The sequence below is a fragment of the Nanorana parkeri genome, unplaced genomic scaffold (genome assembly GCF_000935625.1).
Source record: "Nanorana parkeri isolate BGI_ZX_2015 unplaced genomic scaffold, ASM93562v1 scaffold69, whole genome shotgun sequence".
Classification (NCBI taxonomy): Eukaryota; Metazoa; Chordata; class Amphibia; order Anura; family Dicroglossidae; genus Nanorana; species Nanorana parkeri.
Genome location: NW_017306337.1, coordinates 2,501,172 through 2,572,143, shown reverse-complemented (window position 1 = coordinate 2,572,143; position 70,972 = coordinate 2,501,172). Strand labels below are relative to the sequence as shown.

At 42.7% G+C, this 70,972-nt stretch overlaps 3 protein-coding genes across 3 annotated transcripts in view; 1 reads left to right on the top strand and 2 right to left on the bottom strand.

The window, feature by feature from the left end:
• Positions 1-6,415, bottom strand: part of CUNH2orf72 (chromosome unknown C2orf72 homolog) — a 7,864-nt gene extending 1,449 nt beyond the window's left edge. Inside the window, exon 1 of the mRNA XM_018576502.1 lies at positions 5,615-6,415. Coding sequence (XP_018432004.1) covers positions 5,615-6,365 — 751 coding nt within the window. The 5' untranslated portion in view covers positions 6,366-6,415. The remainder of the gene's footprint in view (positions 1-5,614) is intronic.
• Positions 6,416-28,519: 22,104 nt separating this feature from the next.
• RPL35A (ribosomal protein L35a) lies at positions 28,520-35,022 on the bottom strand. Its single transcript, XM_018576521.1, has 4 exons — positions 34,968-35,022; positions 34,776-34,928; positions 29,778-29,922; positions 28,520-28,581 (listed from the first exon to the last, which is right to left on the bottom strand). The coding sequence occupies exons 1-4, from the start codon at positions 34,976-34,978 to the stop codon at positions 28,558-28,560; spliced, it is 333 nt and encodes a 110-aa protein (XP_018432023.1). The 5' UTR covers positions 34,979-35,022; the 3' UTR covers positions 28,520-28,557.
• Positions 35,023-37,378: 2,356 nt separating this feature from the next.
• Positions 37,379-60,284, top strand: IQCG (IQ motif containing G). Its single transcript, XM_018576527.1, has 10 exons — positions 37,379-37,412; positions 41,674-41,821; positions 44,057-44,304; positions 47,121-47,249; positions 48,263-48,344; positions 51,994-52,155; positions 52,586-52,660; positions 55,187-55,318; positions 59,827-59,928; positions 60,159-60,284. Exons 2-10 carry the CDS (start codon positions 41,705-41,707, stop codon positions 60,282-60,284), a joined length of 1,173 nt encoding a protein of 390 aa, XP_018432029.1. The 5' UTR covers positions 37,379-37,412; positions 41,674-41,704.
• Positions 60,285-70,972: the final 10,688 nt, after the last annotated feature.

The following is a 70,972-nucleotide window of genomic DNA, read 5'->3' as shown; positions in this document are numbered from 1 at the left end:
GTTTGAATCTATCCTCAATCTGGGGAAAAAAAATAAATAGAGAAGACTCCGCTCAGTTCCTGTCTAAGAGACCAGCTGTCATCAGGACAGGAAGGGAGAGAAAACCTCCCCAAAGAGGGCACAGACAGCACTAAAAATGTAACAGCACAGCAAAGGATTCCTGCTCCCCCCAGTCAGCACTCGCCTCTCTCCCCTCTGGCTTGTGGTCTGTCCCTCGGCATCCTCATGTATAATGCTCTGTATTAGATGTGATGATGTCAGCAGACCTCTGACTTATGGAGCAGAGGGAAGAGGAGGCTGCAGGTGCCAGTCTTGGAGCCTACGGGAGCAGGGATCAGGTGAGAAAAAAAGAAAAAACAGTTAACACTTGTAGTGCAGGGTCAGTCCCATTGCAAGGGGAGTTTTTTGGTCTTAGAAATAGGCTTTAATGTTGGGTCACTGCACAACATTTCACCAAGAGGTGCAGCAAATATTGCAGCATGCGTGACCAATGCCAAGATCACCACACACACTACAATCTGCAGTATAGGTATATATAAGTATAGGTTCAGTGGTACAACCAAAATGTAAGACAATTGTTTGGCGATTAAAAAAAAGGGGGGGGCGGGGTCTGGAGGACTAGAACGCTGGCAACACACAATTTCTGAAAAGATTTTTCTCCCCAACCGATCAAAAAATTTTAAATCGAGCGGTTTCTGCAAACGAGAAAAAAAAGCTGAAAAATGCCAAAACACAAGCTTCCATTTTCCCAAGATACAATTGAAATACTAAAGCGTCTGATTGGGTGGCCCTAAAGCTGGTAACATACTACAATCCGATTGTATACACTGAGTGGCCAGATTATTATGACCACCTGACGTTTGTAGGCAAATTAGCTATAAATTTTGCACTGAAGTTGCTAGAGGGCCAGACCATTATAAATAGGGAAACAGGTTGTTTACCACGACAGAAGTGATTTTTTTCTGAAGATATGCGTAAACAACGCGATTTAACAGCCTTTGAACGTGGGATGATCGTTGGTGCAAAACAGCAGAATTCGTTAAATGTTCAAGAGCAGCTGTTGTTAAAGTGTTTAAAGACTGGACTGTCAGCCGAAAATCTGGGTCTGAACGTGCAAATTGTGGCCGTCAGCGACTAGTCAATGTTAGGGCAGAATGGAGAGTGGCAAGACTGGTACAAGACAACAGAAGGGCAACAGTGCAGTGTCAAATTCCTCGCATCACCTTTCAACATCTCGTGGAGTCACAAGGCGGCCCAACGAAGTACTGATGGGGTGGTCATAATAATCTGGCCACTCAGTGTATTCATCTTTACCAAAGAAGTGTGATGTAGTGTGGATTACCTGACTGAAGGGATGCACCGATGCCGGTTTTTCAGTATCGAGTACTGATATTTTTTTCCGGTACTCACCGATACCGAAAGTCCCATTATGACTCGCCACCCAGCTTCCCGATTAGCAGGGAAGCCGTCTCCACGCTTCTCGTCACTAGATGACGAGAAAGCATGGAGCCGGCTTGCTGGGCAATCAGGAAGCCGGGCGCCGTATCATTACACGGCGCCCGGCTTCCTGATTGGCCAGCTTCCCGACCAACCAGGAAGCCGAGCAGCTAGTCATTACACGCTGCCCAGATCCCTTATTGGCCATGCATGGAGCCAACTTCACGGCCAATCAGGAAGCCGGGCAACGAGTAATGACTCGCTGCCCGGCTTCCTGATATCGGAAGCTCAAGTATCGGGCTAGGTATAAGAGCATTTGGGAGAGTACAAGTACTCGCTCAAATACTCGGCATCGGCACAGATACTAGTATCGGTGCATCCCTACCTGACTGGATATTAAAGCAGAACAATACTCACCTCTCTAGCATCCTCTGGGTTCAGGATCCTTGGTCATCTTGACTAGCTGCACAATGACAACTCCTGGGCATAGGAGTTCATTCATCCTGACGTGCCACGATTGTACACGGAGCTGCACAGTCTCAAGAAGATTGTGAACAGGAAGGCAAGCATCTTTAATACATGCTTAAATGGTAGGATGCACCAAATTTTCATCCGCTGAAACATTTTGGTCAAAAATTGTACTATGGTTCAAAATGTTGATAGCATTGAGGAAAAAAAAAAAAAAAAAGACAAAAAGTGCTGTGCATTCCCAGCTTCTCTCCTCAATGGGCACCGGCACCAAGCTTCGGTTTGTGTCCCCGCTAATACCCACTGCTCTCCCTCGTCTGTGTAGGCAAAGGCAGCAGGGATCGGAAGGGACACAGAGCCGATACACCTGCGGGCTCCCAGCGAGGAGAGGAGCTGCGGGGGGTAAGAGCTGTCAGGAGGCCGAGCAGGCAATGTGGGGAGGAGAGCCAAGCTCTTGAAGGCTCCTGTGACAGGGGGTAGGGGGCAGGCCAGTCAGGATGGAGAGCAGAGCACAAACACTGAGCGATCAGTACTGATCACTTCCAGGGTTAGTCACAAAAGGGTGAGGAGTTTGGAGAAGGCAGGAGAAGTGAACAATCTAGGACAACATAGCTGATTTAAGAAAAGTCTCCAATTCAGCTCACTTTCCAGTGAGTTATGTTGTCCTAGATTGTTTACTTCTCCGGCCTTCTCCAAACTCTTCACTCTTTTGTGAATAGCGATATCTATGTCCCCAGTTATAAATGAACAGGAAATGCTCTATATCAAATATTTATTACCTGCTCACTTTATAGAACAGGAAGCAGTTTAAACCTGAGGCTTCCTATCCTATTCATGACTGGGTTGATCGTATATTTACTATCTTCAGATTGTGAATGAACAGGAAGCCTCTGTACTGAGAGCTTCCTGTTCAGTGAGTGCTGGGGCCACAGAAAAACAAGAGATTGAGGACCGTGTCCTCAATCTCTTTTTCTATACAGTATTAAAAAAGGGAAATATCAGGAGTCTGTTTAGACCCCTAATATTTCCCCAAAGTCCTCCAACATTAAAAAAATATATATAAAAAACAAACAATGTAAAACATTTTAAAAGCAACTTTTTTTTTCAGCCTGACAAAATTCTAAAATTTGGGATTTGATCTAAAAAAAAAAAGTCCGTTTTGTGCATCCCTATGAAATGGTATGTCTCTTCTGCACTAAAAAGCCTTGCTGTTTTCATTTTCTGTGTAAAGTCAGCTTTTAATTAGATGGATCTACTGACTGCAATACTTGGCGAGTGCCCGACCACCCACCCACACGGCAAAGTGAGATCTCCTGATCTAAATACTTAATGCCCATCTCCAGGTAAATGATAAATTTAAAAAAAACAACAACCCTTCCCCTTGTGGTGGGGCTACCCCCGCACTGCAAGGGTTAACTTTATTTATATTTAGGGGGATTGTGCAAAGGACTTTTACTTGCCAGATCCATTTTCCCTCAGCATGCTCCAAGATTGGTGCCCGCAGCCTACTCCCCGTGTGCTTTGGTGCTCAGAGTCCCATTGACATCATCACAACTAATACAGGGCCAATAGCTTTGCATTATACATGAGGACACGAAGGGACAGTCCACAAGCTGGAGAGAAAAGGTGAGCTCCACTAAGGGAGAGGGGATCAGGCAAGTAAAAGTCCTTTACACATGCCCCATAGACATATGAGGTGAGAGAATTACACTCATCCCTAGTTAGAGCACAACATGCGACAGTGAAGCTGTCACAGGTTGGCTCTATTGTTCAGGAAGTGAGCGAACACATACCGTTGCTTGTCCACTTCCCAAATCATCTCCCTACAGAGAGCAATGACCGTCAGTCACCGCTACCCGCAGGGATCAGGGATCCCCCCCCTCCCCAGCTCTGACTAGAGGGACGACCGGGGAGGGGGCGGGCACAGCTGGCTCAGCCTCTAGATAGGTAGAGCCTGCTGTCAATCCGCCAGCCGGGTGGATCGACAGTATTGTCAGGATCTGTCCCGGCTGCGGCGCTCTCAGTATATAGCGGGCAATAGCCCGCTATATACTGAGGTTTGGGTCACGGGAGGAGGTTAGTATATGTCCTTCCGTGACCCAGAAGAGAACTATGGGGGAAAAAAAAAAAAAAAAAGGTTACCCCATAGTTCTCTTAACAAGCAGTTGACCCTTGCTGTACAGCACTGCACTGCACGGGGAGTTTTTATTTTTGAAGATGGGCCATACACATCAAATAATCTGTAGTTTCCTACTCAATAGTCCAAAATTTGTTGAGCCAGCATCATCCGGCTAACAAAAGCTGAATTTTCACACAAATTTTGCTGAAGGAGTTGGGTAGAAAATTCGTAGCTGAACAGTGCTCATCAGATGCAGTCACTGTTCAGGTATTCACAAAATTAGGCAGGAGGGATTCATCCCATCCAAGGGCATCACATGATTTTTCTCATTCGGCCCATGGGGGGAGGGGAGGTGAACAAAATCTTAAGGCCTGTGTCCAGCTTTTATTTGCAACAAGTGGAGCAGTAGGGTATCCAGGGAAGCAGCAGTTCTAGAAGGAGCTCCGCAACTTCCGCTTACATACTTTGCCAAGCAAAAGCTCCATTGTGAGTAATAGATTGGAAGAGCTGGGATGCGTGGAAACTGTATGGATTGTTTAGGTATAATTACTGTACATGGTCTATAAAAAGGAAGAGCAGATTGAAATACATATGGTCACATATTAAAGAGGAATTAAAATTAAACTCACCATTGCAGTAGGGCTTTCCCAGTACTGCAAGGGTTAAGTGCTCATTTGTCAAGAGGACTTAAATATAGATTTACTTACCTGATCCTTGGTCTCGCTTGTGCCCTCCAGGCTGCCAGACCAGTCCCTGCAGCCTTTTCTCTGCTGGGCTCCGGCAGTCTAAGGACTGCTGATATCACGTCTTATGCAGGTCCATTGACTTACATCACCTGTGATATTCTATAGCCGGAGCAGAGGGGGGAAGAGAGGCAAGTGCAGAGGATCGAGTGAGTAAATCTGCTTCATTTCACCCCTCTATACAAAACAAGCACTTTAGAGAATTTGGGGAGAGTGAAATAGACTCATCCCCCATAATTAGAGCAGACGTGTAACAATGCAGCTGTCACAAGTCGGCTCTATTGATTGAGAGCCGAGTGATCACAAACCACTGATCACTCAGTTCCCAGTCTTTTCCCTGCATAGGGGTCAGTCACCACCCTACGCAGGGATTTCCCCCTCCCCTCTCCGTTCCTCTAGTGCTCATTGGAGGAGCGGACAGGGGAAGGGACAGGCACAGCTGTCAAGAGACAGTAGAGCTGGCTGTCAATCAGGCAGCAGGGTGGATCCTGACAATATTGTCGGGATCTTTCCCAGGCACAGCACAGGTAGGTAGGTACTCTCTGTATATAGTGGGCAATAGCCTGCCATATGCCGAGTTTTGGGTCACAGGATGACATTATTATATGTCTTCCGATGACCCTAAAGAGTACTATAGCCAAAAAAGGTTACCCATTAGTTCTCTTTTAACCCTCGCAGTGTGGGGTAATGTAGCTTTGTGATATTTCCAGAGTTCTTTAAGTACAACTTTTCACTTTCTGCAGGTCTCATGCAACCTCATCAGGACACACACGTTCAAATCAGCAGTTGATACAATGGTAGTATATGTGGCCAGTGACAGGTTGTTCTTGCTGGGGGGTTAGGTCACCTGCTGCTGTGAGCGCCTCGCAGGCCAGTCTCTGGATGTCCCTCCTGGTCTCCTCCTGTCCGGGGATCAGGGCAGAGGCTCGGACCTCTGAACACAGTCTGCCCCGACTCTTCACCGGGAACACCGACTGCAGCATGGTCAGGAGAGCAGAGACAGCAGCCTCAGAGCCGCCACCACCATCGTCCTCACACATCACCTCCATCTCCTGCCCGCTGTCACCGCTCTTCTCAGTGCTGACCGGCTTCATTATCACCCCGATCACAGCGCCCCCTCCCGGCATCCGTTCCCGAACATCCCGCAGGATCTCCCGCAGCTGACGACTCGTCCCTCGAACCTGTAAAGATTTAGGGCGGCACAAGAAGAACACCAGTCCAAAGTTTAAAGTCCGATCCGGTTTAGACTGGGGGGATGGAGTACGCTGGTCCGAGCTCCCCTTACCCCGGGGAACATTGTCGACACCACCGTGCCCGGAGCTCTCCTTTCCCTGGGGTGCATTCCTATCAGCGGTGTGCCCCGGGCTCCCTCTACACCGGGAAACATTGTCATCACGGCCGCCCTGCTGAGCCGCTTCACTCTTCAGTATGTCCGCTCCCAGGGGAAGCTCAGCCGGGAAAAGCTCCCACAGAAATCCCTCCAGCAAAGCCCGGCTCTCCGCCCGGTCCCACAGTTCTCCCACTAGCTGGACATGTTGCGGTCCCCCGAACCGGTCCAGCACCTCCAGGAAGCGAGTCTCCGTGCTGTCCCGAGCCATTCCTGGTGCGGATCAATCAAGGCACATTCTAGCAGTATCCGGTCATACCTGCCCCTACTCTACAATGCTGTCTACTCCTTCCCCGACCGACTGACCATTCATCCGGACATCGTGTCCAATAAGACAGCGCCTGGGAGGACAAATCCTGCAATCACATCTCCGGATCCGCCGGCTCTTCGTTTTCTATTGGATATGAATTGACACACCCACACAACGCCACGCCCACTGGGCAGTAGGGTCGGTTAGTGTGTAACCTTGACGCTGGGATTCCGAGCGTGACTTGTCTGGCGCAGGCGTTCCCCACCTCTCTATGGTGCGCCTTCCTTCTACGTGTCCCCATATACAAATAGAGGGACCTAGTCACCTCTAGAACGAGGAGATCTGACTCCTCGTTCTAGGTGTCCCCATGTACAAATAGAGGGACCTGCACCTGACTCTTCCTTCTATGTGTCCCCGTGTACAAATAGAGGGACCTGCAGCTGACTCTTCCTTCTACTTGTCCCCATGTACAAATAGAAGATCCTACACCTTATTCTTCCTTCTATGTGTCCCCATGTACAAATAGAGGGACCTACATCTGACTCCTCGTTCTAGGTGTCCCCATGTACAAATAGAGGGACCTGCACCTGACTCTTCCTTCTACCTGTCCCCATGTACAAATAGAAGATCCTACACCTGACTCTTCCTTCTATGTGTCCCCATGAACAAATAGAAGATCCTACACCTAACTCTTCCTTCTATGTGTCCCCATGTACAAATACCGTGTTTCCCCGAAAATAAGACACTGTCTTATATTTTTTTTTGACCCCAAAAAGCACTCTAGGTCTTATTTTCAGGGTATGTCTTATTTTTTTTTTATTGTGCAACATAATGTACAACAATTCAAAAGTTATGTGGTATCACTCCGCCTGTCACAGTAACTGGCGCTATAGAGGAAGTTTCTGCTAATGCGGCTCTGCTCGCTCCGCCTCCGCAGCCTTGCTTTCTACAGCGCTGGCATGCTTTGCCATCAGGGACAGTGGTACCAGCGGTGCAGCAGTGGGGACATCAGACAGTGGACAGCGCAGTAAAGTATGGTACCATTTACCGGTACACAATACAGTACAGTACTATTACATTAAGCAGTGCCTTCAGGGGGACAGTAGTTGGTGAAGTATGGTACTGGAGTGCTCCCTGTCACTGGGCTGGCCGGAGGAACTCCCCTGTCACCCCCTTGATACAGTATGTCCCTGCAGGCTGATACCATCTCTCCTGCAAGTTCCCCCTCACATGCTACCACCAAACTAGGTCTTATTTTCGGGGAAACAGGATAGAGGGACCTGCACCTGACTCTTCCTTCTAATTTACAAATAGAGGATCCTACACCTAACTCTTCCTTCTATGTGTCCCCATGTACAAATAGAAGATCCTACACCTGATTCTTCCTTCTATGTGTCCACATGTACAAGGAGAGGGACCTGCACCTGACTTTTCCTTCTATGTGTCCCCATGTACAAATAGAGGTACCTACACCTGACTCCTCCTTCTATGTGTCCCCATGTACAAATAGAGGATCCTACACCTGACTCTTCCTTCTATGTGTCCCCATGTACAAAAAGAGTGACCTGCATCTGACTCCTCCTTCTAGGTGTACCCATGTACAAATAGAGGGACCTACACCTGACTCTTCCTTCTATGTGTCCCCACGTACAAAAAGAGAGACCTACACCTGAATTTTCCTTCAATGTGTCCCCATGTACAAATAGAGGGACCTGCACCTGACTCCTCCTTCTAGGTGTCCCCATGTACAAAAAGAGTGACCTGCACCTGACTCCTCCTTCTAGGTGTCCCCATGTACAAAAAGAGTGACCTGCACCTGACTCCTCCTTCTAGGTGTCACCATGTACAAATAGAGAGACCTACACCTGAATTTTCCTTCAATGTGTCCCCATGTACAAATAGAGGGACCTGCACCTGACTCCTCCTTCTAGGTGTCCCCATGTACAAAAAGAGTGACCTACACCTGACTCTTCCTTCTATGTGTCCCCATGTACAAAAAGAGTGACCTGCACAGCGTTCACTATCTCTATATACAATGCAGCTGACTTATCCGTCTATGAGTCCCCATGTACAAATTGCTGCATGGTGACGTGGCAATCTTCACTGTCATCTATTCATCCAGTTCTGTGCTTACCCTGGAACTGCGATCGGAAGCCTTCGGATATCACTGCCAAGTTTATAGACAAACCAAAGTCAAATAAAGAAAACATAAGCAAAGAAAGAACAATTTTAGGAACTAAACTAGAGTATAAGAGCAGTGCTTGTATGGAAAGTCATGAACCAGCTTCATACAGGATGTGTACAACGTGAACAATGTTCAATGTTCAGTGATGAAAGTAAATACTTGGCTTCTGTAAGAAAGCAGTCAAATGTTTTCATTTCTATTGAACATTTAGCTGTGTCAGTGTGCAAAGAAAGGAGCACATGGGTCAGACCATAGTGGGTATATGGAGATCTTAGGCTGGGTTCACACCTGGGCGTTTTTCAGCGCTGATTGAAGCGCTGAAAAACGCTCAGCACGTGAAATCCCATAAATTCCTATAGGCATGGTTCCCACCTGGGCGTATTTCAGCCCGTGGAAACAAGCTGAAAAACACCCTACGCCCAAACAAGTACAGGAGCTTCTTTGGGGCGTATTTCAGCGTGTATCCATTGTTATTCCCGAGTGTGGCTCGGGGTTAACAAGGCGGTAACCCCAAGCCACACTCGGGAATACAGAGTAGGTGTTACCTTGTCCGCGATCCCCGCTGTGTCCTCCGGCCACTGCCGTCTTCCGTCCCTTGCGGGCGTCCGCGTCGCAGGGGGCGGAACCGGCGGGAAGTTTTGAAAGTTTAAAAAAAAACATACCCCGAAAAAAAGATAGAAAATAAGGGGGGAAAAAAATCATACCGCCAGGGAGGTATAAAAACGAGCATCGACGCGCGTTTCACTGAACAAAAAACGTGCTAAAAAACGCGTGAAAAACGAGCAGAAAAAACGCGCCTATAGTACGCCCAGGTGTGAACCCAGCCTTAGTGGTTCGGGAAACAAATGGGGAAATACAAATAAAACAATCATGGATAAAACTGTTGGAAAATGAAATTACATGGCTGCAAAATGCCCATATACTGGCAGCACAATACATAGTGTTATTTTAAAGGAAACCTTTACTAACCTTTCCTGAAGATATTTGTATACTGTATATAAAATATAACAAACCTGTAAACATGGATGTCGCCAATAGTTTAGCTTTCTCTCTGTTAACCATTTCTGGACTCCATGATTTAGAATAAGAACGCTACGTCAAACAATGCATAACAAGTACTATGATCAATGAGAAACACACCGCCATTCTTAATTATACATACCCCAAATTTCTAAAAGTGTGGTCTTCCTGGATTGAGTATCTATGGGCTGAATCACACCACATGCCTTGGGGCTGCACTGTCTGTGACAATGTGCCTTGTCACGGATGGGCTCAGTTCACAGCACTGTGTTGCAGAACATGGTGGTGTGTGCTGAAAAAAAGTACAGCATGCTGTATTTTTTGTCAGTGCAGCGGCATGCGATGAGGAACATCCACCTTGTATGGTGCTGTGCTCGTAGAACTAAATGAAATGTCACTTGTGACATTTCAATAAAGTTCTACCAAAAAAATGTACACAGTGTGATTTGCTGGGATCCTTCCTTCCTTCCTCCCTTTCCCAGATGTAATATGGGATTTAACTCAGGTTAAGCATATGGTGTATGGAATTTGCTGCGCGGCAGACTCATTAACTCTGTATTTGATACTGTTACTCTTGATTGGTGCTTACATGTGGATAGGTACAGGAGTTATTATTGTGCCTCATCCCATTTGTTGAAGTGTACTGTACCATCTTTCCTTTGACGTTTCTTCTGTCTATGCCAAACTTCAATCAAATCTTTATAAACGAATAAGCAGGCTGATCAGGGAACCTAGAACAACTAATTTGCATTCTTGTTCCAGGTCAGAAAACATCCAAGCCTTTGGATCATGACACAGTAAATAGGAAACCATTATGTACAGGTATTGAAGAGTCATATATCACCTGGTAACCCCAACTCCTAAATCACTGCCAAGATTTCCTAAGGATATTTACTTGAACGTGAACTTTGATACTAGCTAATGACAAGTGGTTTAAGAGGATTAAAACATAAAATAGGAAGGAACTTGGGATATCAGATAAGGGAAAAGTGTGCAAGATAAAAAACAAGGAAGAGTTTAAAATAAACCTAATCATAATCTAAACGGAATGCCAGACTGAATTTATAAAGCTGAACAGTATGGAAAAAAAGAGCAAACAAAGTAGATCCATTGTAATTAACCTTGTAGTCATGCAGGGTTTTAATTCCCTGCATCCATCAGTTATGCAGGGGGTTAAATATGTCAAGTGGCTGATGCCCCACTTTGGTCCTCTATTGCTCTGGTTGGTGCACTGCTCCAGACCAAAAATAGGGTTTCGTAAGAAAAGTGCTCTTTATGGGCACTTTATTACTTTTAATCCTTTAATCTCCTTTGTATGGTAATATAATATATGGATTAGTGGGATCAAGATTACTCTAGATAAGATATCAACTACTGCTGTCAAATGACGCCACATAAAAGGTATCTTTGTACCAATGTCAACATCATTTAGGTGTAATAAATATGATAAAGGTAGCCTTATTTTTTTCTCCATTTTGTTTTTTGCTTGTTGTGTGTTTTGTGGTTTCAGCTGCTATGAATCAAACAGTAGCAGCAGTCACTCCTGGTGCAAGGATATGTGAAAGTAAGAGAAGACGGAAAGAAAAGGAACAGGATGTTATTTGAATAAATACACATAAACGAATTCACTGGTGAAGTTGAAAGGTAACCCGGAACTCACAGACTTAGTGATCATTGCAAATACAGGCACTTTTCACATCTTATATTATTACTGACACCATATCTGCCTGTGTATGACAAACTTCCAGATCGTGATCGGACAGTTAAATCTCTCAGTCACTTTTAAACTTTTAAAAAAGTACTACCTCAGAGCAGATATTATACAGCACATGCATAACTACTTTCACTTTGTTACTGGGGCCCAACTTTCCTGATATGTCCCTGAACTATGAAAGTTCCTAGTGGCCTGTAAAGATATTCTTATTAGACAGGGATATGGCAGTTAATGGGGTTTGGTGCTGCAGTCTGCAGGGGTGGTGAACATATGGTGTACCGTGCTATGTAAAGTCTGCCTATAGACATAGCATGGTGCTAGACATGCTCTGGCTGTGCTTTTTCCAGAAAGCAATCCTCTAGTCAGGGCTGGATTTCCCACAAGGCCAACCAAGGCCTGGCCTCGGGGCAGCAGGGGTGTGGAATTCCTATCTCCCGATGCCCGGGCAGGTAGTTGTTTTCTACATTTAGCCCTGCTTTGGGCAAGCAGAGCTATATGTACAGTGGGGAAGCCGACGCTTCTTTTGTACAAGTGATCTCAGCGACATTGTATGCAGGTCTGCCATTCTCCATGGGGGGAGGGTCTGGCAGGTAGGGGGGCGCATTGAAGAACCTGGCCTTGGGGCAGCAGAGAGAGTAAATCCGGCCCTGCCTCTAGTGCTCATGTGAAATGGTGATTTAGATTCCCTAGTGTAGAGGGTTATGTGAAATATGTGCATTCATATGTATGTATATATTACACCAGAAAACTTTCAACCTAAGGGAACCCATACACTGTGCGAATTTCGGACAGTTTTTGAGGAACTGGCCAAAATTCGCACAGTGGGTGTAGTGGGATTCTGTAGTGTTGACTTCTATTATAATGTATTGCTGGGAATTGTAGTCCTGCATAGCTGGTGGTATTCTAAATTGCTGTATTATGATTATACAGCAATGCAGAATAGCTCCAACTATGTAGGTCTACAAGTCCCAGCATTGCATTATATTTTTAAGTAGGGATACACCACTGCCAATACTGGGAATTTTCACAAGTACTCACACTCGTGAAAATGCCCCGATACTAAACGCAGATACCGGTGTTCTGTCGAGAATGCCGACGTAGACTAATTCGCCGACCTCAGCATCAGCATATACCATCCATCATCTACTGCCATGCATGGTATATTATTAACGGTCACAATTAACAATTACAAACGAATACTTTGTAAATAAATGCCAGTTTCCTCGGTAATCCCGTCCGTATGCAAGCGCAGATACTGGGTCAGCGTTCTTGATAGAACACCGCGCTTGCTAGGGACCTCGGCAGCCTTGCTGTTAACATGCGGTGCCATGGTGGTTGGGGGGGTGCCTTCATGGTTTCTTGCACCGGGGCCCTGAAGGTTCTAGTTATGCCACTGCTGTATAGGCTGTTGTAAATCTGCAGGAATCCAGTATAGGCTGTTGTAAACCTGTGCAGGAATATTGTATAGCATACTGTAAACCTCTGCAGCAAAACAGTGTAGAATGCTGTAAACCTGTGTAGGAATCATATACAGAATGCTGTAAACCTGTGCAGGAATCCTGTCTAGTCCTCTGCACACCAGTGTGGAAAAAACATAGATTACTGTTAGGGTTGCCACCTTTTCTTCCAGGGAAACCCAAACACTCTAGCGACGCACGGAAATTTTTTGGGCGTATGAGTTGCGGCTTATTCATATGTAAATAGTGCCACCCATTAATATGTAAATAGTCGAGACTATTTTCAGTGGGGGGGCCAGTAGCACCCATACTAAATTTTGGTTGCTCCTGTCTCCCTGACTTCTTTTGTCCAGCTTTCAATTGCCATGAAACCCGGACACAGCATTCAAAACCCAAACTGTCCAGGTGAATCCTGGACAGGTGGCAACCCTAATTACTGTAAATCTCTGCAGGATTCCTGCCTAGTGTTCTGTACACCTGTATAGTAATTCTATATAGGCTGCAGGAAATTTGTGTAGGAATCCTGTCTAGTCTGCTGTAAACATATGCAAGAAACCATCCTATTTTGCGGTACACCTGTGCAGGAATCCAGTATAGACTGCTGTACACGTGTGCAGGAATTCATTATAGACTGCTGTAAACATGTGCAGGAATCCTGTCTAGTGTTCTGTAAACCCGTGCAGGAGTCCTGTATTATTACACTAGTTATAAACTGTTGACCTTTGAACCCCCATGCATTTTTTTTAAAGTAGAAACACTGTGCTCTCTATCACTGTGACACTAATAACCAGATAAAGTGGTCACAGGCAACTTGACCATCCCCCCAGTCAGATAAGTTTTATGTGTATACAAAGGATGTTTGGTAAACTGTAGTTACCATGAAACAAACATAAGGAATACTATTTATTATAGGTAAGAATAACAAAGTATACTTTTCATATTGTGTGCCCATGCATTTTTAATAGAACTTAAAGCATCACCTGGGTTATGTTCCTGAATCATGGACAATATGTCATATGCAGTTCCTGTACGCTAGCATAGAGAATTTACCTCAGGTCATAGGTAAGCACATCCTTTTATCTGTCATGTGTACACAATAAAATCTAATCTCTCATTGCTGTTTACCATGTTTGTTTACACTTGGTTATAGATTAACAGAAGTCAGTCTAAAAGCAAATCATATCTAGTGAAGTAGAGCTATGCCCTTATCAGAAAAAGTATTAACATGAAGATGCCACACAACAGCTAGGCGTGTAGGGTAGGTCTACACATAAGTGGCTAATCATGCGTTACTCATAAAGGTGCCTACACAGATTAGAGAATGATTTCCACATCCAGCTATATAAAGTCAGATCAGAGAACGTCATCTGTAGATACCTGCACAACCCAAGCCCCGGGGGAAAGTTGACAGGCTGAAATAATTTTCCATGGATGGTTTCTGCATCTCTTTCCATTCCCTTTACCATAGACACATACAAGTCCACCTTGTTCAAACTTTCATGTTTGTACAAAGATCTTTTGTTAAAAAGTTTTTTTGGGGGCATGCAAGGCCGGGTGCCATCTAATGCTTGTAGTAGGCTTGAGGATGGCTATACATGGGCATAGTCAGCCAAAGATCCAACCAATCTTCACTCATTCTGCTGTATTCATCAGTGCTATAAACTCAAACCCTGACCTTAAAGTGACATTAAACCCTCAGATTTTTTAACATAAACCAATACTGTAATGTGTGCCTCACTGTAATCCATTGTAGTTTCCCTTCTCTTTGCTGCTCTTCCTTTTAAATCCTCATGTCTTCTCATGCTTGGGGAGAACTTCCCTTTGCAGCTGAGTGCCTCTTCCTGTAGTGCTGGCTCAGATTGCAAACCTACACACAGACACCATATATCCATTCCAGAGACAAGGCAGTCTGCTGCAAAACAGAAGTTCTGCCCAGCATGAGAACAGATACAGATTTAAAAGAAAGAGCAGCAAAGAGAAGGGAAACTACCATGGATTACAGTAAGGCGCACATTACAGTATTGGTTTATGTTAAAAAATCTGAGGGTTTAATGTCACTTTAAATCTAAAATGTATAGATTGTACAGATGAAAATCCCTACAATTAAATGCAGACTTTTCTACATATGGCTACTAGCCATCATATGTTGGTTAACCCATACACTACCTGTTTATTACTAGTTATGATCAGATTAGCAATAATTCAATCAGGGACTACAGGCAGGAATGCATACACATTTCATTTTAAGCAGCTTAAAGTACATATTCTAATTCTTTATATTTTATTTCCTCTGTTTCTATACCATCCACATATTATGGAGCTGTTCCTGTTCCATAGGAAGCTTACAATGTGATGCCCCCACTATATTCATAGTAGGACACTAACACACTCTATGAGGGCACTACATCACTTAAAGGAAACCCACACAAACTCAGGAAGTCAAAGAATTTAGCTATTTTTGTATATGAGTAGGCCAACCCACTTAAATCAATGCACTCCTTGTGTGGCTGATACCTCATCTTAACAGTGAGGTTGAGTAAAGATGGCCATACACTGTTATATTTTTTTGATTCAACCTGCGGGCTTAACGGAAAAAAAATAAAATAAATAACACATTCCTCGATCCAGGCTAAGCAGCGTGGATGGACGAACCTCCCACTGGTCTATTCTATTCTGACAGCAGAGTGCCAAAAGGCTGCCGTCACTGATCGCCCGAACGTTTTCCATCCGGCTCCTGCGATTTTCTGCTTGAAGGATGCCAGACAGAAGGGTGCCCACAGGGCCTTCCACTGAATTAATTTCGTCCAGCTGAAATTTGTACAGTGTATGGCCAGCTGAGTACCCTTGTTAATTTGCTAACTTCTCTATTTAAAAAGTAAGAATAATATTGAAGAAGTATTAAAAAATGTGAAAACATCACATCAAAAATCACTTTTTAGAGAAAACAGTTATAGTAAGTCAGATCCAGTATAGAGTATGTCCAGTAAAACTGCACTATACTTTCCCTTTCAGAGGTTCCATGATCTTATGGTTAGCAATGCTTTTAATATACGAGTACAGACAGTTAATAGGATATTTGTTTTGTTTTGTCTCAGTGACGCGCCATAGAGAATTCATCAGGATATGCATGCTTCCTTGGGGAGAGGCCTCGTTAGAATAATAAATGATCTTGTTGGTTTATTAACCATTTCATAATTACATTTAAATTATATTCTCAAAGGAATAATTCAATAGCCTTCTCAGAGCAGTCATACCTTGCATAACCAGGGTTTCCAAATAAAGAATGATATGAAGAATATATGTACTATTAAACTGCCCATCATGCACTGCATGTCCTTCACCTAATGTGGGCAGGAAGTACAATATTTAAAGTTCACGTGGAGGAAGTGAAGGCAGTGAAATCAGTGACTACAATGTAGAGGTCGGGACAGTCAGACCTTTCCCAGTTATTCAAAAAAAGAAATACTTTCACAAACATCGTCACAGTTTGGAGGAGTAGTTCAGATTTTTGGACATCCAAAAGGGGATTGGACCTTCAAAATGGTTGTGGTTGTTGAGGAGAGGTGTAAAGTTGTCCTAAAATTCTGGAGGGCATGGAAAAACTAACCCTACCATCTTTATGTCATGAAAAGTTTCAGCGATCTTACCTCATTCAGGGCTTGTTTCCACCAGCCCATGCGCCTACCGCAATGTCCTGTGCCTCCGGAACGTGTGGTGCGATCACAAAAAATCGTTCTGCTAGGCCCTGATCAGGTTTAATGTGGCAGTAAGGGTTTAAAAAAATAAAACCCTGCCGATTGGTAGCTTTTCCATGGCAGAAGAGACTTACACAGTCTCTTCTGCCATCTAAATCCTAAAAGTCAGCAGTTTTTTTTCTGTACACTCAGCTAACATACCCGGCATGCCGAGGTGAAGTAACTCCTGTGTGCATGCTAGGGTTGCCACCTGTACAGGATTCACCCGGACAGCCCGGGTTTTGCTTCTTGTGTACGGGTTTCAGGCCACCTACAACCCGGACAGATAGCAAAAGGAAGGAGCAGAGCGGAAGAAGAGTTCATATTCTGTGTGGCGAGCTGAGGAGGAGAAGTAAAGAAGAGGCTGGAAACCGAAGGTGCAGTGTGGCTGTGGACTGGAGCTAAAGCTGGGACTCAGAGGGAAATAGGCTGTCTAAGTGGCTCTGAAGGGTGAGTGTGCCGGGACTTACGAGGCAGTTTACAAGGGAGTTGAGTTCTGAATGAGCAGAGGGAGCAGAACGGGGGAGAGAGAGGGAGGGGTGTGTCATTACAGAACAGAGCTAGAGTAGTGTGAAGAGGGGGCTGCTGAGCAGATTAATTCTCAGGAGCAGTAATTAAGGGGCACAAATGTGTGTGTGTGTGTGTGTTCACACCACTTCCAGTGTGTTTCAGCATGATTGGATCGCATCCTGGCCAGCTTTCTGGGGCACCGGCCCTGCCTATACTATTATATACTTATTCTAGTCCTTGAATGAAATGATGCAATATGCCTACCACAAACAATTTACAACTGACTGTAAAAGCATCAAAATAGTTTAAGACAAAAATGTCAATATAAAGTTTTATCTACAGAATTGGCTGTCTATGGCCTGAACGAAGACAAAGGTGACTACCTATGCATATGTCCATTTCTCATCCTGTAAAAGCGTCACCTAACAGCAGATACAGTCTCCTTCCTCATTCCTTTCTGTGAATTGTCTACTTGTTGCCACTTTCCTTGGCTGCTTCACACCACATTTGCTCTGTATTATGAGACTGTACAACTTCTCCCTTGAGGTTTATACATTTAGTTTCTCTATTCAACTTCAACTTTTACAACATCCATTTGTCACAAACGTTCGCTGTTCACTTCTCATTCTCTTCCCACACCTCTGCCTTGACTTTTCTTTGTGCTACACACTGCACCATACACTGTGCCCTTTGTTCTGGACACCCAGGAGTTCTGTAGAAGACTAAAACAGAGCCCAGGTTACTGACATTGAAGTGGTGTGGCAAGAGGAATGTTTTATCCATCTCTTGACATTATTGATAAAGTTATATGCAGGTACAATAACTCACAGAGGTGTCACAGGTAGACAGTTAAAGTGGAAGTAAGGATAACATTTACAGGTAGTTTTTTTATGATGGAAGGGGCTCTATATGTCTCTTATGTCATAATTGCTTCTACCTGCCTGTCAGTGTTTGTGTGCACTGAGCTTGGCAAGGTCCTGTGTGATTATGAAGCAACTCCCATGCGCATGTGTGGGAGTTACATCATCCTGGCCTGGCCAATTAAGAGGATGACGATGCTGATCCTGGAAGAAGATAAAAAGCTGGCGGCGAGGCAGAGATGACATTGCAAGACTGGAAGGGATCACCTGCACGATAAGTCGGCCATAATGTGCTAATATGCTGTACATACTAGTGCATTATGGCAAACAACTTCTGGGGGCCCATTATTCTAGTGTTCATGGTGGCAGTTTACTATCGATCTAAGTCCTGGCAGGGATGATAGAAGCAATAGTTCCACATATCCTGCACAATTTCGAGCAGAGCGTATGTAGATGGCTAGAGACCACCTGGAGCATATCTGAGGACCACAGTTTGAGAACCACTGACCTTCAGCATGATGAATTAACTTTTCCTGGCTCACCTCATGTCGGCACACCAATGGGTTAACTCCGCCCCCGGATCCCAATAGGACCACCCCTAACTAGAGTATAAATCCCCCCCTTCCCACCTCACACGTGTTCTTTTTTTGTCCTCGCTCAGGACACCTTACTAACTTTTTTGTTTTTATTTTTGTTCTTGGTTTTTTTCCTGGCCTTTTATATTCTAAAATTCAAAAATGGCTTGGCCAGCTGATTTGAAAAATGTTCCGGAGGGCTTGCCAGCGAAAGGGTTAAACCTTTCCTCTGTTGGTACAATGGCAATGACTCCTTGGTTCATAAGGTCTGCAAGAACAGAATGGAGGTTTGCTAACCTGTGCAGGCATACAGGTAGGCTGGACAACATGAAGGGGGGGAGGGGGGGCAGAGGAAAAGTGTGGAACTATAACTTGTAACCCCTGGACACCAGGTCACTTATCCAAGCATCCAAAATGTTTTCTGAATAGGTGGCTGCAAAGGGCAATAGATGTCCCTCCATGTTGGAAATTAGGGGCACCCCTTCATTATGAAGAGGTCTTATCTGCAGGTTTGGAGGATTTTAAGGCCCAAAGTATATGGTTGAATTGGGCCCTCCCTTAGGCTGGGCTTTGGATTGAGAAGCCTGGTAGAAACAAAAAGGAACTCTTTCTGGTTTCATAGACAGAAGGTTTTCCAGGTTGAGGTCTAGGCTTCTTTTGCTCGGATAAATTAGTGCTTTTACCACCAGTAATGCCCTTTATAAAACTGTCCAGTGAAGCACCAAAAGACATACACCATCAAAAGGTATGCACAGCAAGCATTTCTTATATTGCTGTTCTGCAGACCAACATTTTAGACACATACTGTAGATCTCCTTATGTTTGCAGACAGAAGACTAATTCTGGAGATAAAATGGATATCAACTATATTGTCTACATTAATGTAGGGTTAAAGGCAAAGGCTCCAAATGCTTAACAACTAAAAAGTCAATAAAGACTGTAGCTGGATACTATGATAACAGATGGCAGGTTGTATAGGAGAGCATGCTAGGAAAAATAAGGATTTGGAAAGAGCTTCCTCATCAAATGGATATTGATTGGAAAAGTGCTTGAACAAAGTAAATAATTAGTCAGGAGTATTTCAGCCTCCATACCACACAAGTTTAAGTAAGGCATGTGCTGGAAATTTATTCATAGTCTTGGGGTCTTTCAGGGATTCCAGACTGGCAACAGCACTGATAGAAGCTACAGTCTTTTCCATTGTAACCACTTGCCATCGACCAATTGTAATGAAACAGACGGCCACGCACTTCCCGGGGCGCGATGAAGTGATACTGTGATCACACTAGCCATTGGACAGTTCTGATCACAAGAAGGATGTGCAGAGCCAATGGAATTAGCTTTGTACCACATGATCCCTGTGACCAATCACAGTGTCACAAAATGTAAACAGTGGCTGTGGTTTGCCACTTAGCTCTACCTTTTTTCTCAGGGCCTATTCACACCATGTGCTGACCAGATCCAGACCAGAAAGTTTTTTTGTCTGATACAAAAATGCATTCCCATTTATTCCTATAGTAAAAAGTGATGCTAGTTTACAGAAGGTTTTAAAAAAAATACTGCATGCACTATTTTCTCTGGTTTGGAATGTACCAAAACACATGTAAACGCTTGCAAACGCACCAGAACTCACTAGAAATTGAAATTGCAACCCTGTGCGATAGTAATAAAGTTAAGGGAAAAAAAGTGATAAGTAAAAAATGAAATAAAAATGGAAATGAAATAAAAATTTGAATCAACTCCACCGCCCCCGGCAACTCTGCATGCAAATAAACGTGGATAGGGGGTGCACGTGTATGTAAACAATGATTGCACCACACATGGTAGGTGTCACTGCAAACTTCAAAGTATTACAAAGGAGGTTGAATTTTTTTCTTTGTAATAAAAATTAGCTCTCTCTTTCAGTTAAATAGCTACTGAATTACTGATATTAAACCTCATCTGCCATGTATTTTATCCAGATCTTCCTGTAATATTTCTATGTCTTCTGTTGAGTTTACTACAAATGTTGTTGTCGTCAGCAATATTGCTATTAATACTAATATCATTGATAAATAGGTTGAATAGCAATGGCCCCAAGACAGGACCCTGGGCTGTCACTGCCAACTGAGGACCACTTGGAAAATGAGCCAATTATTGATACTCTCTGGACACGTTCACTTAGCCAGTTCTCTATCCAATTACACACCATTTCATCTATGCCTAAACATTGAAGCTTATACATTAAACGTTTATGAGGCAGTGTATCAAAATCAAAATTAAGGTATGCAGTGTAATTTTCCTCCGTCTAGGTTGCCACTCACCTCTTCCTAGAACGCTAGTAGGTTGGTTTGACACCAACGGTCTTTCCTGAAGCCATGTTGGTTGTCACTTATGATATCATGTCCATCAGCATATTCATGAATATGGTCCTTTATCATACCCTCAAATAACTTGCATACTATGGATGTTAAGCTGGCTGGTCTATAATTCCCAGGTACACTTCTATAACCGTTTTTAAGAATTGGTACAACAGTTGCTTTGCGCCAATCAGCTGGTACCTCCCAAGTCAGTATAGAATCCTTAAAAATTGGGAACAATGGCAACACTATTATCGTACTTAGCTCTTTAAGTAGCCATGGGTGCAAGTTATCTGGTCCTGGGGATTTATTCACATTAAGTATTTCTAGTCCATGGCGAACCCTACCTTCTGTCAGCCACAGTGGTAATTACCTCCCAGTACTACATAGATTCGATCCTCCATAGGAGGATTTTTTCAGTGTACTCTGCTCTACCGGTGACTCATGATTTTTTGATTTAGTAACTGCTCTAAAGAAAAAACATGATTCTTTAATTCACTAATTGTTCTACTGGTGTTATGATTCATTGATTCAATAACTGTTCTACTAATAACTCATGATTCTTTAATTCAGTAATTGTTCTACTAGTGTCATGATTAATTGACTCAGTGTACTGGTGTAATATTGACTCAGAACTGTTGTAAGTTTGTAACCAGTTGTTGGTTCTCAGTGTACTGTTAGCTGGTTAATTGGTTGCAGGGAGGGTCTGGCAGAAGCCAATCTCTCCCACTCTAGGATCATATTATCAATGCTGCTGTTCAATTGATTCAACACTGAATCTTTTCAAATGAATCAGTTCAGTCTGATGAATGGATTCATCCAGTTCACTGAAAATAAGTGATTCAAAAGAACGATTCATTCATGCACTGGGCATCACTACTGGTCAGGAAGTTCAGGGAAGCTGAGAGACTTGGAACCAGCTGTTCAGAAACATGACTGTAAGTGCTTGGTCAAAAATATAAAGAAATACTTTGCTGGGCAATGTACATTTGCTTGATCTGGATTCATTATTGATAAAAGTTTCAAGATTTTTTAAATAGTGTCCAGCAACGAAATATAGCAAGTGAAATCTCCACTGTAAAGCGGACATTTACACTCAAAAATCAAATACTACCAATGCATCCCTCAATGTATGATAATTAATAATAACATAGACATGTCAGGTGTAAAATGCTGTGATTATGAAATACTTACACTTGCAGAGCATTTACTTCCTGCTTTGAAAGGGCAAAATGACTTCAGTTTGCCAACACACAATGCACACTGGGATTGCCTTGTCATCAGCAGAGAATTGCTGGGAAATCTCATGAGATCTCAGGGAAAGGCATTTTCCTCCCCTGAGATGATGTGCATGGTCACATGTCCTAGTCACATGTCTAGTCACATGTGCCAGCACCCCAGGAAGTAATAGGAGAGCTAGTAATCTGCACTTAGTAAACAAGGCCACTGTCAGAAGACTGGGAAAGAAAAGAGAAATAAGGAATGCAAAGAATACAAAGCCGGCAATTATCTAGAAGTATGTGTTTGTAGATTGTCATTACTAAACATTTCTAAAGGTGTGTTTGTTGTTATTTTAAAGATCTGGGTAAAGGTCCACTTTAACAATTCTGGGTGCTACTGCTATCCAAACTCCTATACAATCCCCTTGCTTCTAATATATTTCTGTTTACTTATTGATGTGTCTTTGGGAAATTTGATAAGAAACATACAGCAAAATAAATAAATAAAAAGACTAGAGCAGGGGTAGTGAATTAAAATATAAGGAGGTCTGGTAAGTAAAATTTTTATTGGGCCAAGGCAAAAATCAGACAAAAACAGTAATTCAGTCCGTGTGCGTCCCACTGTCCGCCATTTAGGCTGCATTCACACTAGCAGCTGCACTACAACACACAGCTGCTGGTGTGTGTCCCGAGGCACAGTGCTGATACACCAATCCCAGCACATCACACTGTTTTTTTGTTGTTGTTAGGAACCCCTCCCCCCTCTCCGTTTACGTGCATGTGTTCATTTGAATCACATAGCAGCGGTGGCAGGGTTGGTTTTAATTTTTTTCTTATCACCTTTTTAATTATATTATTTTTTACCTTTTAATTTTATTCTCTTTTATCACCTTTTTATTTTGTTAATTATATTTCACTTTATTAACAATCTTTTTATTTATTTTATTATTTTTAACTTTTTTACTTATCAACTTTTTTCCTCCTATTTTGTCATTGGTGCCGATGTGCACCATGACAGCGGGGTCGTGCCCAACCCCATCTAGTAATCTGTCAATTCGTTCCGCAATGTGTCGAACACATTGCTTGTTTTTTTTTTTCACTTTTGCTATTATAAAGGCGATGGCAAGCCCCTATGTGACAGCATTTGGAGGTGACAGGTTCTCCTTTATGGAGACATCAGGAGTCTAATAGACTCCCGATGTCTGCCCTGTACCTGCAACACAGACGATGAGGCAAAGGAATGTGCTTCACCTTCTGTTTACCAGGCACTTCAGCTGGCTTCTCGCAGCTGAAGCATGAAGCGCTAAGGGCAGTGCTTCAAGCCTCAGTGATCACTGAGCAGATCAGGGAATGGACGTTCCCCGGTCTGCTCCCACTCTTCATCCTGACACGGTGTGCCGTGGTCCCAGTCCCCCCAGAACAATAAGAATAGTTTTGGCTTTACATCCAGTGGGTTGTACATCACATTCTTTAGCAGGCACCAAATGAAAACATATCTTTTGTGTGATTTAAAGGGAACATTAAAGACTTATGTACTCACAGTATCAGCTTATTATAAAGATGAATATGTGCTTAATTCAAATATAATATTGATAAATATCAATAACCTAATATACGCTAACACACACCATACTACTGTTTGTAAAGTAATTCCTTTCATTTTATGTAACTACTACCATCTAATGGTTATATTGCAGTATTGCAACACCATTGTAGTTTTTACACCCTACTTGAAGTAAAAATGGTTTGGGCAGGCAAACGTTCACATGCCTATAAATTTGTATCTGTGTCTCCACAGATTACGAGTAGCGAGTGCAAAAGTATGAATCAAGCAAATTGCTGTGTACTACTAAGCAACCAGAATACTTCTGTCAGTTACTAAAACTGTGATTTTCATCTACTGCCTAATCCCTGCAAGCCTTCAAGCCTCAGAGGGACTTAGGGCTGACCCTGTTAATTTTTTAGGTTTGTAATTCTTATTTATATCATTGCTTCACTACTACAAGTTATGGATCTGGGTCAAGTCAGGTATCTTCACAATTCTCTGGCTGCATCGTTGTCTGGGTCAGTGACTTTCTAAAAGGAGTGAAGCAAGTCCGGGATACTTTCTAAAAGGAGGGAAGCAAGTCCGGGATCTTAATATAATCATAAAACAGTCGACAATGGCAGTTTCCCTATCTCTATAAATCCCAATAAAAAAGTACACTTGAATTTAAACATGGGCATATTCTATTTACACTGGCTCAGGGGATACAATTTCACTGTAGAATTATTCTTCTGCATCTGGCTTCACAACCAGCTAAATTCCTGCATCAACTGTTACTGATCACTTCATGTAATTCTAGTCCAAATAGAGAATTCATACCACACCCATTAAGAGATTCCTTTGGTTCATATTGAGTTTTTGAAGTTCCCACATGGGAACTTCATCCTATTGAAAGCCCTGATGAAGGGTGAGTGTTGTTGCCCCCATATAAGTTTACACTCTAAACGTCTCCCAGGTACCCTACTAAGGGAGACCCGTTGTGATGTCGGAGTTGCCTTACCAGTGCCAGTGCACTTAATTGGAAAACCATGGTACATTTGGACTTTCAAATAACTATTTCGATCCCAGCACCTCTTGGAAATATTTGGATCTAAAATTTCTACACCAGGCAACATTCTCATCTTTGCCCTGCTCCTGAGTCAGCCAGGCCAATATGTTCCATGGACTTGGCACCATTTTATTTCTGCAGGCTCACTAATACAGTAAAGCATGAGAGGTTACATAGCCCAAAATCAAGTGTCCGTACAGAGAAGGAAGGTAAGTACTACAAACTTTATTTTAAGTTTAGCAGAATGTATTTAGGTACTCTTATTTGGGGGGGAGGAGGGAGAATTGAGAAACTCCATGCTACGAATTTCTGAATGGGGCAAATCCTCTCCTTCCTTCCAGGACCAGCATTCAGCACTTGTTTCAGACACAGATGGCCTCTCAACCCTTGATGAAAACCTTTGCACAGGAAAGCTCCCATGTAGCTTCCTGTTTGCAACGCTGTGGGATATCCCTCTGCTTTAGAAACCGTTTGAACCCATTAGGCATTCATCTGTCTACGTTCACCCACATGGTGGTATTCCTTGTAGATATTGCCTCTGAAGTGAGTGGCTGAACTGTTGGTCTTGACGTGCAAGGAACCCTTTGTGGTTCTGCATAGGGGCAAGGTGGTGTTGAGGACCAGGACTTCCTTCGTGGCTAAGGTAGTTGCTATCTTTCACCTCAACCCGGACAGTGGTGGCTCACACAGTGAAAGTCTCTCGGCCAATTTGTTTTTTTTTAAAGGCAAAATTCCTTTTTGTTTGGAAGTTCAGCGAAAACTTGAGACGGTACGAGTCAGAACATCTGTGAAGTTTCTATTGTGAATTTAGGAACACTAAATTTCAGGACTCTGCAATTCCTTGTCGAGTGTCCTTGTAAGGAATAAGAATTCCCCACTAATGTCTCATCTGTGGCTTGTAATGGAATTCTGCCTCAGGAATGTCTGAGGAAAGTACTCTACATATCAGCTGGGTAAGTACAACCTACTGAAATGTTGGTATTTAAAAAGGAGACCCCACTGAGTTTTTTTTTATCCTCGGTCAGGAAATCATGCACACGATAAAATGAGGATCAGATAAACACTTGTTGAGCCTGCTATTAAAGCAGAGTGGGGCTTCTTAACATTTGAGACTAATAAAGCATATGGCAAGGAACCAACAAAAATCAATCATTCTGTACATCTATAATATATGCATGTATCCCCATGTTTCAGTCCTTTAAACAAAGTACAGAAAAATGACTGTTAAGGTGCCCATACTCCTTACAATTATCTGGAGATTTTTGTCTGCTATTACATTTTCATCTGAAAATCTGCCAGTTGACAGGGAGTGTACAACTGGCAATTTTTGTCTTTCAAGCAGGCTAGAACATTTTCATCTAGTTGGACGAACATCGACAGGTTAGTGGCGTTGTTGTACAACAATAATCTCAAGATGAAAACGGCACATGCTCAAAAGAAAATCTTTCAAATCAACAAAAATTGGCCAGTTAGTGATACTGATGAACGTTCATTGCAAACTACATCGGTCTGTGCATGATGGGCTAGCCAAACTCCAGCTGTGGTGGAACTACAAATCCCATGGAGGCATTGCAAGATTCTCACAGCCACGACTCCCAGAGTGAGATGCATCATGGGATTTCTAGTTTCACCACAGCTGTAGGGCCTGAGTTTGGCTAGCCCTGGGCTAGTTGAATGAAAATTGAACGAGGGCGAGATGTCTGGACAAAAAAAAAGTTGTACAATGGTTGCAAGGTGTATGGCCACTTTTAGACTCCATTTACAAAGGTGTTTTGTCATTCAAGGCAAGGAACCCCATTCACTAGTCTTGAGTGAAACAAAACACTCAAAACAAGGAATTCCATTCATTTCTATTCACACCTAAGCGTTAGTTTCCTATTGAAGTCTATGGTACCAAAAAGCGCTGTAAACTGCCAAAACGTGGCTTGCGTACTTTGCCAGCGACATGCGTTTTTCTGATGCGACAAAACACTCAGGTGTGAACAGGGGCTCATAGAAATGAATGGGATTTGTCGTCTTGAGTGTTTTGTTACACTAACCTGTCGGAAGTAATTAATTGCTAACAGGAAGAAAGTGTAAGGCCTAAATTTATGATCTATACATAATGTAACATGGGCATACTGGAAGCCATTTTGCTTTTCTTTATTCTGTAGGACAGAGGTGAATTTAAGTTCACGATTTAAAAGACATAAAGCATCAGTGATTCTCAGATTCTAAGACCCTTAAACATCAATTCCCAGGTTATAAATTTGGGGAATATGCAGTCTAAAAAGGTGCCCATAAACCTTACGACCATCGCAAGACTTTTGTCTTGCGATGGTCGTAAGCTTATTAAAAGCTTGTACGATCGGCCCATCTTGGACAAGGAGATCGTACTTGCGATCATCGCAAGCCCGCCCCCGAGGGGCAGGCTTCCGATGACCGCAATGCAGAACGGGCAGTGTGCGCGGTTGTGTACACGGGCAGTGTATGATTCTCGGCGGGTTTTCGAGCATGCTGGTTTGACAAAAGGCGTGCGACCATACAGTAGAAACGGTCGCACGTCTTCGCTCACTGCTCGATTCTCGTACGATCGCGGGATTTACCGCGATTCTCGTATGAGAATCGAGCAGTGTATAGGCACCTTTAGGCTTAACAAAGAACTATTCACCATTATTTTTTCTCTCCTTTTCAAGATATGAATAGGAGTTCACATTGAAGGTTATCAAGCAATATTCAATATGTGTATACTATATCAATTATTTGGTTTTACTAATTGACATAATACATTACAAATGTTTATAGTCATGACTATTGTATTATAAAGTAAGTAAGAAGGATGAAGGAGTTAAAGTAAATCACTTCATTCTCTCCTCAAATGTCCTATACGCCATTGTTTTTAAAAGTGGGTTTTTAAAGTCATATTATATAAGTAGCTAGTTATCTCTGAAATGTATGTTTTTACACTAATCTCAGGTTAAGGTCATCTCATGACATGCTCCAGAAGTTCTAAATAAAAATCCAAAATGATTCCTACACCAATTCAGCCTCTTTTTAGGTATGGGCGGGTATAATTTGGAGTAAAGTGAGATGAGCAGCGATGTCATAGTTGAAATAAGAGTATTTTCTCCTCCCACACATACCGTCGCTCGCTTACTTCTCGATCATCTATCTGCAAAAAGCTGTGACCGTCAGTCACGGCTCCCAGCAAGGTTTCCCCCCCTCCCCTGTCCGATCCTCCAGCACCGACTGGCAGAACGGACGGGGGAGTGTACAGCTGGCTCTGCCTCTATATAGGCAGAGCCAGCTGTCACTCATGCAGCTGGGTGGATCTCGACAGTAATGTAGTGATCCATCCCGGCTGCGGCGGTCTCAGTATACCGCGAGCTGTAGCTCTGTCAGCACCTTTACGGCTAGCATCCCTCAATCAGCTGATGGAAGGAGCGGGTTGGAAAATACTCGGCCAAAGCGAGCTGGCAGCCAATCAGCTGCAGGCTCTGGGCAGGTAGTCTGGCAGTGGCCAGCAGCTGCTGTCAAAATACACTATAAATAGCAGGGGATTCCTTGATCATTCATGGAGGAATCTGTTAAATTTTCTTCATTCAGCCTGCAGATTATGCGTGGCTTTCGGGGCAAGTGTGCAGATAAAGGACAAACTGAGGGACAGTTTATCTTGTGTGGGAGGAGTGCCTTGAAATGTTTAACTCTGTGTTATGACATGCAGTACTGCTCATTTAGTTTACAAATGACAATGAAATCTGCCAGCACAGTAGGGTATTGGTATGCTAGGTGAATGGGAACATGGCAGAAACCAAGTAGGTGTCATCACTCCCATTCCTAAATGAAAAACACAGGAGGCACAATACACAGTCACACAGCACTTCTAGTAGGTACTATAAACATACAAAATGACAGATTCCACAAAACATAAGAGATCCAGAATGTTTTTTTATTTTTACACATCATTTAGATCCTTGAAGGGTATAGCATCTGTAAAAGTAGAAGAAAAAAAAAAAAAGGGTCAGAAGTTTAAATCTGCCAAATGGGTATATGGTCACATAAATCAGAAATGGTGAAAACCCGTCAGTTACTTATGGATTGCTACCACTTGATCAAAACTAATAGCCCTAATTATATCCATAATGACTAAAAACAAAATCACATGACTACATGTCACATTGTTCTGTAACTGTCATAATCTGGCCATATACATCAATATTGTAGGTTTTTATTTTTCAATTACATACACAGGCATTTGCTTATTTTTGCAATTTAAACCAAAATTATGAGGGAAATTATAACTGAAATTCCAATCAGGGAGATATATGTTGCATACATTAGGTATTCGTTCAGTAAAATGGTAATTGGTAGTAGAACCTTTACGGCAGGTTCTTACCATTCCGGAAAATGGTGTGACCCTACCCTCAGTTCCAGTGCATTCCAGATCAGACAAAATTGAGACGTGCAGTATTTTTTCTGGTCTGGACTGCGCTTGTGTGAACATAGGCCAGAAAAGGCATAGGGATACATTAGGATGCATTTTGGGTCTGGAGATAATCTGGATGTGGTGTGAATGGGCCCCCAAAGTCTGTATTATCTTGAGAATTTTGCCAACAAGATAGTGCCATTAACTTCCTGTTGTGTAATTGAAGGCATATATAGCTGGAGGCGTGATTGCACATAACACAAATATAGGTGCCATGCATTGCCAGAAAAGTTGTATATAATTATGTCAAAGTTCATTCCAGCACTTTGTTCTTTTCAGAAGTGGAGGGGCTCCATGGATTGGTAATGTTATATTCATCTAGTTTATCATCTGTAATATTTCTATACTGCACCCAAGCCAAGTACATTTCTTCATTATACTACTTGTGAGTTGTTGGAATCATTCCACTACACCCACAAATCTGAAAGATGAAATACACGAACTTATTAAATAAGTGTAACAGAGTTTAAAAACCCTTTGTTCTGCAAACGAAGGATGGTAAACTACATTATGCAATCACCTCTACTTGACAGCTATATTCTCACTTTTGTTTTCACCCAGTACATATTCAGAGCAAAACACCATTTACACTCAATATGATTTGCCCTCTTATAACAGCTTCTATCTTAACAGTTTTCAGGGAGCTGTAAGCAGGTATTATAGGAGCACACGCTAAGCCATGAACAGTCCAAAAACTCACCACACGTATTCTTTGTCCAATTGCTTTGGCAGGCAGGTTGGAACGGAACTTAGCACGGACCATGCCACTGTTGCCATGAGCTCTTATCACCTTCCCCCAGATCACACGAGTTTTATTAGGCTTACCGCCTGGGGTCACCGTGTTACTAAAAAAGAAGAACAAGTGGTAATCAGCTTATGTAGCAATAATAAAAAGAAACCTACATTTGAATCATTTAGAAAGCAAACTGGCTTTATTACTTGCATAGCTTTATCATTCACCTCTATAGTCATACTAAGGGGCGATGCACACCTAGGCGATTTGTCACATGATATCGCGTAAAACAGATTCACATTGAAGTCTATGGAGGCTACTCACACCTTTGCGGTTTGTGGCGCAAAAAGGTGGTCGCTATTTTCGAGCGGTTGTCACGCGGTTTGGGTCCCATAGACGTCTATGCATTGAAAATCGCGCGGTTTACAATGAACAGTAAATGTTCATTGTACAGTCCGTCTGAGACCGTACAATGAACAGTCACGTGATCGAAAACGCGCGAAAACTGCTCGTCATTTGCATCGCCTAGTTGTGAACCTAACCTGAAGCAAAGGTGTGCAGCTATTTCATGTCTACAAGAATCCCATTGAACCTTATGAGGGAAATGCTAGTTGTCTAGCTTCAATACTATGAATCAAAACAATTACGCAGATCAGAAAGCTGGAGAAAAGTCAGAAGTCCTATTCTGTGTACATGACTCACAGCTAGGAAACTTGTATGTTCAGATGTCCGCAATGGCAGCCACCAAGTATCTTTGATTTCTCAGGTTTGATCAGTGCAATTACATAGTAACTAAGCTGATGGATTGCAGACAAAATTGTCTGTTTTGTGAAACATCCTACCAGTATGAACTGTACATCATCTTTCCCTGGCACTGCATTAGGCTTCATTCCACTTGTGTTTTTGTCCTCGATAAACAGGAAATCTGATGGGCTCAATGCTGTTTATGCTTCTAGATCAGGGGGTCTCAATGTACCGGCCCGTGAGCCGGTACTATGTGGCCCACAGCCAGCTGACAACTTGCGGGAGCAGGTACACGGTCTGCATCTCTGTCGATTGCAGACCGCAGGGGGCTTGGGAGGGAGGAGAGTTTAATATGTGCTCTGGGGGCTTGGGAGGGATTGCGGGGGGTTCGCTATATTTCAGGTGTGATTACGAATTCCTGTGACGCAAACTTGTGTTTTCCTGCAGCAGGAATTCCCAATCTGGCTTTTAAATGCAGCAACTGTCACCAATTCAATTTAATGAATAGATGACACCCGGTGCATGTACACGCCTGCATACTGCATGTAATCGTATGGCAGTTACAAAAACAATGTGATTGATTCCAGACTGCATGTAATCCTTTCACATATGATTACATGCGGTGTGCATGCATTTAGATGCAGCAGCTGTCACGCGATTAATTTGAATCGGTGACCGTTGCTGCTTGTAACATGTGCATATGCATGGTACCGTATATAGTAGCGGCCCCCACAGGACTAAAAAATTTGTCCAGTGGCCCGACTAAAATCGAGTTTGAGACACCTGTTCTAGATGCTTTAAATGACGCGCATTTACATGCATCTGGTACCAAATCCTAACCAAAAAAAACAACAAGTTTACATGCGTTTTGGTGCATTTAGAAGTTAAAATCTGTTCCTAGATGCATCTGACTTCTATGTTCTGAAAACGCAGATAAAACCATCTAGATGCATGGTGTGAATACACCTATTGAAATTCATTAGATGCATATATGTTTAGTAAAGCTTTTTGAACGCATATAAAAGCATTTAATCGTACATAGTGTGAACGAGCCGTAGTCTTGTCTTATTAGGCAGTGCTAGTAATTAGGTCTACACAAATGTGTACCGTTCATGTGAAACATTAAAATGTATACTTTACAAAATAACCAGGTGCACCTCTGTGCCCCCCTTCACACTTGTAACAAACTTTAGTGGTATTTAGTGTGAAGAAACTCTTATTTAAAGACTGCAAAACCTCCTTTACAAAGATCCTTATTGCCCCCTTCCCACTAAGTGATGCAAGAACGCACGTTTACATTTTTGCTGCCATTTCGTTCATTCCAATGGGCTGCCGCACATGTGACAGAGAAGCTCATGCTTTCCATGTATTTTGACCATGCATCTGACACGCACTGCAAGTGCGCTGTGGGTTTGTGGCACGTGTGCACGCAACGCCAAATTGTAAACTGGGACTCAACTGGGCAAGAAATTATAATTGCGTTAGCCCGTCAGTGGTCAGATGCATCTGGTCACTTACCAAGTGCAGGTTCATTTTACAAACTGAATGTTTACTTGTGAAAACGGTAAATGTGTTCACGCCAATCAGCAGCAATAATCCATTTTTTTCTTTTTTAATCTCCCTTTCACGTGATCGGGTATTCAATGTAAACACACCTTCACCCTATTTACTAAGCTAAATGAACAATCCCTTTTCAAATTGAACAGTTCAGCAAAAACCCACCACCTCCCAATTTCCTAGTGTGCAGCATCAAATAAGAGTTCCATAGTTTACATTTATACCATAAGAGGAATGTAAATAAGATGAAGCTGTTACTGGATACCGATATGAAAATTCAGAAGCTGGGGGGTGCTACAGACTACAGGAGACCACGGATCCCTACACCTCTGTCTGAAAAGTGATAAAGGCTATAGGGAGAAAGAAAAGTAACTTTCGTAAATAAACTACTCTACAATAATTATCAGATTCTGTGTCTTACATAAGATAAGGGAAGCCATTTACCAAACTATGCTCTCACCCGCATGTCCTTATAAATGGCCAAAAGTGGTTTTGTAGATCTTACAAGGGAATAAATACAAACAACTGCTTGGCCAAAAAGGTGAATACCCCAATACTAAAGGTGCACCGAAATGGAAATTTTAAAAAAAAGTGTCAGGCCGAAACCGAAAATGTTATTTTACTTTTTTTTTTAATACACCAATTGTTTTATTTATTCATTTTTATTAAATATTTTTTACTTTACTTTTAGGGGCTTCAGGGAAATATTAGGGGTCTAAACCGACTCCTGATATTTCCCTTTTAAAATAGAAAAAGAGATTGTGGACACAATCTCTTTTTCTGCAGCCCCTGTAATAAATGAACAGGAATCCTCTCTGAGTTCATCTGTTAATTCATAACATGAGGACAGAGTATGTTTACCATATCCACAATTATGAATGAACAGGAGGTGATGAACGCTTGCCATTCATAAATGAGGATATAGTAAACATACAATGTCCTCAATTATCTACAAACACTCAGCGATCACTGAGTGTTTGTACCGCTCTCCTTCCTGACACGCTGTCACAGGAGGCTGAGCGAGCGTTGCAGGGAGAGCTCAGCCTCCTGTAACAGCGCTGACTGTCTCCGCACCACGTTTTGTGACAGGAGAGACGCTGGCCGTTCACAGCGCACGGCCGCCTGTGACACTTTACTCCCCACTGGAACAGAGAACAGAGCCCAGCGGGGAGAAGAGAAAGCAGGGATGCACCGCTGTATCGGCAGAAAAATGGCACTTTGGTCATTTAGCCAAAAGTGCCATTTTCGGCCAATATATTGATGCATCCCTACCTAATACAGCATGCAGTTCTACTATACAAGTTTGGAAAGCGACCTTAAAAAGAAATTCCATCACAAAGTTGGCTTCATAAGGAAGACACATCAATAATCAGTTTGGGGCTCAACACATCATATGATTGTCTGAAAGAGTCTACAGTTACACAATTTGTGTCCAAGTCCTAATCCTAAATTCAGAGATTGGTGACAAATATACTTGAATATTCCCTATTTAGTGACACATTTTAGACCAAATGCTGCACATCTGCCCGACTTTAAAAGTGGACATTCACTGCAGTATTACTCAATGAACAGCCACATAACAGGTGTACTTTAGAAATGTATATCCCCATACACCGCACATGCCATTCAGGTAAAACTGAGGAAAATTAAGGCAAGGGGGTTAGGAGGTGCCAGCTGTCCCCCTTCACAGCCACCTAAAGCTGAAAAAATGCTTCAAGTGACACTAAACTGGAGAAAAAAGTTTAACCACTTCAAGACCAGGTGTTTAGACCCCCTTCCTGGCCAGGCCATTTTTCAGTATTCAGCGCTGCGATACTTTGACTGACGTTTATTCCGTCATGCAACGCTGTACTGAAATGAATTTTATACCATTTTTTGGGGACAGCTAGAGCTTTCTTTTGGTGGTATTTAATCACCACTACGGGTTTTATTTTTTATTATGCGCCTGACGGCGCGCGCAAGGGGGCGTGTCTGAGCGGACGTCTAGAGACGCCCGCTCAGATCGAGAGCGCTCCTGGCCGGCCGTTTTTTTACTACGGCCGGCCCGGAGGTAGTTAAAAAAATGTAGTCTAGTGCCTTATTAACAATGTATGTTATTTGTGTATCACTCGGCTGTAGAGCCTCAAATCATCTCTGAATTGGTGCCGACATTGTCCTTCCGTGTGGAGGGTGACTACTTTTGTTGCTCATGGTCCCGGTGTGTTGTAAAGTAGTCACCACTCCAGGTGAACTACAATCTCCTGTTTAGTTTACCAATATGTATTGAACTTATAGTCTATAATGGGAGCGAGCTTGAAGGGGTGACTACTTTACAACACACACAGGGACCATGGGGAACAGAAGTAGCCACCCTCCAGAAGGAAGGACAGTGTCAGCACCAATTCAGAGATGATTTGAGGATCTACAGCATGCTGCAACTGTGTACAGAATGAAAACCACAATCAATCCATCTGAATGACAGATCAGCACTGGGTGCATTTGTGACCAAAGAACTTTGCAAACCTGTATACTTTGTGTTAGCAAAACCATCAAAGTATAAAAGCCATGGAGGAGGGTAATGCAAATCACTGCGATTGTCACAGAGGAGTGACAAGTCGCCAGTACAAATAACAAAGCCCCCAATATTCCTCAGGACTTGTGACCCCCGGCAGGTGAAATACTCACTTTTTTGCTTTGTAGACGTAGGCACATCTCTTGCCCAAGTAGAAATCTGTCTCATCTCGAGCATAGACCCCTTCAATTTTCAGCAGGGCTGTGTGTTCCCGTTGATTCCTGAGGCCTCTCTTGTAGCCAGCAAAGGTCGCTTTACACCACAGTCTAAAACAATGTAAACGACAAGTCAGTCCCCAAACATACCTGCCAGACATTTTGTATTTGTAATGTCCAGATGCAGACAGCACTGAAAAAGAGCAAACATCTAAGTCAGTACCTACATGTTGCACTAGGACGAGCATTTAAATACCGGAAATGACGACATTCTATCAATTTAGCGTTAGGAATGCTGCGCCAAAGTGTGTCCGAGAGCCACACTGCAGCTGAGGATTCAAGTGGAACTCCAGGATTATTTTTGGAATAGCGACAAGTGAAATAAGTCACCTCAGATGATCCTGACATGTCTAGTTCACACAGACGTTCAGCAACCCAGCCACAAATATGGGTTCAGCAAACCAAACCCAGGGCTACCTGTGAACTAGGAACCAATGGTGGTGGCCGCACAGGGCCATTGGTTGTTAGGGTATAGAGGGAGGTTTGGCGGGTGAACTGGCCAAATTGTTTGCCCATTGAAAAACAACTTGGGTACGGGTCGCACCCGTGGCCTATCCCCAATGCTGACTATCCTATGACCAGCTGGCTGCTGATTATTGTACAAACCTTAATTGTTTTATCGCGTGCTGACACCTAGGCACCGCCGTTCTGAGCATTTGTACGTGCATGAGCAGCATGCGGTTATTTGCATGCTGTGCATATTTTGATTTGCGTTTTTACGACTGAACATGAAGACGCACGTTTTGACTGGCAGCTTATGAAACATTGTGGGCAATGGAAGAACACAAAAACCGCTCACGAAAATGAGCAACACGCTTCTGTCTTACGGGCATTTCCATTAAAGTCTATGGGGCAAAAACACACTTTTATCTGCCCAAAAGTAGCTCACGTTTGGCGGTTTTCTGCTCAGGTGTGAACAGGCGCCATTGAAAATCATGGGATTTCTAGTGTTGGGCTCTTCATCCAGAGCTGTGACTGACAGCCCTGGCTCTCCAGCATTCACCCACCATTCCCTCTCTTCTCAGACACACAAAACACCATGAGGGGAATTTATCAAAACTGGAGGAGACAGAATCTGGAGCAGTTGCCCATGGCAACCAGCTTCTCTCTTCAGTTTGTTGAGTTAAGACTTGAAAATGAAAGTGAGAAGCTGATTGGTTGCTGCGCAACCAATCATTGTTTTCTTTTCACATGGCGCAAGGCATTCTGTAAGGCTCCATTCACGTCCCACACGGAACTAAACTGCTAACATTTTTAAATCTGCACGGATGCCGCTTGTATTAAATACTCGCAAACGCGCAGAATCCGCCGGATTATCGCACTTGTACTATTTCGGGTGCCACGCGATCCCCGCAATGGTCTGATGCACATTCAAGTGCATTATATTCTGTTTCGATCCGCTCCGCACGTATTCGGCTGTATAGCCATTCAGGTGTGAATAGAGCCTTAATGGACAAGGGGAGACAGGATCCCTCCAGTCACAGAATGCCTTGTATCCTGTAATAAGGGTGAATAATGCGATCCCAGCACCAGAAGTGTCAGTTGCATGGCATTAGAATGCTGCTTTTAGGATCTGATAAGATTTGTACAGTAACCAATCAGACATGAGAGAGTCAGCATTAGAGGTAACATCTCATAACTTGTGGCAAAGGCAAAAAGATCCTCCTGGAGTTCCACTTCGAGTCATACATTGTACACAGATCTCCTATGGCACATTTGTGTTAGTGGTGCCATGTAACACACATGTACAGTGAATATTTACACTCACTTTAATATGAAGAAATAACTGCTATATAAATACAAATCATACAGGAACAAACGTCTGCAAGCTTTCTTGGTCGTGCTAACACTCAGAAGACTGACAGAAAGATTCCATGAGCAGCGGAAAGTGCCACATGTCCCAAACTCACAGACTGACCCAACCCGCACACCGTACAGCCGTCCCCACACACCGCGCTACACCAACAAGCCGGCGCGAACACTACGAAGTGACATGTCAGCCGAACCCCGGGACCTACAATCCTCCTATTATCTCAGCCATCCCGCCACATAAAGCTCGCACATCCTCCTTTATCGGTGGCTCAGATGAGTTGCCCCGAGTCTCTGTCGATATTATATGAATCTTCTAGCTATAAACCACGAAATTCCTCCATAGAAACAGAAGTATTTTCAGCTCACCCGCACCGGATTCCAAGATGGAGGAAAAGGAAAGGCCAAAGCGGTGCACGCTGGGAAATTAGAAACGTCCTGCGCGCGGGGTGTCCTAGTCACTGCCTGTGCGAAATGTGCACAGTGAAGGAAAGAAGAACTGGGCATAGATATTGCAGCAGTTTTACGGGAAAGCAATTATTGCAGTGAATAAAAATGGAGGAATAATTACGTGTTATAAAATAGGCGTTTAGGTGTCAAAACTATTCGGAGGGCCCCAGGGGCGGAGCCTTGTATCCATGGACACCGAACGACGCTGTTGTCCTAAAGCGTGCCGGTCAGCGTTCAGATGTGAGTAAGCACCGTATGTACCGTAGAGAATGGAGGGTGAGGGGCGGGCAGCAAAAACCATAACTGGGGAGCCATGCTACATCTCTTGTAGAACGCATATTGGGGCAATTTTATCAAAACTGGAGCAGATTTGCACTGCAAACAGTCAGCTTCTCATTTTCAAATCTTACCTAAGCAAACTGAAGAGAGATGCTGATTGGTTGCTATGGGCAACTGCTCCAGATTCTGTCTGCTCCACTTTTGATAAGTTCCCCCCATTGTCTGCAATGGGGCTAATTCACAATCAATAAGCCTTAGTAGTTGTGAATCAGCCCCATAGTGACTAAGGCCCCATTCACACTGAGCGACATAGCTTTAGGAGCGGATCCGCGCGGCTGGGAAAGCGCGACGTTCCAGCGACGGTAGGGCCACCTTCACCGTCCGGCTGCATTAAAAAATAGAAAAATCGTGCGACATCAGCCGAAAAAAGGGTCCTGCAGGCGCGACATGGAGCTGTACATTAAGACAGCTCCATTGAAAATCATTGGCCGGCGACTTCTCGCGATATCGCGTGGCAAAAGTGCGCGTAATCGCGCGGCAATCCGCTCAGTGTGAATGGGGCCTAAGGGGCAATGTGTTTGACATACAGTGTGTGGGGAATTTATCACAACTGGAGCAGACAAAATGTGGAGCAGATTTGCACTGCAGCCAATCAGCTTCTCTCTTTCATTTTCAAATCTTACCTGAGCAAACTGAAGAGAGAAGCTGATTGGTTCCCATGGGCAACTGCTCCAGATTCTGTTTTCTCCAGTTTTGATAAACCTCCCCCCCCCCGTGTGTTTTTTAGTCTCGCATAGAATGTGAAATTCTTAGGACTCCTGTTGAGTTTTTATTGCTGTCTGTAAGTGTTTTTCCCCATAGTTCTTTTTAGGGTCAAGGGAGGACATATACTAGCGTCCTTCCGTGACCCAAAGCTCAGTATATAGCGAGCTATCGCCAACGATCAACAGAGAGCGCCACAGCAGGGATGGATCCCGACAATACTGTTGTGATCCACTCAGCTGCGTGATTGACAGCGGGCTCTGCCTATCTAGAGGCAGAGCCAGCTGTGCCCGCCCCCTGCCCGTCTGTTCCTCCACACAGGGCTTGAGGATCGGAGAGGGGAGGGGGGAATCTTTGCGGGGAGCAGTGACTGACAGTCACCGCTCACTGCAGGGAGACTATCGAGAAGTGAGCGGATTGGCAGCATGTTTACTGTATGCTCACCCCCCGACAACAGCTTCTTTGTCACAGGTCGGCTCTAACTATGAGGATGAGTAGTTCTCCTTTAAAGGAGAACTATGGGGGTCAGTGTTTTTCCCCATAGTTCTCCTTAGGGTAACGGGAGGACACAAACTAGCGTTCTCCCATCACCCTAAGCTCGGTATACCACGAGCTACAGCTCAGCTCGCGGTATACTGAGACGCCGCAGCCGGAGCGGATCCCGACGTAGATGACGGGATCCGCCCAGCTGCGTGAGTGACAGCTGGCTCTGCCTATCTAGAGGCAGAGCCAGCTGTACCCGCCCCCTCCCCCGTCCGATCCACCAGTCAGCGCTGGCAGATCGGTGCGGGGAGAGGGGAATCCAGCCCTCCCCCTGTCGCGGCAGAGAGCCGTGACAGGATCGAGAGGTGAGCGAACCTGGTATGTGTTCGCTCACCTCCCGATCTACTGAGCCGACCTGTGACAGTCTCATTGTCACAGGTCGGCTAGAACTATGAGGTGAGTGGAAATCACTCATCTCATAGTTCTCCTTTAAGTCCCCGTTCACACCGTAGCATATCGTGAGCGCACATGAAATGTGTCGAAAATTTCACAAAACGCGCACCAAACACGGAACGCGTTTGCAGTGCCATTACCAGGTAATGGCTTGGCAAACGTGGTCGAGGAAATGCAATGTTCTGAGTTTTTTTCCCATGTGTTCTCACACGAGGGAAATAAACGCAGAATGCATGACACAAAATTTGTTACATGCACTACTTTCCCACGTTTAGCGCACATGCAGGAACCCATTGAAACCAATGGGGACGCGCACCAAACATGGGAAGCAGTGGCGTCACAAGGGGGTGCGGCCCGCACCGGGGGGTGACACCATTAGAGGGGTGACACCAAAATGACTGACTGTCATTTTGGTGTCACCCACCTCTAAAAAGTCAGGCACTCAGTCATGGACCGAGAGCCCGTCAGTGTCAGAAGAGAGGAGGGGACTGTGACGGACCCCCGTACTCAGGATGAGTATGTCCGCCGCTGTCTTCTTCCTTGCTGAGGAGATATTGGAACCCGCTGATCTGTAGCTCCCAGTTTCCCCAGTCACTAGCCAAGGCTTGAGTGTAGGGTAAACAAACTCTGATTTATTGAGCAACTGCACAAACTTATATACAGCAAGTGATGAAATTAGAATATAATCCCATCACATCCACCCTCCCCTCCCAGACCATCGGTCTGCTCAACACCACAGGTGTCCACCTGCTAACGAACTCCAGACAGCCATAGCAGGAGCCTGGCCAGAATGTCATTGTTCTGAGCTCCCTCAGAGAACAATGGGAGATAACGAGGGATGGTGCTGATAGTCTTTCCATAACCAGGTCACACAGAATAACGCACTCAAACATAACCCAACACCAATACACATTTATCTTATAAACTGATCACCGTGTCGTCACAGGGACCCGGTGGGATGACCTCATCCCGCCGGGTGAACGTCCCCTCCTCTCTCTCTGCCGGCGTCCATCACTAAGATGGCCGTCGGCAAGCGTCAATTAGATGACCGCGCATCCGCAATGAGGTCATCGTGCACGCGTGTGATGTCACGTGCATGCGCAATGATGTCACGATGGGGTGTCACCTGGTCTCTGCTCTGAGTGATACCTGGCCTCGGGATGCCCCTGATGGGAAGCAAGCACACAAACGTGACCCTATTATGTGAATGGGGGCCTCTTACCTTTTCCACCGGGTTCTCCTAAGTTCACATACTCACACTGACTGATCTGTGGTGACCCACCTCTCCGCTGCTCCATGCCATATCCTGCGCTGCCATCTTGCTTTCTTCTGTCATCAAGAGGTGGCTGTCTCCTGGGTTCTTCCAGCCTCCCCCTGATGACAGGCTGCCTGATCTGCCCTCCACCAGTGCTGTGCATGCAGAAGCTGAAACCTCCTGGGATGTGTGATGTGCATATCCCGGGAGCTGGGACACCATTATCACCTAGACAAGGATGGAGGCAGGGAGCGGGCCAAGCTATAATAATAATAAGGGCAGTTTCTCTACATTAGTAATATAATGAGGCAAAGTCGTTTTTGTAATGAAGATCTGCTTTACCTCCGGGTGACGCTTAGGGTTGCCACCTTTTCTGTAAGCGAAACCCGAACACTCTAGCGACACGCAGAGTTTTTTGGGAGAATGAGTGGCGGCTTATTCATATGTAAATATCACAGTTGAGACCATTTTCAGTGGGGGCCAGTAGCCGTTATCTTAATTTTGGTTGCCACTGTCTGCCTGACATCATGTGTCCGGGTTCCTGCTGCCATGAAACCCGGACACAGCATTCAAAACCCGGACTGTCCGGGTGAATCCTGGACAGGTGGCAACCCTAGTGATGCTCTTGCTGCTTGAGGGGCTCTAGCTCTTTCTCAGGAAGGACCTCTGCAGAGATACTACTGCTTCCACACAGACAGTAAGACTCCTTGTCTGTAACTTGTTACTGGTGGACAGCTCTTTGGACTCACCGTAAGGATCGATTTGCCACCTTACAAATGTAAGAGTGTTAGAATATATCTTTTGGCTGCACATTAAATGTTTTTAGCCGATTTATTATAAAATGTCATTAGAGCTTTATCTTTAAGTAATAATATGGTGTAGATAAGGGGGGCAGATGTTTCACTATGTTTTAATGATCTGAATTCTGACTAAAATTATAATATGAGCGCAAAGAGGCTCATTTAAAAAAGCATCAGTGACCACATTGCAACCATACTGGTTCTTTAAAACAATGCACATTTATAAATATGAATTGCACTTCTCCAGCTATGGTCCTAGGTAGCACAATAACACAAGGCTCTCCTCCAATCAGACAGCTCTATCAGCTCCATGGAGAAGAGAGAAGCCTGTAGGACTTCACCAGCTACGCACCAGAGCCCAGTTTTTATGAATGGGTGGGCTGTGGTATGCAGTGTACAATGGAGAGTGGACGGCCATATCCGCCCTCCTTTATGAGCCCCAAAGAGATGTGTACATATCACATGAGAATTGTAAAGTATGTATGTTATTATTATCTCGTCATAGAAGCCTGGAACACTGCCCATAGAGCCAGCAGATGATGTCTCTACCAATGATGGATGTGCTGCGGGTGTGCACAGTGCTGGAGGACAGTTTGGATCAGCTCTCCATTCTAGGCTTAATCATGCCTGTCTCCTACCGTGGCCAAAGTGACGTAAGTGGCAACACTGACTTTCATTACTATGTCAGAAAAGCTATTGTGTAGCACTGATCTATTACTTTCTAAGGACAGAGCTCATACAAGAGATTTCTTGTGCCAGTAATTGTTTGACATTGAAAATCAAAGCATGCAAATTCCTCACTGAGCAGCGGACAGGACCACAGAAGAATATCCTTTTATTGGAAAGAACTGCAGGCAACACAAGCTCTACTGTGACTTTAGCTGAAATAAAACTGTCATATATTCAGGTTACTGATCCATAAATGTGATGGAGGCATTAGTTCCTTTATTTTCACTTTGTGATCCGGCAGTGAGTCTATTTTTCAGCTTCATTTAACAGGCCAAGCTGTCCAGCAATAGCGGCAGAGAGAGGATTGAGACAAACCATTCAACACTGACGCGGGTGGTTAAATCTGTCCGTTTTTATACAGGAAGTCCCCGAGTTACAAACGACTCCTACTTCCAAATGGGGGCTATTGCTGCACAGCAGGGGGGTCCCAGGCTGCAGCCAAAGTGTACCGCGCGGCGTTCCAGTAGTTGTAATTCTACCGCGTTCGTGCCGACGAGGAGTGCCCGCCTTTTTGGGTCTGGTTCATAGTAATGTACATACATTATAGGAAGTTGGTTCTTGTTAGAAGTGCAGACGAGGGGTGCCCACCTCTTCTTCCTTGTTACTGTGAGGTTTTTACTGCTGTCTGTATCCTCATTAGAAAGATTTAATTTCACTTCCTGTCCTTGAGACAACAGGAAGTGAGAGGAAATCTACCCCTAGGAAGGGAAATTCACTCCTGTAAGAGCTATCATGGGAAAAATTTGTCTCCACTGAAGCTTTATCACCAATTCTTGAACTGCCTGTATTTATGTAAAACCTCAGACTGGGAGAGCTGTTTAAGGGCCCCTGCACCCGTTGCTGTGTACAGTAGACATGTAACCCCCGCAAAAAAATCTGATTTTTTTTTTTCTTTCGTTTTTCGGATCCAAAATTTGATTTGTTTTGGTATTTGGATTTCGATTCCGTCCGAATTATTGCTTTAGAACAAAGTCACATGACCATGCCTGTAATGCAACCCCCGACAGCCAAAAAACCCCATCTGATTGGCCAGAGAACAGTCACATGTCCGATTTAGTTTTGCTTTGAAAGAAATTCGGACGGAACCGAATTTTCGGTATCAGACCATTCTGATTCGTTCACATTCAGACTCGTTCAAATTTGTAAATATCCAAATTTTATGAAATTCTTACAAATATCCATTTGGAAGGAAACAAAATGTACATGTCTAGTGTACAGCCTCCTATAAAACCAATGGCTGTGTGCTTGTACCTACGTACAGCTGCATATGTGCACAGATGTATGTCCCTGGACACAGCAAACCTGCATCCTGGGATTTACAGTCGTATGAATACGTGGCTGTATACCAGTGCTTGCATATAGGGCTGCGATAGGGGGGGTACAGCCCGCCCTCCTCTACTGGGCCTGGGCGCCTCTAGGGACAGCAGGGAGGCCCGCCTGGGGCTGCTCACACAGCTTCCACCAGGAAGTACTTCCTGCAATGCCTGTGCAGCTTGTCAACTACAAGTTATCGGGGCGGCTCTACAGCCACCCACATGACTTCTACTAGCCTGCGATGTGATGTGATTCTCTGGCAGGGAGAAATATACTAGAATTGGTGTTTTACAGGCTCAGCAACCGGTGTGCATGAACCCTAAGAACAGCTTGCCATTCCTGAACCGGAGAATACTGTGAATCTAAAAATTGGCAGCACAGAGATGACATCATTGCTAAGCTGCTGCTACTACACTATCCATTTAGTCGGGATCACTGGTTTGCTGTGGAGAAAAGTAAATCGTAAAAACCTGGCAATGGATTCTAGACGGGGTGTCAGGAATAGAGAACTTGCTGGAAAGATTTACACGTGGCAAGTAATACAGATGTTTCACCTGTGTTTTGTATATGCTTCCCTGGAGCTTAGACCTAAAACCTAAGTAGTGAAGAGTTCATGTACATATCTGCAGGTGTCCATGATCACCATTACACATCATTATTATACAGTATGCTGTTTCCAGGAAGTGCATTGTGGATGAGTCTAGAGGTGTTTGAGGAACCACCTAACCCAACCTTTGCAGTGTTCTTCTGTAATTCACTTTGTATGGAATAATACTTTTCCCCCCTATTTCAGTAAAACTGGAACCGATACAGTTCTATTCATTATTTGTATTGTCTGACTTCAGATGGTTGGAAATGAAATTGGCACAATTCTGAAGGCACAGAGACAGCTGGAGGGAAGGTTTGAGGAGCTGGTTGGCTCGCACTCTGGTCTTCGGTTTACACCCCCTCCTTTGTCAAACAAGTTGCTGGATCTGAAGGACCAGGTGCATGAAACAAGTCAAACGCTTAAGATGAGCAATGAGCAGTTTACTAAAGCAGTAAAGCAAAGCCCGTTAACAGCCGACAACTTGAAGAAAGTGCAGGCGGACAGGTAAGCATCATTATCATTATTATAAACAAATAAAACAAAATAGGAAATCAATTAGTTCATTATTCTCTAGCACAGAGGTGGGCAACTGCGGCCCTCCAGCTGTTGTGGAACCACAAGTCCCATGAGGCACTGCAAGACTGACAGTTACAGGCATGACTCCTAGAGGCAAAGGTGGCATGGGATTTGTATTTTTACCACAGCTGGAGTGCTGAGATGGTGTGAGATCGCTTGTTATTGGTGGGTTACCAGGCCATTTGAATTATACAGTTATGGTAACATGGAGGACATGTGTCTAATGACCCGGCGAAAAAACAAAAAGTCAGTATAATGTCACAAAATATCCTTTTCAATAAATGAATGTACCTAGACTAATCTAACTTGGAAATCTAGGCAGGAATGATACCTCTGTATTATTTTGGTATGACATGATTAGAAAAGGTCACTTGCTATATTCTGTAATAAGAATAATAAGACATTTTGGGAACACCTAAACCCAAGCATGTGATTATGCAGGCCAGGTATTTTGAACCTTTTACCCATGGAAGTCTTACTAGGCACTAAAATAAAACTGCAGTCCCTTTCCAAAGGCCTTCTGCAAGTCCTGCTCCATTTGGAATCGGAAAGTTGTATAAAAAGGAAAGAAAACAAACGAAGACTGCACATTTAAAGAAGAACTCCAGGATTTTTAATAATGAGCTCTTGCATCCTTCCTTAATCCCTTCAGTCCCTTCTGAACTCCTTTGTGTGGGCTAATAAACCTTCAGGGGTTCGCCATTCCCTTCTCCGTAGGGCTAAATATCCTGGGGCTCTACCAGATGTGACTTTTTAACATTGGGCCGTACATCTCGCTAGAGTCTTGGAGTGGTGTAGGCACTCAGAGTTCAAACAATGGATTTCCATGGAAGTCCTTTTTATCGATTCCTCTATCTGCTCTACCATGGTGTTCCCATCCTTTGACCTCTACTATGTGCCCTCATCCTACTGTGGCTGCTACTGTGTTTGGCTCCGTGTTTGCAAAGAGCCGACTCTGCTCGGTTCTTCTGTCTCCCCTGATGCCTCTCCTGGGGAACCCCCCGGGTTTCTGGGACTGCATCTTTTGTGCACTACGATGCTTGGGGAAATTCTGCGCTTTGGATTTTATTACCAAGTCTCATTGGCCTCTCCACAGACCCGACCCTTATCCCATTTTCTACATTCCCTTCCAGATGCTTCCTGCTTTGAGCGTCCTTTGACTTCTTTTGAACAAGAATGTCTATGAAAGGGCCCTATCAGGCACGTCATGTCCATCTGCTCAAAGTCCTTGCTACGGGATGATGAGAGCTCTCCCCGTCCGTTTCTTACCAGTTCGGAAGGTGATCTGCATGTACAATTTACACCAGAGGAACGAACCAAGCTCCTTATTCTTTCCTACAAATCGTCCATGAGCAACAAATATCAGGAATCGGGGTACAAAATACTAACCAGCTGGTACAGAACGTCCCACGTATTGCACTCCATTTTTCCTCAGGTCCCCGAAACCTGTTGGGGTTGTGGGCATCTCTAGGTGATATTTTGCACATCTTCTGGTCTGCACTGGAACACTTTCGGACTCTGGTCCATAGTGTTACTCAAAAGTTTACAGAATATACTATCCCTAAGGACCCGACCTTCTTTCTTTTGCATCATAACGACATTCCCCTGCATACCTACCAGCGCTCTGTGGTTCAGCACCTGGTGAATGCCGCCAGAGCGTGTATTCCTGCCATGTGGAAGAAGTCTGATTCCCCCCACCGTGAATCAGTGGTTTGATAGGATCAATGGAAGATCTTATTAGTACCATTAAACACACGTCTGCAAAATTTTCCAAAACTTGGTTTTATTGGCTTGAGTTTATTACTTTCCTTGAATATGATGCTTGCTGAGCGTCTTTGCTTATGGGATGCACTATGAATACTGTGATTACCCCCCCTTTCTCCCTCCTTTTTTTTCCCCTCTCCCTTTCTTTCTTTCTTTCTTTCTTTGCTCTTCTGCTTTTCTTCTATTCCTGTGAATGCTGCTCCCGGGATTTTTACTTGTCCTTCTGGACAATACATAATTGTTACTGTTTTGTTACTTTGTCTCTATGCCTTGGTTATGTTCCCATGTTGAATATCCCACTGTTTGATTTGTTTCCTTTCTCTGTTATTGTTAACTTTACAAAAACTTGTTAAATAAAAAATGTATAAAAATTAAATAACCCTTGCAATGGGGCTACCCCAGCACGGAAAGGGTTAAGTGCTCATTTTGTCTAGGGGCAAAAACAAATAAAAAATACGCACCTGATCCTCGATCCCGCCTCGCTGCTAGACCCAGACCCATGATGTCATTACTTCTAATGCAGGTCCATTAGATCAGAGGACCCAGAGGGACATAGTACACCCAGAGGAGAGGGGTACACCCAGAGCAGAGGGGGAGAGAGGTGAGCACTTACTGCATCAGGACCGAGGATCAGGGGAGTATTTGTGCTTTATTTTTGTCCCTAGAGAAAAATGAGCACTTAAAGGGGTTCTAAACCCTCCGTTTTTTTTGCCTATATCTACTGCTAGCAAGCAGTAGATATAGGCAAGAAGTTTAAAAAATAAAAAAAAACACTAACAGCGGTTTACACTTATCACCTTTGTAGCCCCACAGCAAGGGTTCATGTTTAAAAATTCTGGAGTTGTTCTTTAAGGATTGGTAAGCTGCAATATATTACGTTTTGGGGTTTAGATTACACAAGCATTCACTGAATGATTTTATTTGGGTTACTCTTGAAAAGTAGTATGGTCTACTTCTAATAACTGTTCTTTACCAAACAGGCAATTTGCAGCAGATGTCATCACAGACATGCTAAAGGAGCTGGAAACCACGGGATCATTTCAGAGCCTCCAGCATGCCGTAGTTCTGGAAAAGGGGAAAAAAATGAATTTCTACGACACAATAGACAGGTGAGTTCTGTAAACTGGTGAAAATTAGAGGCGGGTTATAGAATCAGATGCACTAGTGCTCAATTGTATTCAAAATACTTATCACAGCATTTTTCTTGTATTTTTTTCCCTTCAGGCATCTGCCCATGTTAGAACTGAAGCATGCAAGATTGGTGCAGTGTTGCTTCACACCACTAGAGGGGAATGGGACCTCATCCACATCTTTCCTAGTCCCTATACCCCCAACGCTAAAGGGTAATTCCACTTTCCCAGGTGACTTTGGGAAAATAGAATTACCCCCTCCAATCTGGCCCCTCTCTCCCCCTTGGCACTAAGAAGCACTTGAGCGCTTGCCCTTTGCAAGCGAAATTCAAAATTCAGAGAGCAGGACTGCGCTGCACAGCAGTACAGGGTACGTATAGTATTCCTGGCATTGGCGGAGGGGAAGGTGTGGTTGCCCAAAGGTAAGTATAGCAATAGGGGGAGAGGGGGCCAGATTGGAGGGGGTATTTCCATTTCCAAATTCACCTGAGAAAGTGGAATTACCCTTTAATGACTTTGTCAATTGCCCTATCGTGTACCAAATATCAGGGATAGGATGAGTGTTATGGTGACCATACACTGTGCGAAAATAATTTGCACAGTGAGTGCCGCTGTCGGCACCCTTTTGGCCAGCATCCCTTGATCAGCTGATCGAAGGAGTCGGTCGTAAGAAACAGAGCCGGCAGCCAATGAGCTGCCGGCTCTGTTCGGGTATTCTGACAGTGGCCAGTGTCCGAATACAAAAGAAACAGCGGGGATTCCTCCATTGACACACTCGTAGTGTTGATGAAGAAATCTGCTCTATTTTTTTTTGTTCAGCCCGCGGGTAGAGCAGTGAATGGCCAGCTTTAGAGTAGATTCTCCTATATATTACACTGGGTACAAAGGATGTACACGGGTATAATCATGTTTCTTTCTATATGTTCTATACAATTTGACTAATGTGTGAATGTTGGCTTTATTATGTTAATTCTGATTGACTTGTTTCACAGGGAACAGGAAGGGAGAAAAAAGGTCAAAGCATTGCAGAAGCAGCTGCACGATGTAAGACAGGAGAAGAAAATGGAGCTGCAGGTAATGCAAACATCGTAGTGCTCTAGTGTGCTAGACCTAGAAGCGGTTTGATGCGTTTCAATATATTATGTCTAGGGTCAGTTATTAAGACCCTGTTCACATGTGTGTGATGAAGGTGCATTGTGAATATGGTGCACTGTAGGCACATTGGAGGGAATTTATCAAAGCAATTGCGACAGTTTTAGCCTCTTAGATCATTTTTTTTTTAATGTGCAAATCTGTCTTTTATCATGTGCCCCTTTTTTGACCAGAGCTTGCACTACTTTTTCAATTGCATGTTTTTTGCACACTAGAAAATAAAATTGAAACAAGCATTAAAAGCTTGGCCACAAATTCAAATCATTACATGGCCATTGGCTCCCCTACTACGTACAGTATACTTGTGCCCCTCAATAGGGATAAGTAACACACACAGCATACTCATTGCTTTCATGGCAAGGTGCCAGTAGTTCTGAAATTGTGTTTAGATTTATTTGATCTCAGATGTCCCTACTGTAGTATCCGCACTTTTGTCTGTTATGGTGATAAAACACGCCTGACATCCGGCTCTTCTGCTTCTCCGGAGAGTCCACTTAGAAGTAAACAATGTGCAGTATTTTGTGCAGTGATATTTCACAGGATGGCGGCCTTGTGTCTTTTCCATACATGGTAACATGATTAAAGGACAGAGGGAGGAAGGATTTGTATATAAATGTCATAAAATGTGAACATGATATAGATTCTTCTCCCTTGTGAGATATTAAACTTGTCTCATCTTAAAGCGGAGTGAAATGCCGGGACTAGTGGTATATAAGCAATGCTGTAATAAGCACTTTCACAGTAGTTAACCTTGTCTGCCGACAGACTGTAAGCATTTTTACTGCAGTAAGTTAGAAGAATGAACTTCATACTGTATCTTTTACAGAAATATTTCCATCTCTTACTGATATCACATTAAAAAAGATTAATTGTTCTCCCTTCACGTTCTGACTTCCGCTAAGAGGAGATAGCTCTGAATTGCTTACAAAGTCCCTTAGCATTTCAAATGTGTTTACTCATATCCACTGGATCATGGCTCATGAGAAACGCACCGCGCAACTTTACAATACTATGCCCAAATTTGAAGCGATCTGGTCTCCTTGGATTGACAAATATTTCAACCCAGCTTTCCCCCGCCGCCTATGTAACATCTGATAATCCCCAAACGTCCTCCCAGATGAGTGCTCCCCCTACCTCTGCGTACGACCCAGACCCTCCTCTTTCTTCTCCTCTTCTTTCCAGATCCTAACCGCTCTATGTTCTTTTCCCCCATGTCTCCCCACATGTTGTGGTGTTTACTGTCAGTGGTATCACTTTCCTAAACACAAGATTGCCGGTCTACGCAATTAATCTCGAGCTATTTTTCACCTTTTAAGTTGCATTAGTGAAATAAATGAACTTTTGCAAGATATTCTAATTATTCGAGTTTCACCTGTATATGTCTGAACCATTATTTTGCTGCCCAACCCCACACATGCTGGGCTCCTCTCGCAAGCTATGTTTCAAACTCCGTCCAGTGGATTACTGCCATGGTATACCAAGACAGGAACTTATAAACAGTTGGAGGTGTGCTCTGTTTTTGTGCTGCTTCCCAAAGGCCAACCTTGTGTTCCTCCACTACTGTTACATTTCACATGTGATACATGTTTTTTATGTATGGTTGCCCTGTGTGTTGCAGGCATCAGTTGGCAATGTAAACTGTACGTGTATACTTGCACTGTTAACTTCAATAAAAATGTATTTGAGAGAAAAAAAAAAGATTCATTGTAATTAGTTGGAACATATGGAGGAAGTGGCGGTTTTGCTTTACGACAGGTTTGAACAATATACTGTACCTCCATGTGGAGTGCCTTCAACACTCTTCTTAAATTATGTATTTAAGGAAGAACTCCAGGCACAAATTGTATTAACACTTGCAGTGGAGATATCCCTGAATTGCAATGGTTAACTGCTCACTTTCATCCAGGTAAAAAAAAAAGTTATACTCACTTGCTTGGCCCTCTGGTAATGGCAACTGGTGACGTCATTGAGCTAGGCGGGATGACAGATAAAGCATCACAGGTTGCTAAGAGCTCTTAGCAACCTGGGAGACTGTGGCCACCCCCCAATGAGATGCCGCCTGAGGCAACCACCTGATCCGCCGAGCGGTTCTTAGACCGGTCTCTTCCACATCGCTCCGCTCTACTGCAGCAGTCTAAGGTCCCTGAGTCATCATGTTCTATACATAGTGTATAAGATGTGAGGACGCTGAGGGGCATAAAATCTCTGCAGCTGAGGAGAGAGGCTGGAGGGAGCACTGTCAGAGCAATGCGGCTTGGAGGATCAGGGAAGTATCATTTTTTTTTTAACCTTGACAAAAACAAGCAGGTAGCCCCACTGCAAGGGTTAATAAAAGTTCTGCTTTTAACCATCTCTTCTTCTCGTACATGGGACACAGCTCACGTATCCACTCCACTGCACCTTTTCACTTCTCAAATATTGGCTCATTAGTTTCCCCTTCTAACTGACGATCATCCCAGGGATTTGGACAGATTTTTATTAGTGCGGATAAGATACCTCTTATAGATTGCACATGCTGTGATCACTGTTGTGCCTAATGTACTTCCATCATCTTTGTACTTTGATCTTACATTTATGATGCCAAATAAATCTTTTATATAAAAACATATAGTGCAATGTATAATATAATAGTTAACATTGCCACCTCCATTAAATCGAATTGTTGCTCTCTCCAACATCCGATACTTTGGAGGTGTGTTGGATGCCTGTGTCCTTTCAGAGCTGCAGGAAAACGCTATTAATATAGCAGCCAGCTAGTGGGGGGGGGATGTATGGTGGAAACCACATCAGCCTGCTCTCAGCAGGTACCCAACACACACCAATACGTTTTTGATCCTGAAGACTCCAGCAGTGGAAGATATGATTCAATGTGGAAGGTAATAGTATAACTGCATCTTACAATGATGTATTTGTTTAGTGATCCTAAAGCCAAAACTTTTCTTGGGAGTTTTGGGTAGTTAGAAAAGGTTAGAACCTCTGTCAGGTTTTCTTTGTCCTCGCTGGGGAAATTCGACTTCTCTATTTGTCCTAGTGACCATTATCACCAGGAGTAAGAGAAAATTCAATGTTTTGATTTGTCACCAGAACAGAAAGTGAGGTTAAGTCTCCCACTGGGGACATTTGTTATGGTGTTATAGTGACAACTATCAAAGAGTGTGGATAGATTTTGCATCTACAGGATTGGATGAAATATCCCCAAACTAAAACAGAAGCCATAAAAAGAAAAAAAACCTCTGACTAGGTTTAAACCTTCCCTACTCTATCCAACACTAAAAATGGCTTTAGATACACTTTCATCTCTTCTCAATGTAACAATACTAAGCTACAAATGTCTTTCTAAAGTCTGTGAGTAGTATTAGCCTATTACTGGTTGCGACAAAACGCCCAATTAAGACTGAACGTGGCCATAAACATGAGCTGATGGTCATCCAATCCAGACAGTTCTCATCTATATAGGTGCTAACAAACCTCACATGCTTGTTCCAGCCAAGTAACCTCAGGGATAAATACCGATCATTTGTTCTAAATAATAAACTTTCTGTTAGAAACTCAGACTGTTTCATCTCCGCAGAGCCGTATTGAACTCATTGCTCACCTCAAGGATCAGCTACAAGAAATGAAAGCCAAAACCAACATGGAAGGCAAGTATGTGAAGAAGGACACGGAGCTTCAGGTGTCCCAGATACAGAAAAAGTGTAGTATATCAGAGTCAGACCTGCAGATGGACATTCAGGTGAGCATTGTACAGACAGGTAATATCCATGTGTGCTGTGGCCCTAGCATAATGTAGGTACATAAGTGTAAACCTATATTATAAGCCAGTGGGTTTAATGTGCCCATGTCATAACATTCAAAAAGATCCATTGTTCATGCAGAGATACAATATGGGAACTACACAGATTGGCTTTAATCATTAGCTTTCTCATTGGAAAATTGTTTAACACTGTTGTAGGGTGTATGTATCCTGCAGCATCCTATATTAAACTATACACTAAACTAGCATCTCAACAGATTACCAATCAGCAGACAGACAGACAGACAGCCATTCATTGTCCTTTATATTTCTATATACAGTATATTGCTGTATTTGCCATATAGAATGTATAAAATGTTCTGACTGAACGTTCAGCTACTGTAATAAACATTCTGCCATCTGCTTCCAGAAAATGAAAGAAAAGATGGATGAGGAGATAAGAGTTCATGTGGAGATAGAAAACTTCCTCAGGCAGCACCAACAAGTGAGTCATATTTTTGTTTCCACCATGACAATGATTTACAGGACAGTTAGCCCTGTGTTCTAGCCAAGGTCTTCCTGTGAGTGCAATGATAGCCATGTGGCCTGATGTATGACAATCAGTGGCGGAGCTAAGGAACAAAGTGCCCTGATGCAAGATTTTTTTGTTGGGGCCCCCCCCCCTCCCCAAAAAACCCCACAAACACAGCGCTCTCCTTCCGGAGCGCTTGGTCGGCTGTCACTTTCTCTCCTCCCCGCTGGGAGACGGAGCAGCGTCCAGCGGGGAAAAAAAGAAAGCACGGATGCACCGCTGTATCAGCAGAAAAATGGCACTTTCGGCATTATGCCAAAAATGCCATTTTCGGCCAATATATGGTGCAGCCCTAATATTTACAGCAATACAGAATGGCACAGGCTATAGAGGACTACACATCCCAGCAATACTTTATATAACAATAGCATTTCTGTATAAAGTACTGCTGAGATTTGTAGTCCTCAGCAGGCGATTGGTTGTAAGTCATACAGCAATCGCCTTGAATACAGAGCCGCGTCTGATGCCGCAGGTCAGCGGTCCCCCCCGGCCCCCCCTTGCTACAACACTGGCCGGGAGTGTCGGATGAACGGATGATCCGACACTCCCGGCGGAGAGACCAGGGGCCCGCCGCACGCTGGATAACGATCCGGCGGCCGGCAACTTGCTGGGCCCCCCCAGAGCCTGAGGCCCCGGGCGCCCGCACCGGCGGTAGTTCCGCCACTGATGACAATGATGGTTCAGTAAAAGTCCTGTACTGATTCACTTTAATAAGTAAAGAAGACGCATCATTTTTGAAGTGCCATCTGCATGCTGTCTTGAAGCAGTTAAGAGGAAATCTGACTACATATATTTTAACACACACACGAATGTATATTCTTCATAATGCACTGATTGTATTTTAGTTTAAAGGAGAACTATGGGGTTAGGGCTTTTCCCCATAGTTCTCTTTAGGGTAATGGGAGGACACAAACTAGCGTCCTCCCGTCACCCTAAGCTCAGTATATTGCGAGCTGTAGCTCACGGTATACTGAGACGCCGCAGCTGAAGCGGATCCCGACAATTATGTCTGGATCCGCCTAGCGGCGCGAGTGAAAGCTGGCTCTGCCTCTAGATAGGCAGAGCCAGCTTTCACTCGCGCCGCTAGGCGGATCCAGACATAATTGTCGGGATCCGCTTCAGCTGCGGCGTCTCAGTATACCGTGAGCTACAGCTCGCAATATACTGAGCTTAGGGTGACGGGAGGACGCTAGTTTGTGTCCTCCCATTACCCTAAAGAGAACTATGGGGAAAAGCCCTAACCCCATAGTTCTCCTTTAAGCAAAGATTATCCAGCAGCTCCTGATATCTCTTAAGTAGTAACCGAAAAGCACAGCCTCTCAAATAAAAGCTGAACCTTATCCCATTGTCTTCATTGCTTGTTGAACTAATCAGACTATTCATGTATAATACAACCTGTATAGGTTTATTTAAAATAGAATTTAGACAAACGGCTGAAAACAAAAGTGGATTAGTAATCTTACATACAGGGGACAATCTTTGTAAAACTACAGCAAAAAGGAGAGCTGTTGAAAGGGTCGATCAAACTGTACACATATCAAAAGCAGCAATGCTATTATTATCGGCAGGACTACTGTTGGGTACATGATTTTTGTATATTAACATGACAGTAAACTAATGAATTAATCAACAATGTATCTTATTTGTGTATCTCTAAAAAATAAGTCAAGGCAACTGGACTTGCTGTAATACAGCAAGTCCAGTTGCCTTGACTTATTTTTAGAGAGATACCATGACCTGGATGAATCAGAACCTTCACAGACCTATTTGTGTATCACTCGGCTGTAGATCCTCAAATCACATCTGAATTGGTGCTGACACTGTCCTTCCTTCTGGAGGGTGGATAATTTTGTTCCCATGGTCCCTGTGTGTGTTGTAAAGTAGTCACCATTTCAAGCTCACTCGGATGATGGACTACAATCTCATGTTTAGTTTACATTTAGTTTCACTGATGCAAGCTTGGAGCGGTGACTACTTTACAACACACAGTGACCATTGAGAAGAAAAGTAGCCACCCTCCAGAAGGAAGGACAGTGTCACCATGAATTCAGGGATGATGTAAAGCTCTACAGCTGAGTAGGCTGTACTTAAACGCATTTTTAAGGTTTAACTCCTGATTTTAGTGTCACTTTAAGAAGCGTTTTAAACACTCACACTGGATATTCGAAGACAAACTTCACATGTGTAGCTATACCTTACAGGAAGTTTCCAGAATGTAGCGCATTGTATTTTTCATCTGTGTAAAGCAATTTGCGTGATCTTTTTGGTGTCCTTGTGCATTCAACCAAAACACCTGAAAAATGTAATTTGAATACCGGACTCATACATGCTGCAATCTGACCAGTATGGATAACTAGAAAAAGGCAGCAAGCACCCAAGCCTTGGAATGCATTTAGCATTCTCTGTAGTACCAATAATGGTATAGTTTCTGTCAAACAGGAATTGGAAGAGAAGCTGGAGTACTGGATGGAGAAGTATGACAAAGACACAGACGAAAAGCAGGCTGAATTGAATGCTTTGAAGACAGCCAGAGTTAATGATCTCACGTTGTTGCAGGATCTGGCCAAGCAAGTAAGGGCAAGATGTCGTATATATGACCTGGAACCAGTCATAAAATACAATGCACATTTGTACTATTCACAATCACTTGCTTATTCCACAGGGAAATGCCTTTTTATTTCTAGCCTGGTGTCTATAAATCATAGAAGCCTCGGGCTTAGGCAATACCAGTTCATTCTTCTCTTTTTAAAACATAAAATAGTTTTTTTGCTATGTATAAGGTACAAAAAAAACTTAATAATTGTAGGTAAAAAGACAATAATGAGATGACGGTAAAAGTCTCTTCTATTTCAGCATAAAATAATTGAAGACTAACGAAAGAACAGCAAGGGTCCATTTACACATCTGTACTTAAAAATACTTTCCTTTATACATGTGATTTTAGGTCCATTTTATGATGGGTTTCATTTTACACAGGCACAGTGTTCATGATTTATAAACTTAAATTTGTCATGAGACAAACTTCTGAAAATGCTAGCTGCCAACCCACTGGCTGCTTTACCCTTAGTGAAAACTATCATCCATCCTTTTCTTTGAATTGGCCTTGTCATGAGAAATGTATGGGTGCTGCTATATCAGGCCTCCTGCTAAAACTTCAGTATGTTTCATTCACAATCTCCAAACAAGCATGCTATAAATGATTATCAGAACTCCTTCTGTTTATACTTGTTCCAGGTCAGCGACTCAGACAGCGTTAAAGTCAATGCATCAGAGTGAAAGCCAGGGAACTAGAATTGTCTGAGAGTTCAGTAATGGCAGCCCCTATTATTCCCTCGTGTCCCTTTAGGGCTTGATAAACGGATGTCACCAGCACACCAATAGTGTTGATGTCCATATTGTTCATTTATTGAAACATCATGTCACCAGAACTAGCGCCTTCGGCACCACTCAGGGTCCCCTTCATCAGGCTCAGCAATGACTGTTGCTGAAGGCTTGTTCACACCAGGTCTGTTGATTTGCGATTTTCTGCATGCCACCAAAATGCTTGGTGTGAACTGCACACATTGAAAACAATTGTTTTCCCATGTGCCTAATTCACACCATACATGTGCGGTGGTGTGCCCAAAAAAAAGTAAAAAAAAAATTGCAGCTTGAAGTAGAATAAATGGAGGATCGATACCAGGCAGATCTTCAAGAAGCAGGTTTATTTGGGCGGCTGGGAACATGCAGCAATTCGGGCATATTAAAATAATATGGGCTCGCGGGCCCTTTTCTTATATGGATGTGAACAATAGAACCATCTGTGTTACCTTGAATTATCTCCAATAATCAGATAGTAATGCCACCCTGCACTCATATTTGATTATGCAAAGAACATTTGATGGGTCTCTTTTAGGGCTGGTAATGATTAACATTTTCGTGTTCGATTAATCGCTTTTTTTTTATCGATTAATTTCGATTAATTATAACGCACATACAGATCCAACTACATTGGCCTATACACATACAGCACAGCAATGAAGTAATACAATGAACTAGGATCACACTAATCCAGCACGTTATTAATCCCACGTGCCCCACTCAATATGGCCGCCGCTTGAGTGGGGCACGTGAGATTAATAACGTGCTGGATTAGTGTGATCCTAGTTCATTTTATTACTTCATTGCTGTGCTGTATGTGTATAGGCCAATGCCTTGGCTGGCGCTCGTGCAGAAAGTTTCTTGGGCAAACTCACCGGCCCAAGTGGCTCCGTCGGCTAACAAAGGGGGGAGGAGTCCTGGTGACGTCACGGACATAGATATCACCGGACTCCTCCCCCTTCCCTTCGTTAGCCGAAGAAGGCACTTGGGGAAGGGGGAGGAGTCCGGTGACGTCGATGTCCGTGACGTCACCGGATCGCCGTCGGGACTCCCGGAAGCCGGCGGAGAGGTGAGTGTTTTCATTAGCGATCAAAATAATTTTAATCGATCAAAAAGTTTAACGATTAATCGAGAAATTAATCTTTAATTTTCACAGCCCTAGTCTTTCTCTCTTGATAAGACTCCCGCACATCAAGGTTAGAGGACAGTTGTCTTAGCATTGGACCTATTCTTCCTTAAGCCAAGATTATAAAAAAACAAACATGTTAGGTCTTTGAACCCTTGTTACCTCGGCCTATAAGACCTAAATGTTCTACATGAACGCTAGTTACCACGACACAAAAAGCTAAATGTTCCATATGTTGCTTATTCATACAACTCATTATATATGTATACATGATGTTTCCACTATATAATTGTACACTATATAAATGCAGGACCTATTACTTTACTTTTCCATTATTCTCTACAATACATTGCTAATAAGAAAGTAGAGGATTTATCTAAAATGTATCTATTATATATGAAATGCTCTGCAGGGCTAAAACTTTCAGCAACCTAACTATATTAATAAGGGTATATGCTGATTAGTATGAAATATATGGGTAAATATCAAAATCCCATTGCAAGCTCAACAGACATGGTGTGAACAAACTTTTAATAATATCATACTTGAGGTGATGGTCACCATGGGAGTCTGCCCCAGTCTTGAATTTATCTGAATAGAGCATGCTGTAGCCATAACATCACACCTCCTGTTCACAGACTGGTCTTTCCCCAGTGAGCTCCCACCTCCAGCACATACAAACACATATTAGTCCCGTGCATCCTTCTACCAGCACACAAACTCTAGTTTCCCCTCCAGATACTGTGTCGTACTCACAGTCCCTCCATGCAAACTGCATGTAAATCCCATCTCTGGGCAAAACACGCTGCAAACTATGCGCAGAGACCCCTCAGTGATCAGCGCTCACACAATAAGCATTAACCCCTCTGTTACCTACCCCCAGCTTATGGGCATTAATCCTCTGTGACCTGTCTGCAATGTGTGTGCATTTCCCCCTCAGTGATCAGCTTTAAGAGCATGTATGTTAACCCCTTATTAACTAATCTGCAGTGTATGACTATTAACCCCTTAATAACCAGTCCCCACCTCGTGTGCGTTAACTCCACAGCACTCATTTCCTCTTTGCATATATCTGATAAGCCCTCGGTGCGACGTCAATAGCCTCTGTGTATTAACCCCCAAGCACCCGATCCCCAAAGTTTTCTCCTTAAGCTCTAGGCGTATGTGTGTGCTAACCACTATGCATCAAGTCCCTAGCTCATGTATCCTACCTTCGGTACCCAGTGTATATTCTTCAACCTCTCAGCATCTAAACGGCAGTTTATGTGCATTAATCCCCCTATCCAGCGCATGTGTGCTAAAGCATATCTGAACCGACATACAAAAAAAACATAATATATCAGCTTACAAGTCCATTGATGTGATGGCTTTTTTCATTTTTATTTTAACCTGGCGATGCCGCGACTAACAAACTTCGTGTCCTAGTATGGCAATGCTTACTTACCCTATTGCATTAGAACAACAGAAACTGAACAGAACTACTGGAATCTTCCCCTTGTCCATAACATAGATGGGCATCCTGTAGTCCTCAGAAAAATATAACAAGGCAGAGAGCATAGGACATTTTTAGCTGACAAGATTTCTAGCAAGATCAACAGGTATTTTTTTTTTTGCACTTAAAGTGGACCTTTACCCATATCTTAAAAAAAAACAGCAAACAAACACATACTTCTACATAATTGCCAGCTTTGTATTCTTTGCATACCTTATTTCTCTTTTCTTTCCCAGTCTTCCGACAGTGGCCATTTCTACTAAGGGCAGATACTAGCTCTGCATTTACTTCCTGGATTTCTGGCACATGTGACTCGAACATTTGACCGTGCACATCATCTCAGGGGAGGAAAATGACTTTCCCTGAGATCTCGTGAGATTTCCCAGCAATACTCTGCTGATGACAAGGCAATCCCAGTGTGCATTGCTTTGGCAAACTGAAGTTATTTTGTCCATTCAAAGCAGGAAGTGAATGCTCTGCAAGTGTAACCATTTCATAATCAAAGCATTTTACACCTGACATGTCTATGTTATTCTTAATGATCACCCATAGAGGGATGTATTGGTAGAATTTGATTTTTACGTGAAAAAGGTCCGCTTTAATATATATAACAACTTTTAATTGTATATGTAACAGACTAAAAAGGGATGTAAGGGTGTTAATTCCTTAGCACAGTGCATATAGGAAGTACCTATACTCTCTGGTTCTTCCCCATGCCAGCTTAGATTCCAATGTCTCCCAGTTAAAATGAAACACGATTTGTTTTTGTTTTTTAAATTCACTTTTACGACGCAATTGTCTCCATTACTACAATTTAGATGATATGCTTAAAGCATAAAACTTTCACATCCACTGTTTTTGGCCTCAAATATGCTACTTGTAGAGGTAGATTGTATATACACATGTAGTATCCTCGTCTGCCAAGGGTAGAATTGATCTTCCACACTTGTCAGAAATGTTATGCTTCCAATTAGAATGAATTCTAAAAGCAATGTGTTATTGATCATAGTTATAAAAAAATATTTTTCCGTTACTAACTTTAGTAAGTTTATTACATTTAACACATCAACATGTAGCTGAAAATCTTTTTACACATTCCAGCATGAGGAGTATGAGAAAGTGATTATTGAAGACCGTCTGGAGAAGAAGAAAGCAGAGCAGCAGAAGAAACAGGAAAAAATGGAACTATCCAGTGCCATCAAGGTAATTATTCTAATATTCACCCCTATTTTATACAGAGAAGAATACATTTTTTATTGTGGTCAGTATTCTGCTGGATTGTACTACCTATGAAAACGAAGCAGTTCTCTTGAAAATGATTCTGGAATGTCTACATGCATATACAACTGTTCCAGAAATTGCTACTTTGTTATGGATCAATGTAAAAGTTATAGCAGTGTGAGTGATAGGATTATTCTTTTTTTTTTTTTTAGATTCAAGCTTGGTGGAAAGGTATTATGGTGCGTAAATGCCTGGGCCCTTACAAGAAAACCAAAAGCAAGAAAGGCAAAGAAAAGGGTAAAAAAGGCAAAGGAAAAAAGGGAGGAAAAAAGAAATAACTTCAAATAAAACGAATCAGACAAAAGAAACATTGAACAGTGATTTCATATTGGAGGTCATTTGAATAAACTATCCCCTTTGTTTGAACTGCTTCTCTTGACCCCATTTCTTGTGCAGCTCTTTTGCTTTGAACCATCAATAACCCCCAATTAAAAAAAAAAAAAAAAAAAAAAGAACATTTTATGTCAAAATCTGTGCCTAAAAAGGGAAACTCTACCAGGAGGAAATGTGAATGGAATACAAGTGTTGTATCCCATTGAGAAGTGCAAGCCTTCTGCCGCCGTGGCCGATAGGACTTGTACTTTCTCCATCCACGGATCCTGCCAGTACATAGCCAGAGAGCTGCAGGGAAGGAGGAAGGACTAGGTATACTACACATGCCCAAAGTTTTTAGATGTTTTCTTTGGGTGTGTGTAGCTTGCCCAAAGTTCATAACTGGGAAAAGAAAGTGAATGTGTAAAAATGACAGTTATCCTTTAAGTGACAGTTATTTAATGACAGACATAAAAGATGTATGGAAAGGTACACGTTTATTCAGATTTTCACATGTATCTCTCTGACAGAAAAAAAGAATATTAGACAACTTAAAAGAGGATCTACTACATGTACAGACACAAATATATACTTTTAACAGTCTCAAAATATGGAATGTATTTACAGAAATAAACAAAGAGTACAAAGCACTGTGAATTGTCTTGTTTACAGAATTTGATTTCCCATCCCACTTTGTCTATCTGTACACTTTTTTTGTATATTTCCCCCAAAGCTCTATTACAAATATAATTTAAAAGCCAAGCAAACCTGGTGAGGGTTCTAAGCTTTTCTTGTAATTCTAAATCAGTTGTATGCTACAAATAACAGACCAGAAGAACTAAGTACTGAGTGGGTCTGTGTTAAACAGTTCCACCATTGTTATTGCAAACAGCTGTCAGCCAGTTTCATGAACTGTATGTATTAGGACACTCATGTGTTTGCAGCAAATCTTCTCATGATGCAACTTGTCACGTTTCACTTCATGCTGCCGAGTTGTTTGGAAAAACCCAGTAATCAGCTAAATTCAATTGCTTGACTTGGCAACCACCAATAAACACAACATGGGAAACCATCTCATAGCAGAGCATTGCCACAAGGGCCAGGGCTTTGAACTCTCAATGTCAAAAGATAACAAAACTTGCATTATAAGTATTACATGTTTATATGAACTAGATTTATATACAGAGCACTAGGACAGTGCATCTTTCCAACAATACCAGCTACATTCCTGATAATGCAGAAGACTGGTATAAAAGCAATGTGTACAGTACTGCTGGACTAACGATGTAAAAACAAATCCTACACAGGTTTATTTAGGCATGCGTCTCACTTCAACCGCTTATTCTCCAGGTAGACATATGCTTGATTTATAAAGTTAGCCTGTCCTTCAATCAAGTGGCTTGGCCAATTTACAATTACCTGTCTGATTTTAGGTAATTGTATAATCATATATATGATTATATATAAAATCATCATCTCTGACTGATACCTGTGTACCTGAAAATATTGATCTCACATCAAAAAAAATCAAACTTATCTTCACCTTATAAATACTGGGTATTGTTGCTGCAAAGTGTCAGAAAATGTGTATGGGATCTCTGGAAATCCATGCAGGTGTTAGCGTTTGGCAAAACACAAAACCATAAGAATCCAATTTCAGTCTCCTGAATGTAATACGATCAATGTGAATTGTAATGGCCTAGCATTGATTACCGCACTTCCCATATTGCAGTATGTATGGATGAAAGACAATGAGAAAAAAAAGAAGAAAAAAACATTCCTGAAGTGGACATTCGGCAGAGAAGATTGCGCCATTTAGGGGGTTTGTCCATTCAAAGGACTGATTTTACTTATTGCAGCTGTAGGCCAGTCGTATATGGTTCTTGGTTAGAAATACAGCAACATGATCGTACTTTATGGCTCCTCTCAATGTAAATTAATTCATGTTAAGTAAAAATAAAATCATGTCTAGGTTACTTATCCAGTGAACCATTTTATGTCAGCATTCATTTAGTAAAGGTGCTGATTGCATTGCTTTCCTTGTAGATTGTTGCAATGATGCAACAAAGGTTTAACAATGCAGCACACTGGTTGTATGGTTTCCCATGTTGATACAAGAGACTGCTCTAATTTCAAAGATGCATCAATCAGAAGATATGTAGGAGTTTTTTCAATACATAAATCCCAACTCCAACAAAAAACACATTTAAAAAAAAAAAAAAATCTTTGAACAGAGTGCAGAATTGTTAAAACCTCCATCAGCTTTTTGAACTGATGTGTATCCTTGATGTAAAGATGCCCTGTCCTAATCATAACCTGTGTGACAAGGTGTCACTGGGACAGAAAGTGATAGGTAATGTTCCCAACAAGGACACACCAACATAAAAATGGCAGAGGTTCAAAAACTGTCCTATTCAACCCATAATAATAAAAAACTTGATTGTCATTGGACTTGAAGTATCACTGTTGCACTTGTTGTCTATACAGAAATGCCCCCATCACCTACACACAACCACTTCTTCATGCAGGATTTTGGGCCTCATGTGTGCCACAAGGTGCACATCGGATAGAAGATTCTCAACATTTGTTCAGGCCACAAAATGTGTGAATAGAGCAACAATCTACAAAAATACAACAGTGATACCTACAAAAATCATCAAGCTACCAGACTAGAAACCGTAAAATGAAATAAAACATTCACAGACATTCGGTGATGCAATTTCTCTTTGAACAGCATTTTGTATTAGGAAATCATGCAATAAAATTTGTATAAATGAATATAAAATGCAAATAAAACAATCATAAAAATCTGTATGGCTTGCAAGTGACAAGGCTGGGGGGGGGTTGCTGCAATATTCTCACACCCTGCAACTGGGTGAAAGGTTATACTGGGTGTATATACAGTGATTTGCATACATTCATATTTTTTGCAGCAAATAGGGAAATTCAAGATTGCCATCAAGTGGGGTCAGTATATGTACTTGACAGCTTTGATGTCTATTGGGTTTGGTGTGTTTTTTTTTTTGTTTTTTTTTTCATTTTTGTAGGTATTTTACAATGGAGATGAATCCTAATGGTTCACAAAATATATTACATCAGTATTTCTTCAAGAGTTTTTTTTACAAAAATGTTTCTCATTAAAATATTAATAGAATTTGCACAAAGGAAGACATTTGTATTATATAAGGGAATAGAGGTACAGGCCCTTTACTGTTAGAGGGAGGGCCAGGAACCAGCTATACATGGCCTCCCTTACAAGGAAATTGTATATGGAGTATGAATGTATGTTACACGTGTAGCCTTTATTAACTGTCAAAAATGATCTGCATACAAAATGATCTGCATTCATAAAGCTGTCAGGATGCTTTGGAGGATGTAACTAAACCAAAGACATATACAGCTGTCAGTTAAAACCACATGCAGAATGTCCGTACTACACCCAGTCATAGCATAACTACGCATCTTCACTGACAAAGAACAAATATTGTTACTGATCTGAATTACCAATCCAATAGAGAAAAGGATGACAGAGCCAGACTAACCTCATAATATGGGTAAACAATGCAGATTAAGGATGACCACCAATGCTTTTGGGGCCCTCTCTCTATGGTTCATAAAAAGAAAACAGAAATCAATGAGCAGTTTTTATATCAATATGCATTTGTAATGTGGTATAAATAACCTTATTGGAGTTGAAAGCTATAATTTTTAGATGGCTTTTGTGGTTATCTCCACAGGCTTCTTGAGTGAACATCTTACACACACAGATAGCCACCATCCTCATTAAAATATGGACCAGCAAGCCATTAAAAATGTTACCCGTTAATACATTTACAGTACCTCAGAAAACACTGTCACAGAAAATACTTTGGTGTTTTCTTCCCCATAGCTCCTAAACTGGATTGACCAATGCCTGAAATCTGAATCTATACATCCCTGTACAATGAAGTCTTATTTAAGAGCAATATATATGCAGCTAGAACAGCTTAGTTTATTGATAGGTCAGCAGAGCTGTATGTTTGCCCTGACAGCAGACAACGAATGAGGATTTCTCTGATTGTCCAAATGAATGACACCACCATCCCTCAAGAACCACTAGTTCCGAAATCTGCTTTCATGTTTGTCTTAAATAAAATATTCTACTCAGTGCTCATCATTCTAGGAAATATCAACTATATGTCATTACGGGAAGTTCAAAGAAAATACTACAGAACCGTTTAAGTGTTTCAGGGCACACTATAACATTTACCACAGCAGCCAAGTGTGGGATAATTGAGCAAAACTCCAGGTAAACTGCTAAAGACTCAACTGATACACGTAAACAACAACTGTTTACCAGCCAAAGGATTCAGAATTGTGTTCAGATAGTTTTCTGATCCAGGCACCAATGCTAGGCACAGCATGGCCTCCGATCCCAGTTTTCTCTACTGCAGTTAAGCAATACAGCTTGGTTATCAACCTGCATTCATCCTCTGATTGGACAATAAAAGAGTAGCAGCACACTAATGGCATCATCATCCTACTCTCTCCTCCCATAAACATGTCCAAACAGCCCATAGCACTGTGAAATAAAACAGAGCCCGAACTGGTTCGGATAAATGTCCCCCCACCCCCCCTTCTAGACTGGCATCAAGACTGATTCCATGATTACACCAGTCCTATGTGAAAATACATTTAAATACATAATTGAATTATATAGTATTACCTAACATTTACCTGGAGTTCTGCTTTAAACCATTCACAGAAGGCTGATTCTAGCAGACATACATTAAAGATTGTTAGACCTGTTTACCACCAGTAAGCACACAGCGAAATACACAAATGTCTATGCAACCAGTCTTGTGATCCAGCCATCCCTGACAGAAAGCATACCTAGGTCACAAACCTTTTTCTCTACTGTAGTTAAGCAGTGCAGCGTGGTCAAGAACCTGCCCCCATCCTACCACCACAATGCTAAGCAATCCTGTGTTCTGCTCTTCTGTAACCAGGTTTACAGGGTTTGGATATCACACTATGCAAACAATACAGTTCCTCCTGGTTCAGGGGCTTGGGGTTTTTTTTACTGACAGGTGGGTATTAAAAGAAGCTGACAAAGGCACACTTGGGTACTTACACTAACTGTATATTACATACATTTCATTTTTTTTAAATGGAGAACTATGGGGGTAAGGCTTTTTCCCATAGTACTCCTTAGGGTAACGGGAGGACACAAACTAGCGTCCTCCCGCCACCCTAGGCTCAGTATACCGTGAGCTGTAGCTTGCGGTATACTGAGACGCCGCAGTATACCACGAGCTGCTGCTTGCGGTATACTAAGACGCCGCAGCTGAAGCGGATCCCGACAATTATGTCTGGATCCGCACAGCTGCGTGACTGACAGCTGGCTCTGCCTATCTCTAGAGGCAGAGCCAGCTGTAGACGCCCCCTCCCCCGTCCGTTCCGCCAGTCAGCGCTGGCGGATTGGAGCGGGGAGGGGGGAATCCAGCCCCTCCCCTGTCACATCAGAGAGCGGTAAAAGGATCGAGAGGTGAGCGAACGCCGGTATGTGTTCGCTCACCTCCCGATCTACTGAGCCGATCTGTGGCAGTCTCATTGTCACAGGTCGGCTAGAACTATGAGGTGAGTGAAAAGCACTCCTCATAGTTCTCCTTTAATATACAACTGAATGCAACTGTGTCTATATGTCTGTCGGGAGTGGATGTTAGAAGTAACACTGACATTGGTTCAATATAATGCTAAATTCTACCCAACACTTTAAAGAAACCATATACTGAGTCATAATGGTATTTAAAAAAAAAACTCCAGGAAACATTTTTTTAAACTCTTGAAGTGGGGCCACCCCTTCACTGCAGGGGTTAGGGGCTCGGTTTTGTCTAGGTTCCTTAAAAAAAAAAAAAATTTTTTTTTAGGGGCTGGGTTTTTCTAAGTTTCTTAAAAAAAAAAAAAAAAAAAAAAAGAATTATATATATTTAGTTACCAGACCATCAGAGCCAGCTCCCACTTTCTGTGATCACTGAAGAGTGTCCCCTCCTCCAGATGGACTGAACAGCATCATCCTCAGGTCTATGCACAGTGTATACAGATGACACCTGGATCCTTAGAACACTGCAGCAGCAGGGGAAGAGACATTCTAGACACTGGTCTAAGAACAGGCTGGCTCGGATGGTCTGGTGAGTATAACTTTTTTTTTTAGCACCTACACACATTTTTTTTTTTTAAATAATCTGTCACAAAGTAAAATACAGGTGTTGGACTCAAGGAATGACAGCTTCCTTTTGAGAAATCTATTACATTCCAGGGCAGTAATGTCCTTAATGGTGAAATAACATGTATAACTTCATTGCTTTAGAACTGGTATACAACCCAGGAGGCAGAAACGTCAGATTCTGGGCCTACCAACATCAGTGTTTTGCTATGCGACAGATTGCCTTTAGTCCTGCAATAACAGTACATGTCAGTAACAGTACATGTGACTCTTAAAAGTCAAATGGTGACAATATTATATTCAGAAAGTAAAAGATAAAGTCAATACAGTCACTAATCTATGAAGCTTTCATATGTACAGCTTAATGGTGGACCTTCCAATCCTGCTAAAATGTGTGCATGCTCTTGACAACACATACAATAATGTGCATGAAATACATTTCATTTCTTGTAGTTACATCATAACTTGTCAACACGTTTCAGGAGCTCACTGGCCTGAATTTGATTACAAAGTTTATGTAGTGTTCAAACCAGCAGTGCATATTGTACCCCACTTGTAGGTATTATACTAGTTTATAAAAGGTCCAAACCGTTTGTAAAGTTTGTGCACAGGGACTATAAGAAAATGAAAAAGTAGGAAAAAAGCATGCTTGGTTGAAACAGAAATATTTATGCTCATTGCAAATAACCCCAGGAGAACGTCTCAGCCAAATTGTTCTCCAACAAACTATTTTGCAGACAGCGACTTGCTGGATAAAAGGATGAAACTATGGCACATCACCAGTTTGGATAAGGAAACTACATTTTACAATATAAATCTATAATGGAAGAGGAAAAAGAGAGGAAGAGACAAGTGCTGAAAGACCTCCTTGCCAAAAACAGCCTGAATGTTCCAAATCCAACACTGATGTGGCTTCTAAAAGTCAAACCTGTTTTTTGCAAGCCGTGTATCAGCATGCTGACTGATCTAGCTTCCACATAAGGGTAAAAGGTTGGGACAAAATACTAACCTCTATATCTGAGGGGTGATCTTTACCTTGTTGGAATAACTGTGACATCATTTCTACCATTATTCCTTTACCCTAGAGAGAACATAGGCTAGGCCTAGGAAACAAACAAACCTGTTGCCAGGACATCCTTTGCACATATGGTACTGCATGTTTATTCCCATTGAGCCCCATTAACTGTAGAAAGAAAAATGGGGATTTCAATATAGTTTTCACCTATGCTCTAAATGAAATATTAAATCTGAGATGCCTGCTGTTAATTATTATGCTGATTATTAATGCCGTCATGATCATTCCTGAATAAGGCTCAAATTTTGCCACTATACCAAGTAGCACTTTGGTTAAGGTTTCATTGTAACTCCAACAAATGAATTGATTAGATTACAAAACTGACCGGTCAGTAACATTTATCTCAGAACAAATCATTCCATCACTACCCAATCTCATTTATTAAAAGGGACACTAAACTCAGGAGGTAAATCTTAACACATTCAAGTACCTTAACTAATAGCAAAAAGGTAGGCAAATTGTTTATAACTCGCCAGTAGATCCTCTACACACCAGCTGTGCTCATGACCTTCCCCACTTTATAGCCGTCTGTGGGGCAGTTTAGATTGATAGACTTTTTTAATTTGACTTGGAGAAATATTTTTAATTACCTTGAAGAGGGTACAATTTGCACTTTGATAGTATTTTTGCATTGTGGGTTTAAACACACTATAAACCTTTCTTGGTTGCCTAGTAGTGAAATATGGTTCTGATACATTTTCAAAGGCATCACAGGGGTGCTGGCTAAGTGTCTTCATGATAGCCTGTAAGCAGCTGAAAAGAGTTGACCTACTATGCTGTAACAATGTTCATAGAAGCTCAACCGTATATGCTCAGCTCCTGCAATTGTTATAGTTTGAAAGCCATCTTGGTTTTGTTTTTTGGACATGGAGATAGAGTAGATGTCTCCTGACATTCTTATTTCTCTTCATAGACAACCTGTGAACTACAACTAAAAGCTCCATTAGTACTAAAATGCTGAGTAATTTAACTTCGTCTTATGGCTATCATGATCAGATATGGAAAATCCAAAAGCTTAAAATAAGAAAAAAATAAATAAAATTATAAATAAAAACAACCCACAAACCAGCCACTAGCTCAGTGAATCCCCCCACAAATAATTTTCAAACATTGTAAGGAAACCTAAAATTGAAAAGGTTCTGAGACTAAACATTATATGTGTGTCAGTAATATGTTATAAGTCTGTTTTCCTAAATAGCAGAAGTACTGCTCCCATAAATCAAGTGACAATGTTGTCTATCTTGATCATTCCCTGAATTGAAGAATGACGAAGAGCTTTCCGCAACTCAGATAAACCATTCTGAAGAGGGTACTGTAGGCACACTGCTGCCTTCTATATACCTGGTTGCGCAATATGAAGGACTTCACCAATAATGAGAGGAGGAAGAATTGTTCCTTGTAAGGTTTAGTCTGTAACTCCTCATAACATTGGTGGTCTGTGATGCACACAGTATATTGCACTTCAATCCATTCCTGTATTTCTGGGACAGCTGTAGGCTGGGCACACCAAAATGCAACCTGTATCAGGAGAGTGCTCAGAACAGTGATAACAAATAAGAGTGTGGGTATGTGTGTTTGTGTGTGTCAAATTTTGATCCTTAAACTTGAGTTAAAATCTGCTGCGGACATAATGAAGCTTGTGTGTTGATAGCCAGAGGTTTCCTCATGAGTGATGAGTGGGAAGCAGAAGTGCACAAAATGAGGAACCGGGAGCTACTGAGCAGTTCAGACACTGGTTGGGGACAGGTGTTTAGGGGGAGCAAGGTCCAACAATGCCTGGACGGTTCCTGCCACTTCCACAAGTCCGTTCTCTTCAAGGATGTGGAGAGGCAAACAAAGACGGTCCTGGTGAGGAGGTAATGAGAAAAGAAAAGAAGAATAGAAAAAAACAAAAACATAAAAATACACTCTAAGGCATGGAGATGTCAAATAAATCATAACTGAACAAAATAAATGTATGTAAAACAGAAGAGAAATGAGTGTGATACCAAGGAAACTCTATGGAAAATCAAACACACCATGCATTGGGAATGTATTTGGCAGGGTTTGGAGAAATGGATTAATATTTTGTTCTTCTAATTAGTGTGCAATTAAGGACAGTGGAGGAGGATTGCAGAGGAAGAATGTTCCAAAGACCAGAAGCTGTGTTAAAATGATATGGAATAAACAGTCTTATTTGCCCATCCCAGAGACAATAAAGAGCTGCAAGAAAGGACAGAGAAGCGACTCATGTGAAGTCTGTAGCAAAATTTATTTAGAAAAGGTTAGCTGAAAAACAAAGTGCAATTGGCAAAACAGAAGCATTAAAGAACATTCTATACCAGTGCTCTGCATTCACCACATTACAAGCTCCTTGCTGACTACCAACAGAAAATATGTTCTGGGCTTGTTCACACCAATGGCAGTGCGTTCCACAGCGGTAGCTGCAAATGCAAAAAATAGAGTCTGCCCTATTTTTTTGCGTCTGCAGAGGAACGGAACGCAGGCAAATGTTTTGCCACACATCCGATTGCACTGCAGGCGCGGTGAGCGGGGTTGGTTGTGGCGTTAGTTTTGTGAGCGACTGCGGTACTTTACAGCAGCTACCACTCTGGAATGCACGGCAATTAGTGTGAACAAGCCCTCTAGGTCTCTCTGCCAAGGATCTGGTAACAGCTAAGCATTCTGCAGCAGTGTTAATGTCAGACACATTGTCAGATTCCATTTCACATTTTGCCGCATCAATAAAATGTACCAACAACTACATACTATAAAAAGGTGTGTAGCTGGAAAACTTCAATGTGTATGGATTGTTGTTTAGCTAGGCCAAACCACAACATAGGTGTTGGCACCTTTACTTTCAATGAGAGATCAACACTCAAAATAAAATGAAATACAAAAATCTGACTGTGCATATAGCCAGGTTTAAGATGAGTAAGGCACACAATCCTGTAAAAGTTCAGCCCCACCGTACTGACTATTTTGTGTTGAAGCCTTGTTAGATTAAATTATATGCATGTAAACTCATAACTTATAACTTCCACATTCAAGAAACCTGTCAAATAAATCTGCCATATTCAGAAGATATACAGAAAATTTGCAGGCTACTACAATACCACTGTATACCCAAGTTGACCATTGGTGCTGCTATACTGCTTTATATAACGGTTGTACTTTAGGGTATCTGCCGGGACATAACACTGCAGGGGGCAGCCATATTGTTGCTTTTATATATGTACCAGCACAGCATTAAGTGGAGAGAAAAGGCAGATATGGTCTGTGCTCATCTATATTTAACATACCGTTAGATCTATTTATGTTTTGTCATCATCTTAATGTCTATGCAGTTGTAACACACAGCGCTTTGTCCAGATGTCAGCATATATATATATATA

Excerpts from the sequence above, each read along its gene's own strand:
- RPL35A (XM_018576521.1), bottom strand. Across the intron at positions 29,923-34,775 it reads TACGTCTACAAAGCAAAAAA|TAACACGGTGACCCCAGGCG; the intron begins GTGAGTATTTCA and ends CTTCTTTTTTAG. Across the intron at positions 28,582-29,777 it reads TTGGACAAAGAATACGTGTG|ATGCTATACCCTTCAAGGAT; the intron begins GTGAGTTTTTGG and ends CTACTTTTACAG.
- IQCG (XM_018576527.1), top strand. The coding sequence starts at position 41,705 with ATGATGTCTCTACCAATGATGGATGTGCTGCGGGTGTGCACAGTGCTG. Across the intron at positions 47,250-48,262 it reads TTCTACGACACAATAGACAG|GGAACAGGAAGGGAGAAAAA; the intron begins GTGAGTTCTGTA and ends CTTGTTTCACAG. Across the intron at positions 48,345-51,993 it reads AGAAGAAAATGGAGCTGCAG|AGCCGTATTGAACTCATTGC; the intron begins GTAATGCAAACA and ends TCATCTCCGCAG.